The following is a 72,089-nucleotide window of genomic DNA, read 5'->3' as shown; positions in this document are numbered from 1 at the left end:
AAACCCTGTTACACTTTCTGAAGCACCAACAAAACAAAGTAGTGACTTGAGCTCTCAGACTATGAGTGCTAGATATTAACCTTCTTCTTACAGTATGTGGAGAGATAGTGGTGAGATAGCAACAGAGTGTAGAAAAGCTATCATATTTTAGTGATTAGGTCCAACTGCCATACAAATATGTGAAGTGAAAGTCTTGGCATTTTGTCACTATGCTTTTTTCACTGTTAACCTTCCTCTTCTGTTTAAAATACCAGACTTGAAAACACCAGTTGCAAATGAGAGGAGGCCTTAATAAGATCAAGACCAATAGTCTATCAAAACTATTGCAATTATTTAGTGATAAGAATGTAAATACCCTAACAGTCCAATATTAAAACAAAGAGGAAACTCCCTGAAAAATAAAAAAGCAACAGCAGCGGGACAGCCATTCAGAATCCTGGTTATCGAGCGAATTTGTCATTTTAGACATTGAAAAGGATGCAGATAGTGAATGCATTGCAATGTGTTTGCATGTACAGCAAGTGACTTAAGCCTCATGTGGGCTTCTGAAGCTGCACCTTGATCATTAGTCTCCTAAGTCCTGGTACTGCTCTCACAGCATGCGGGTGGGAATGACAGAGTCACAGCAGGCATGCTGTCAGCTAACAGTGTTGATTCAAACAAGGCAGGGATCTGTTCCAAATAGGAGATGACCTTCCCCTGTAGCTTCAGTCATGCAACATTAAATCAGAGATGCAAGTATTTCTAAACTGATCATAAAACAGGGAAAAAATTCTAATATTGTAAAAACAATTAACCACCACCTTAGACACCCACGTTTGTGTATCTGTATGCTGTTAACTGTTAAAGTTAAATGATTTTATCATATCTTTGGTCATCATACCATTTTCTACCCTAAAATACAGGATACGTTGTCTTAAAAAAGTGTTCCATCACACCATTATGAATTACTTCCTCTCTCATACAGTAATTTATGAGAGTTGATCTTGTCAACAGTGAAGTATTGGTGCAGAGTGTTGTTATTAATTAAACTAATTAAACCCTAATTATAGGAGTTTTGAAAAGGAAAATTAATTTATGTCTTTTTTTAACTGGACATACAGTAGAATGGTCCTTGCTACTTTTTTAAATATGTTTAAATCACACAACGTAAATATACCTTTGAAAAAGATTTGCTTTATGCTTTTGTATCTGGATACTAAACACCGCTAAAAATATATTTTTGGTCATGTGTCTTGTGATATACAGTTGGTGGTGCAGTTTTGATTTTGTTGGTAAAATAATTAAGATACCCCCATTGTGCAGTTTCTGTCTGAAGTGTTGTTGTCAAGCATTATACTGTTAACTTGTTTATTATAAAATGGTTTTGCTAGTGCGACAAAAATAAATGGTTGTGTTAAGAGGAAATGGAGAAGGCTTGCATTTGCGATATTTAGAGAAATGATTAAAAAATGTTTTTAATGTAGTGTTAGAAAAGTGTAGCTTTAGAAATGAATCAATACTCTTAGGATGATCGGCCTATGATGTCTGAAAAGGGATGCATTTAGATTAAATTATAATCACCTGAATGATTGTTAAGTTTGTGAAGAATTTTAACTAGTCATTAACAGTAAAAAGTAAGTCCATTACATTAACATTAAAGTAAGTCCAGTCATTTTATATCCATGAATATGATGCTTTTAAAATTCATACACATTTTCCAGGAGTGCTCAACATTTAAACAGTATGCGTTTACATGTAGTTTTTTATCCTTGTGTGAAACCACTATTTGTAGTACTCCATAATGTACAAGGTCATGTGTTCATTAGTTTTTACTTACCATTGTGCACTCAGGTTAGGAGTAGCATCTGTTTATGTAGCCCTAAATCTTGATATTGCAGGACCCACATTGCAACACACTCTTTTCTGTTTTTCTCCTACAGAATAGTCATCCTTTGCAGCCATCCAGTCCGGAATGATGTTACAAGGTACTTTTTCTAGCCCCTTCCCCAAAAAGCTCAAGTGCAGTGGATCTGAAAAAGGATCGCTCAATCTCAGTTACAGCTGCTGAAAAGACTTCATTTTATTTCATGATCCCATTGTCATTAGCTGGTTTGTCAAACGATTGCAGATGCTGGGGTTGGAAGATGCCTTTGTGTGATATCTTTTATTATGGCAAAATTGTTGCTCATCTGTTTCTACACATCTTGACAGAATATTACCTTGATACATGGGCATAGAAACGAAGACGATTGGAGGTCTCTGTTGCAGCCTTCATCCACCATAACAATCATTAAGTTATTCTAGGTACTGTAGATGATCTTCTGCCACATGCTCTACCCTTGAGGACATACAGGATGCAGGAAACCTAAAAGGCCTTCAGATCAAACAATTTGGCCCCAGGACTGAAGGGGTCTTTCTGTTCTTTACCCTGTCAATGTTTATCCTACATAAGTCATTTCCCAGGTTCCTTGGGAAAGACAACAGGATAGACTTTGTCTTTATCACTTAATATTGTAGCATGACAAACTTCACCACAACAGCAGAGAACTGAACTTTCATGCCCTTATTACAGAGTGGGTAAGCGCACAATAAACTGAGGAACTCAAATGCACAACTAAGTAGTGTACAGAGGAATTGTAACATGAATGGTATTCTGATAATCTTTCCAGCACCTATAGGTGGGCTGGAACCCTGGGGCTTGTCCAGTTCCATCTCTAGTTGTTCTTCTCTCCCCTCTGGGACAGATCGCAAGTTCCAGTTCCAGGGTCAGTCACTCCACCACCAAGAAGTGCCCCTGCCAAATGTACTGGGTGGAGAAGTTGACAAAATTTGAATTCTAAACTCTGCAGAACTATGTCTTTGTAGGACTGTGGTAATCTCCGATTTGGATGGAATGGCTTATAACAAGACAGATTGCCTTATTCCCTGCTGCACAGCAATAACTAATGCAAATTTGAAAGTCAGTTATTCTACCATGATACAGTATAATGATACATTTATAAGGGTTATCTTTTATGCTCCTTAATATCTAAAAACAATGTACTGGTACAGTATATTCATTAAAGAGAAGATATTTTACATTTGCTTTTTGCAATTTTTTTTGGCAGATACCTTTATTGAAAGGGACTTACTAGCAGGTCAAAGAGTGCATATAACAGTATTTATTGTTTTTGATTGTTTTCTATACCACAAGCTCTCTCTGGTGATTTGTGTAAAGCTTCACCACAGGATATTATCCACCATAAAAAAAGACCCCAAAAACAAAAAGGTTTCTTGTGAGCTCATTACCGATTATACCTAGTGGTATAAAATGCAAAGAAGTCAGTCCATAAATAAAATAACATTGAACCATGATGCAGGAGAAACATTACACTCAACAGCAGCGAGATAAAGCTCAGAGGGAACACATTGGAATAGCGGGCTTTACTGATGACTTCTGACACTCACACCATCTAATTCACTCAGCACCTTCCTGGCCAGTCTGATTTCTCCTCCTCTCTTTCACTGACAGATTCTTTTTCTTTCATATGCGTTGACCCTTGACTTACATTTGTCTCGGCAAGCGTACAACATCCTAGAAACTTTTCCAAGACTGTGAAACTCATGTTTTTTAAAATTGCCTATAGGTAAGATGTGCATTGTACGTGTGATGTGTGAAGAGTACATATACAGTACTGTATATTTGATATCCAAAAATCTCTGAACTTTTAATATTCCAAGAGTCTGGCAAGTGCATTCACAGTTTTATATTAATTTTTCATGTGGATGATCTTTGAGATTGAGATTGAGGTGGGAAGACTTTCCTGTTTGTATCAGTGCTATCTAAAGGGTCTAAAGTTTATTTTCTGCTTTTAAATATTTAATGACTATATATTAAGATGCAAAGACAATAAATTATCATACTTGGGTCACATTGTTTATTGATACATCATTTACATTGTGGATCAGATGGTTTTGGAGGGTTACCTGAACCTCCAGTCAATCATGTACAGATACATATTCTGGAAGAACAGCACATGTGACTAAACCTTAAACCCTGTTGTAAGCACTTTCGATGGCAACACCCATACCATGTGTCCTAGGTTACTGAAACACCAAGGGAAGGTATACAGTAAAACAGGTCTAGTGATCTAGTGATAATCACCACACCAGCTTTTACATAGCTATGTTCTCTGAAAACATAATTGAGTTAATGTGATAATTAACACAATGCTTAACAACCTGGATTCAAGATAGCACAAGGAAAGAATTGAGGAAATGGTTGGAAATAGAGAATTAGAAAAGCGCAAGTTGCTACAAACAGAACGTTGTGATTATAATTTGTGGGGAAGTAGGCATAATCTGATCCATGGAGGTTTGTTAAGGCGAGGAATGCTGGTGCATGTTCGAGCATTGCTGTGGAGCTCAAGTAGATGGGCTGGTGTTTGTAAATGCAGACTAGCAAGAAATGAGTATACATACTGTATCCAAATATCAAATAGTATGACTTACAACATCTTCTAGATAATATGGGGAAGCAATAAAAAGGGAAATCTTTCCATGTGATTTACTCATCACGAGGAAACAGGAAATTTAGTTGAAAGTGTAGAGTTTAAAACAAAGGATGTTATGTTAAAATTGTAAAATGCACCAGTACTGTCTCAAATAGAATAGTGTGAACAATTTTGGACACATCACCAAAAGGATATAGCTGTGCACAGAGCAACCAGATACATTCCAAGGTTTAAATTGTGATAGACTAAAAAGAAACAATTTCTTGTCTTGTACAATGAAGACTATGAAGTAACCTGACTGAAGTATTCATAATTCTCAAAGACTGAGAAATTCAACCCTACGACCTTCTTCAAAATCAGCAGCAAAAAATAAACCGGAGAACTCAAGAGGAAACTATGAAGCTAAGAACAGGAGGCATTTCTTTACTTACACAAAGGTTGTGTTAAGTGTCTGAAAAAAGCCTTACAGCCTTTTTGACAAAGTCACTAACCCGACTTCTTGTACGAAATTGCTGGATGAGATTGTCAGATCAATTAGCTACTAGCAATCCAAACGGCTAGATGGTCAAAGAGCCTCCTTTCATTTGTAAACTTTCTTATGATCCAGACTCTCTAAGTTCTTAGCATTCCAGGTCACCTTTAAGAGTCACAGTAAGTCTACATTTTTATTTTCCCTTTTTGTTCTGTGACAATATTAATGCTTTCTTTAAAATATTCTATTAATCTGGTGGCACAGTGGAACAGTGGTTAGCATTGCTGTCTCACAGCACTGGGGCCCTGGGTTCAGTTTCTGGGACGCTATCTGCATGGAGTTTGTATATTATTACCATGTTTACGTGGGTTACCTCCAGGCACTCTGGTTTCCACCTGTAGTCCAAAAACATACTGATAGGTTAATTATCTTCTAGGGAAACTGGTCCTGGTGTGAATGTATTTGTGCCTGTGTCTTGCAATGAACTGGCATCACATCTAGGGTGTATCCCCTCCTTGTGCCCATTGCTTGTCAAGATAAGCTCCAGCCCAGACCCCGTATTGGATAAAGAGGTTTGAATATGGATGGATTCTACTGATCATAATATTGCAAAACAATTTATTCCTTCCTGTCATTTTCATTGGATATCATTCTCTGATGAACGGGAATCTTCTTTTCATCTTTAATCTTGAAATCTGTCATGCTCATTTGGTTTTAATAGCAGGAGACATTGCTTTAATGTAACTAGAAGCGATGACTAGATTATTTGATCTTGAAAGTGGGTCAAGATTTTTATGCATACTCTGAATATAGGCTGTACAATTTTTAAAGCTTAGTATATGTACATGTAACTTGATTTTGAAAACCTGCAAACTGTAAAACTGAATCTCCCCTAAGAATAAAAGGTCACAACAAATGCAACAACACTGAGGTCTAAAAAGAGCCCAGAACAGATTTGTTGTTCATGTGTTTACTTGTGTGTCATATACAGAGCCTCTTGAATTGCATTAAAAGGTTTTATCTTTCTACAGTGTAAGCCCTCTGTTAAAATGGAGAAGAGTGTGCTTCTTCAAAATGAGCAAGCTTCTCTTTTCCCTTGATCTCCCTGTAAGCCAGACAATTCTATTTGTATTACTTTTCCTCCGATTTTTTATTTCAAATTATTTTCAGAGAGGAACCAAAAAGCTTTTACCCCCTAACTAAAGTAACCACATACATCTATGAAGTATTATTTCATTTTAATGCACTGAGCCGCTGTAATGGCCTGGAACAGGAAAAAAAGCAATACATCTACAGTACTTTGCTATGAAACATAAAAGTACAATACACTATTTCAGATGTTTTGTTTCTACGGTTTATATGCAAACATATTCAGCTGCATTATGCACTGTTTAATTTTCCAAAATATCCCTTTATGAAAATTTACCATTGTGTGGTACTGTATGCTTTCCAGTTCTACCATGGATTTACCAAGATTTCCCAAGGAAATATGATGTTTTATCCAGCTTTTATTAAGTTAAATTAATTTAGTTTAGTTTATTATGCTTTACTACAATGTCATCAACCCTTACCCAAGAAAATGTCTAATTTCATACACATCACTATATGTATATACTGTAGTAGCTAATTCTGAACACCAATGGTTACTTCATTTTCCACAGCAAAGTGCTAATATTTCTTGAAGATAAGAGAAAAATAGCCCTTTAATCACTAGCACAAGCACTAGAAAATTATTGATTTTAATATTCAGGACTGGTGTTTTACAGTGTACATATAAAAAATGGTTCTGCTCTCTATATTTTATACACTATATCTTGCAATAGAATAACTGTTTGCACCAGTGTTCTTTTTGGAAATAGAATATCCTTGAACATTATTATTTTAATGAAAAATTTCAAATTGACCTTGAGAAAAATATATTTACAAAGATTTGGAGTCCATCTCACAAATGAATACCCATGAAATCAAAATATAATTAGTAAAGACGAAAGAAAGAATCTGAATTTTAACGCATTGTCCTAAATTCATGTTACTCAAAGCCTTTCTAATGTAGTGTACTGTACCATTAAGCAAACTGAGATGCCTTAGATTACACTGTGCCTGTCCTACAGGCTAACTCTACCTCTCAAATACTGGCACATTTTTAAAGAGCTACTCTGACTGAGATATCTGGAGTAAAAGGACAATGAGAAAGAATAGAAGTCTACAGATTGCCGTGGGGACGGTAATCTACTTTCTTGTGATCATGAGTCCACATTCCAAATGAATCTGCCACAACATTTACTGTACGTCAACATCATCCCATCTATCCAGGAAATGTAATATCTCCTTGTAAAATATCTCTCATAATTGTACAGACTGAAATCTGGTCACTACAATTCTATGTAATTTACATAGTAAAACTGGTTTTAAAGGCAACAATTGAAATACCTGTGACCTTATTTGGCAATGCTGAAAGCATAGCTGCTCAGTGCTGTGTGAAGGATGGATAGCGTTATAGTGTAGAGAGCTTTGCCTCCTTCAGTAGGTTGGAATAATAGAGTTTAATAGAAATGCAAAATTCATTATGAAGTCACAGAGGTTTCTGCTTGGAGCTATTTACCTTTAGGCATCTCACGTTGTTAGGAAGGCATTCTTCAAAAGACTAATGAAGTGCCCAGGGCAGCATTACAATATCCTATTACAAGTGATTCTTCCCGCTCTTTCAATGACCATTAAGGATGACTCATTGTACTTGAAACTTTAGGAATTAATCAAGAGGCACAGGCTAGAATTAAAGATCCCATCATCTGTGAAATAGCCTAAACAGACGCCCATCTATGATGGCCCTGGGTTCCTGAGATTCTTGTCTGTTGGCGTTAGTTTAACAAAGTGGGCAGAGGCGAAGAGCTATTATTGTGCTCCATCTCTGCCACTTCATGAGATGAGCTTTCAACCAGGGAGAAGAAACAAACAAAAGAACACTAAGCCAATACTGGAAGCAGAGAAATGACTTACCTGCAGCTCTTTTTGTTTCTTTCTGTGTTCTCTAAAGGAAAATAAAGAGTGACATCAATTCACATTTAAAATGTTCAGATTGCACTTGCTTGGAGTTGTACCAGACTGTGTGCATATGTTTCTGCTTGTTCCCAATATGACAAGTTTCAAAGTAAGATAAGCCAAACAAGGCAAGTTATAAGGTTTTCCTAACTATACTGCTACTTGCAGAAGATTAATTAATCGCAGCAGTGGCCTGCTGTAGAGTCAGACAATTTTAATTACAAAGAAACACAGGACATTCCTGTGTGTATAGCTGGAAAACCCTTAATCATGGCATTCATTGGAGCAGAAGTGCAGGTGACATTGTTGACTAATTCCTGACAATTTAAGCCTGCACTGCTGGTTAAACATTGGGCAATTATATTTTCTTAATTATCAATACAAAAAATAAAGAAGCTCATTGTGATTTTTAACAAAGAGTGCCACACTACTGATGTATTCATACAGAAATTGTATTACAAAGATATCAGTTTGCTTGCTACTTTTTTTGTGTATTTTTTCCTCCATGTTTCTCATTGTTCCTAAGCTTCTGAGTACATCTTATCAAATGGATTAATGTATTTTTACAGAACCACCAACCAAGTATCACCTCTGACGGCCACGACCACTCTAATCTCTCCATCTGTGTTCTCAAAGACGGTTTTCTGAACTCATACATCAGAAAGACCACCGAAACCAAAATTATTCTGCAGCTAGGATCACACATTCTCCCTTCTCTTAACGACAGACTACTGTTCTTTTAAATTTTCTCCATTCATTGGAAGTTTCATTTCACACCTCTCTGCACCCATTCTGACTTCACACCTCTTGATTGGCCTCTCTTTCTGTCCCCTGCTCCCGCCTCTCACTCCTCCTCCCTCCCAACCTTTGTTCTCCTGCTACATTACCTTTGCCTACTGCCCTGTCTCTCTCACACCTGAAGAAGGCTCCACGGCCGAAACGTTGTGTTCTCTTTCTTCTTTTTTTCAGCATGGAATAAACCTATTACTTGTTCCTTTGAAGTCCATATTATGTGACTTTTGTGAAATAAGGAGTACTTCAAGTGGAAATTAGAGTTCAAAATAACTCTAAAGATAACACTGTGCAGTTTAATAATATGAACATCAAAAATGAAAACTGTAGTTTAAAGTCCAATGTGTACTGTAGGTACAGTAGATAGGGTCATTTAAACAGAGACAAGAGAATACTATATTTTTTGTTTTAATTTTGACTGAATTGTTGTTCGGAGAAACCTAAAACTCAGCAAAACGTTTGGGTAATCAGTTTTGGGGTCAGGCTTATTTATCTAGGGCAGGAATGTTTTTGACATTACTTTTTTATTGCTTTTCAAATGGAACTGAACTGTCACACACTTTTCTTCTCTTCTGAGCCATCACAAATGGAAGAGTTTGTGGTATAAGGTACTAGAATTTGAGAAAACTTTACTCAAATCCTTTGTTATTCTCTTACATCAAAATATGACATTTTTAGAGATGCAGAGGAAGAATTGCATGGCTCCAGTGGTTGGCCTCCCAGTTTCTGCTATAAAAGAAAGGATTCAAACATTTATTTTTCTTAAAATTAGTGTAAAATAGAAAAAGGTTCATTTTTAAATTCACTTTTAAAAACAAAATAATTTCTATAATTTACTGATTACCAAAGGGACAATTTCATAATGCCAGCAAAAACCTGAAGTGATGGTCTTTGTTTCAGAAAAATAGTATATAGTATATATTTCATACACAATATTAGCATTTATTGTATCCAGAATGTTATATTTTCAACAAATCCATAGCTTTTCACTAGTGCTTGCCATTTGAATGAGAAAATACCAAAATGTATTTTGAAGTAAGGCATAGCTGATTGGGAGACATTATGACTAATCAAAAGGGGAAAAGGTAAGAAAATCTTAAATCTTAAATTATTATGCTTTGCGTTCTCTAAAGCATTACAGTATTAAAAGCGATACTCTTTCATTCTGCTACAGGGTCTTGTTCATTTATTTAATATTTGCATAATCGTTTGGGGGATACTGATAAGCCTAAACCGTTACTTTCTTTTTTCCTTCTGAGGGAAAATGTTTAATTTAATTTTATCATTTTTATGTTGACTAAATATCGTCAGCCAGTTTCTATTCTCTGATGTTTTGTGCTCTGTTTGTCTTTAGCTCTTATTTCATAACCTTTCAACTGTCTACCGACATGACTCACTGCTAAAAACAAGCTGTGCCTTTTTATGGAAAAATCGGTAAGGTTGGTTGTTGCTAGAGAGATTGATAGCAAGTGTTGTCCGGTCTAATATTCTATTATCAAGTATCCTGTAAACAAAATTGGTGAAAGACTTGGGTGTTATGAAAAACACTTACAGGATCCGTCTGAAGAAGACTTTTTTTCTAATTGCCGAAAAGGCAAGTGGGATACCATTAATGTCATTTTCTGATAAGGAAAACAACCTCTTTGAAGTGCTTTTCATAATCATGGATAATAAGGTAAGGTTTAAGAAAATCCCACTCTCACAATCAGGGAATTACACCATGAAAAGCAGAATAGTCTATTAAATAGGTATTATGGGGAGTATTTTAAGCACATAAGCATGACTTCACAGGCTTAAGAGAAAGTTACAGCATACAAAAAGCACAAAATAAAAGAGATGGAGAAACTAAAAGAGTCAAGGAAGGTTCTGACCCTGAATTTAACTCTGACAAATTCCCACATCATTGCAATTGCAAACAGGCAGGAGAATTTCACTTTTAAAAATGACTTGTCTTTAGCTGTGAATCCAAAATTTTAGTTCTCCCTAGATAATTAGAGATATCTAAAATGTGCCATGAATGCATCTGTATAAAATCTTTTACAGGGATTTGTGCATTTTTTTTTCTTCTCTGCATGCTACTCCACAACATTTTAGAAGCCTCTACCAGCTCCTTACAAATATGGACAGTTGAAAGTGAGCTGTGAACTACTGGTATAATAAATTGTTACAGCTCATACTTCCCCTAGGTACCTCATTAAACTCTGCATCAGGTTGAATGATTTTATGCACAATTACACATGGCACTTCTCGTTTGCTAAAAGAGGCATCTTACCAACAACAACAACATCAACCAGATTTAGCCTCGATACTGCTTAAATATTTTCATACAGGTGGCACAACAGTAGTCTGGGAAGGAAATTGGATGGCTCCTCTCAAAGCAGAATCCTGGACATTTCCGAACCATATTCACAAAATGTGACCATCATACTCCAACACCACTACATACATGACAACTGAATGTAAGTCGAAATTGTACTTAAAACTGTACTAGTTGTACTATTTATTCATCACTGTATTTTTTTGCACTGTTCGCTGAATTACTTTTGCACTGTTTTTGTCCTGTTTGTATACTTTTCTCTTTTTGCGTATTTGCACAGCTTTTGACGATTTTGCACTGGCACCATACTGTTGTTTACACTGTTAATGTTATTGTATTACTGTCTATTGTCTTGTCTTCTGTTCTATTTATATACTGATATATACCTGAGAGACTAATGAGAAACACTTTTATAATGACAAATAAAGTTGAATTATGAATTATACTTACTTTGGCTTCTAATAAAGCAATACAGTGAAGTTGTAAGCCAGTGACCACACTGCTGGTCATGGAGAGCCATACTGTAGGTTCTACTGCTTTTGTCTCCAACTCCAACCACCTACAAATGACTTTGATAATTGACTCAAATGGCCTTGATTTACTGTACCAACAGTCAGTGAGGGGTTTGAGTTCCATATAAAACCTGCAGGGCTGCAGCTCTCCAGGACCAGCAGTCAGGATCACTGTTTTTCTACTGGGGCCATAAAGAATTCGTTTTCAATTTGTAGGATTGAGAGTTTGTTTTTTCCTTCAAGAAGAAACATTGAATACAGTGCAAAAGGAACTGCTTTAAGGTAGAGCCCTCTTCTGAATAAAAAAAACCAAAGCCACATCTAAGCAATTATCTGTAGGGGAAAAGAAAAAAAGCTGCTTTTCAGAAAGATTTGGAATTAATTAACTGGACACTTTGCTGATTCGCATACAAACAAGGAACGCTGACATAATATTTTAGACCTCTTCCTGCTACCTACAAAATATAAACAACAACCTTTGGCAGGACCATATAATGGAACACACCAGATAATATGAATCGGTGTTTTCTATTACAGTGATTTTTTTATGAATTTTTAAATTTTTTGTTAATATGGAGAAGTTCACATGGACAATATATGTTTTTTTACAATACATGTACACAACCTCAATAGTTCCTGCTACAGTATACTGTATCAGTGACATTAATTGGTTATGGTTGACATTGTTTTCCATCAGGCATTTGTTGGGTTTAGACACACTGAACCTGGGGTAAAGCAAAAAGTCATGATTGATCTTTGCCAAGTGGGAACAAGCAGAATTATGCTGAAATATTACCTTGACATTAACGATTGTCACTGTAGTGCGGTACTGTGAGATTATCATGAATAACAAACTTGACTTCTGTAAATGGCTATAAGAGACACTTGAAGCATGATGCGAACACCACCAACATACAGTAAGGAAGTAGGCCTTTAAGGATATACAGTATGAGTCTTCCATGACGCTCATAAACAGATGAATAAAACCATTAGATGATGAATCAGTTACTAATCAATTGGATAGATGAGGGAAAGGGCCACCTCTTATTGGAAAAAGTTCGTATGTTCTTCTACAGTATGTTCACCTGTCTTGGCAGCTGAAGTTTTGCTGTGCCGAAGAAAGCCCTCACATTGCACGTCTGGGGTAGTTCCATGTGATTCACAGGGTCTGGCTTGATAATACCCAGCTGGTGTCACTTCTGTAATCATATACCTTGAGTATCCTTTAAATTGTGATGTTTCCCTGAGGAACATATTCATCATTCTTTCGTTCCCCGCAATGTGATTTAAAACCCATGAAGTTGTGCAGAATCGTATGCACTCTGGCATCACTTTTGTGACTCTCCATATAAACGTACTGTATAAGCATACATTTATTGCCATAAACATGTTGTCATTATGTAAATGTTATTTTTGCCACTTCATAATTACTGATTACCTCATAACTGAGATAAGCAAGCAATGCAAATTGAGAGCTCTGACATACAGTATTGTACATCACAACCACTCCCAATACCACACAACTGTAGGATATTTGGTTAACACTGCTTTATTAAGTAGTAGGATACATGTTTCTATCTGTTTACTAACCACTTTATCCAATACAGGTTCAGGGGAAGCCACAATCTATCTTGGCAAGCAATGGGAGCAAGGTGGGATACATCCTGGATGGAATGCCAATCTCTCACAGAGCACTCGTAGACACAAACGGGCGCACAAACACATACTGTACTTCCCAGACTGTCGGAGGAATCCCATGGAAATACAGGAAGAACATACAAACTCCACACAGATAACATCTCAGGAATTTAACCAAGGACCCCAGAAATACAGCTCATGTTTTAAAAAATGTTTCAATATATTTGTAAATAAATGTCATACTACCCTGTATCTAATACAAAGTCATTAGCTAAAAGTGATAAATATTATTTCAAGTTTTATATTTGTTTACCTTGTAAGGTATCTGAGTCTCTTGTAAAGTACAGAACTCTTCAACAAATGCAGTGACTTAGGTACACTGTGGCAGTGCTAGAAGTGACTTGACGTTCTCTGTATGGCCAATAGTTTTTAAAACACATTTTTATCACCATTAGTATTAAAGCATTTTCTAACTGCTAAAGGTATTGCTCTCACATTTACAGATGTAAAATAAATTGCTGCCAGATTTTGAGATGATTTGTTACTTCTTTTGTAAAGCAGAATGATAGTGCCATTTTACATAATGGTGCTAACAAATAGAAAGCATTTATATATTTTTGTAGCATTGTGGCCATTTCAATTTTGAACCAGAGAAAATGGCTCTAAAAGCATTTGGACAACAGGTGTCTGGATGGGACATTTCAATGTAATATTTTAATTTCAAAGAAAATAGTACAGTAATGAACCTCAGTTAGTTTTTTAGGTACTGTTAAAAAACAAAAATAATGTTATATAACATCATAATATTCAAGCAGATGCCATTTGCACTAGTCTGGTTCATAATAACTATTTATCCATTATAAGTAAGCAGTTTATCCTAGTGAGGATTGTGACAAGTCAGATCCTAGAGCATAGAGCCTAAGATGAGATTGAGAGCACATGACTGGGATACCAGTCAATTGCAGGACCATGGAGAAAAGAATAGTTTAGTGCCAATCAAATCTAACCAGCTTGTCTAAAGGAGGTGGGCACCAACTGGAGCACAAACTAATTTGACTGAAACTGTTAAGAATTAAATATGTAGCATAGATGAAATCAGGAAAGAGGGATTCCTGGAAATGCAGTGCAAATATCAAAATACTTAGTATATAAGCATAAGCAGTACATTATTTGCAGTACAGGATGACATCAAGCTGCAGATAAATGTCAAGGGTTTTTAATGCCATAAAAAAGAAGCACATTGATCTTAAAAATTGGCCTTGTATAAAGTAAATGTTATGTGACCACATTTGAAACAGTCACTCTCTTTCTATTCCATTTTTTATATGTGGAGAATCATGCCCATAATCCCCAGCGTGCTGTCAGAAGAACTCAGCTTGTTCTAACTCCACAGTTAGCAGGTTGGCTAACAAAAGGGCACCATGCTCCAGCTCTCCTGGGGAAATCGTATATAATTCACCTAAATCATGGAAGAAAATTGCTGCAGGGCAACATGAGCAGTCAGAGCACAAAGAGCTACCTTCTTTTGAATCTCAAACCTCTCTTTGAGCAGTCCCAGTGCTTTAGCTGCCCCACAATTCAAACATCATACTGTATTTCAAGAAATACTACATTACCACAGGCACCTCACACCATGAATGAAAACATCATTCAAGTTATGTACAGCATAAAATAATTATGCACAGATTTTGTTGGGCTGTACATATATACATAATGCCACATTACATTTTACACAAGGTGTCCAGTCAAGCCCCATTCCAGAGCTGGAAATCAATACTAATTTACACCACAACATGTATTAATAAAATTGTTTAAGTATTGCATCATATTGCATATTTGCACCTATTCTATTGTACAAGAAGGCATGCCTATACAGTAGAGACAGTGTTCTTAATTTGCTTCTTGTGTGGACAGCAATGCTCCCTGCCAGGCTAAGATAGACACTCCATGACTGTACAAGCCCCTCTCTCCAAGAAATTCTGCACCCTTTTGTACAGTAAATGAAAGCAAATTGCGTTACGATCATAAGGACCTCAGTGGTACTCAAGGCCAGGCTAACAGATATACAAATTTGGGTCTACTTTCTTTTGTTGCATTAGAAGTATCTCATATTATTTCACTTTTGATGTGACAGGGCCCTGAATTTGTAAGCAGTTAAAAGACGGTATTATCTAAAAGAGCTCTCATCATATGTACACTTACAGTACATGCACTTGTAATTATGTGTTTTTGCTTTCTAAAAGCAGCAGTGCTTTGTTGAAAGATTCTTGTACAGCCTAAACTCCTCACCATCTCGCAGAAACACCTGGGAAGTTTGGTCATGAACAGCACTGAAACCCAAACAGGCTTAATGCAAGGAGCTTTTGTGATGTATTAAACATCACTGCTGCATTAAAGCAAATAGATTTGAGAAGCACACTGCGGAAAGATTAATAAAATATATGTAATGAAGCTGAAACAAAACTGAATCAATCATGACTTTAAGTAAAAAATGCAGACTGAAGGTGAAAAATGTTCTGATATACAGTAACTCAGTCATATACTGTATAGTATGAGCTAGTAAATGGTGTTTAGAAATTATATTTCAGGAAATAAGACAGACCCAACACAACTTTACCCATACCATCCTGCACCTTTAAAAATTCAGGATATTAATACTTCCTTCCCAGCCTTCCATACTCTGTATAAGTCCCCCTGGGATTGCTCCTCACGGAAGGTTCAGAACATTTCTTAGCCAGGGTGTCACCCATCAATCTAAAAGGTTCATGCTAAAGAATGCTAATATGAAGTCCGAACTCCTGAACTGAATTAAGAGACTTTAGTCAAAATCTCATCAGTTGCTAAATCAAGATAAAATATGGAGAAAGCTGTCAGAAAATGAAATGTGCTCTTGTGATAATTTGTTTACTTAGGTATGCTTATGGCTTAACATTTTAGCCACCCAAAACAAATCTATGAAATATTCTGCTTTTTACTCTATCAATATTGATTCCACAAACATATCTAAAGTCTGAGATTAAGGTATAAATTTGAGACAAAACAAATAAAAGAAACAATACATCCTTTCGTTGCACTTTGTGAGCTGTACTCCCACCACTGTCTAAAGCAGAGATTGGATTGCAGCTAGATGTTTTGTCAGGCTTTTAAAATTACCTTTAAATGTAGGAGCAGTCAGCCACTGTGAGGTAGGTGCTGCTAATTAATGTGTCTTTTCTGAGCTATCTTTTGTAGCTTATTGTGTTTGTTCTTTCAGAATTTTTAAATCTACAATGTAAAAACAGCAGCTTTTTTTTCCTGTTTCTGAGCATGGTACTTTAAACCAAGGAAAAATATGAAAGAGGGTACAGTACAAGCAAACTAATGAAAGAAAATCTCTTTAAAAGATCAAGTTATTTAAAAAAATGAGGGGAGGAAGGACTTATTATAAACAATCTTCATGTCACTATTACTGAAATCATAAAGGCTTTAAAACTATCTTCATCTGTGTTATCTGAAATCTCATTGGGTCCCCTTTGTCTCATGCACTATTTATAATCCAAGTGATAACATTGATTTAATTTAAACAATGAAGGCTCGTTAACTAAATATCTGTGTTTAAACTTTAAAAGGAATGCAGTTTATTTTAGTCCCAAGAAGAATGCTTTTATTATCCTGAACACAGACAAATGCTGACCAATACTTTCCTCCTTCCTTTGCTGATTTCACAATTAATCAGTTGCAGAAATCAAAGGATGTCGGGATGTGTACAATGCAGCTACCAACCACAATTGCAACATTACACTTGAATTCATGTCTCAAAATATGTTTTTCAATTACATTTTTAACCGTGAGTATGAATTCTGCAAGTTCGGGCTTAAGCCTATTTCATTGCCGTGCATCAAAGCTACAGACATTTCAATAACTCTAGGCACATGCAGAATGAGTGGAAATGCTGCCAAGGAGGATGTGACAAAAGCACAAGAATTAATGAGGAGTACCTACACTGTTTATTCCCTTCTGTATATCAGATTTGCCCAAGAGCACCAATTTAAACTTCATTCTTTTGCTCCTCGTTTGAATTCTATCACATCATGTTAAGTAGGCCTTAGTTTTAATTAATTCTCCTTAATAAATTATCATCACATACTGTACAATTAGAAAAAAAACAGCACCAATACAAGGCTTGCGTCAACCACTAAGAAAAAGATTTAGAAATACCCCTAACCTACACTCACGTCTAATTAATTAAAAGCCCTAGTCCGATCAAAAAAGCACTGAAGTGAATCTGTACACACAACCTAGGAACCTGCAACATGAAGAATAGACTATCACTGCCACCTACAGAACAAAATTTGCAAATACATTTCCAGAATTTATGAATTTGAATTTTTCTTTGCCAATACAAGAACTGAATGCCAACAATCCTCTGTTTTTACAAAGGCGCTGTACAAACTATAAACTTTAAACTTGGAAAGGTTTGTTGGTTAACCACCATGACATCAGTACACTTGACCTAAACCACTGTTTATTTGGTGTGAACTTTGCAGGCCAATCAAACATCATGGGAATAAAACTAAAAAACTGTTGAGGCGTTAAGAGTAAAAACAAGAAAGCTCTACAAAGGTCAACTTTAAGGTCAACTGGTAACACAATATAATATCTACAACGATCTTCCATCAGAATGTCCATTCGCTGATTTGACTAGGTATGAACAAAAAAAAAAACTTTTCAGGCTGAGGAGTCATTTCACTTTTACAGGAAAAGTGTCCAACACAAAAGACTCCTCCCAATTAAATTTCAATAGCTTTCCCTTAGATTTTAGAATGAATTCAACTTTAGCTCTCTAAGGCTTCATTTCGCATAAAAGTTGTAGATTCACAATATTTGCATAATCGAATTACATTAAAAGCATAACCGAATCCATTTAACAATGCAAAATATTGTATTTTATGGAGACAAAAAGTTAAAGTAAAAGTTAATTCCATGTGGAATTTGCACATTAACTTGCGACGCTAATGCTGCTCCCCACTTACAGTACATTGCTCTTTTCCACCGAAGCTGACTATTCACAATTAAAGGCTGGCGGTGGAAGCAGTGCTGCCATTTTTTTCAGGTTTTATTCAGTAACTCTTTATTAAAAAAAATACTTTTACCTTCAGTTAGATAACACCCAAGCTAAAGCTAATAATGTAAGAATGCAAATCGACATGCAGACTTAAAACTGCAATATGCCATCGTGAAGTGTGAAATTGAAGCAATGAAGACTTTACATAGAACACATAATGATGCTCTTGTATCTGCCAATTGTACATCAGCAGAGCATGAAATTAACCTTTGTGAAAATAAGTGTTACTGTCTGGGGATCGTACTTCTGTATTTTGGAAATGTTTATGGTGTTCCCTCTAAGTGTTTTTCATTATGTAATTTTACAGTTATTACTAATGGCTAACGGAACAATTCAAAGATACTTTATTGATTTTGTACCTATTCTTTCCAATATAATTACAGCTCTAGGTTTCCTAGCCTGCCGATCTTTAAGATTTATTTAGAACACGTTTTCAAAGTGAGTTTTAACATTTTTTTGGTGTAACACCATCAGACTTTGCAATCGGTTTTGTGTAGTACTCAAGCTCCCATCCTTAAAAAAACCAAGTACCATACTACATAAAAACTTTTACTTACCGTTCTGGGCATCATTTAAAACAAGACCTCAAGAAAACAAGAACTCATTTTTCTTAACAACAAAGTATTTAAAGATTTTCTCTTACCAGAAACTACTTCCTTCGTGCATCTTCAGTGGAATCTTTTTTTTTTTTCTTTTGCGGGTGCTTCCTCTGAGGCCAGTAGCCACAAATTTGATACTTGTTCCAGAAACTTATACTAAGAGTAGCCATGGTAACTAATAGTGGAGTATCCCTACTACAATGGTAGAGTTGGTACAGTATATATAGCAAGTCAAATCATTTTTCTTCACAATATTTATTCCTTTAATTGCGCTTTGATAGATTCTATTGCAATTTAATTTTGCAGTTTTTAGCTTTAAAAAAACACTAAGATTTAATTAACAGTGCACACCTGAACTGTATTGTGTTTAAAGCCACTATTTCTTGACTTAAAGGGGCACTGCAATGCTATTTTTATACGTCAGGTAAGAAAGAATCAGAATTGATGAGTGCATTTCAAACCACAATAAAAGCTCAAATGTTCACCATAACTCATTTTTACATCACAAAACAGATGACATATCCAGGGAAGCACAGCACCATCTTGTGCAACTGGGACTGCAGTTCCCCTGTAAATAATGTGAATGGCAGACGGTGTCTCTGTATAAAGATAAAGGCATAGCCAGAACCATTAAAGCCTAATCCAATTTAACTTTTTCAGATTTCCACACCAAACCTCACCACAACAATAATATGAACCATTTTTATTGTTAATCTATTATTTTATTTAAAAAAACAACTGAATAACAACTGTGCTTTACATTAAAATTACTATGCAACAGGCAAAAAATAAAAAATAAAACAAAGTATGTAAACAATGGCACAAATCACTACACTCTTAGACATGTTGTTAAAAACCATTAGATCAAAAAATAACATTAATATGCTATAGTTGTGTTAATCAAATAGAATTCATTTTTGCAAAGGTTATGTTACATTGGTAATATTTGCAAGCATGCATTTTAACATTTTAAATACTGTTGGTGATGTAAAGGCATCCTGTTCAGAGGTTACTAGAGGAGCTTTATTCTTTATAAGTGCTTTTATTGGTACTGTCCTGAAGTTCTTTAATTCATTTACTTCGGCTGAGTTTCTATTCAGAACTAACCTAGGTAAACGAGAGCACAGCACTGCTTTCAGCAGTCAGCAAACTTTCAAGGGAATGTACACCCCTCTCTTAATGAAGCGGTATTCATTCACAATGTTACTGAGTTCTGGACAAGTTCATTTACAAATATCAAAAAGACTAATACAGTATATATAGCACAGTTTCATATTTCAATTGATTTACCTTTGGGGAGAGACGGAAGAAGTGTTTTGCGCACTAAATGTTCACAGAAGGGCAGGCAGAGTTTATTGCTGTACAGTCTGGTTTCCTAGTGCAAAAAGCCAAATTGAGGAAGAAGCAATGCCATACCACTATTACTGAGTGTGCATTGGAAATAAGGTCCTTGTTAATATTTAATACAGATAATTTATATTACAGTGGTGTTACATTCACCCGCATAAGCGATCAGTGGAAATGCCAGTATTTTGAAAATGGGACTTTGCTTATAGTGTTAACACAATATAAAAAGAAAAAGATTTCATATTGTGTTAAGCAATGTAACCCCCAGCACAATCAAAGTTAGCAAGCTGACAGATTCATTAGGCCTTTATTTGCATAAGACTCAGCCAGCCAGTATACCAAGTCAAAACCAATATTGTCCCATGGACTTCCTTACTAAGTTTCAACCTGCACAATACATTTAAGCAGGCTTTCATGTAGCTCAACACATAGCGCTGCATCAGAAAAACCAGCATATGTACACTCAAGACCTCCAGGACCAGGACTGGGCAGAGTGATTGCTCTTGGCTTGCAGTGTAATAGTGACACCCTGGGCCACCTGTGAGCTTGCGATATAACCAGTGGGAGCTGCATTGCTCAATCAAATAAATGCTAAGTTTCCTACAGGCACTGTGGGACTTGCAGTGTGAAAAATGCTGGATGATCTGACACTGAACTTCAGAGGAAAGCGTACATACTGTAGTCCTACTCTCTCCAGTTTGGCACCGCAGGCTTAGCACGGAGTCAACCTGACTGACAGCTGTAACTACTAAACTGCTAGGATAAAAAATAAGGACATTCCAAAGTTTCAGTGCCAAAACAGTGGTAAACACATGCTGATAACACTAAATGTCCAACAAAGATTCTCACAATTTTATTAAAATTAATACCATTTACAAATTAACAAAACGTATGGAACGAGCAAATGTTAAGATTTTCAGCAGTCTAATGAATTTAAGATGTGTTAATATTTTCTACAGCTTTACAAAAGCCTAATATTTATGTCTGCAGCTTTAAACAGTTTTTAATATTTTTTCTTGAATCTGGGTGAAAGATCTAGATGCTGCTGCACTGCAAAGCAATTGATCTTACATCTGAATTCAGATTTGGTATATTTCCAGGTTTTTAAGTTCAGGAGAGGCAAGCATCAATTCATGCCACAGATCCAACATTTCTCCAATGAAATGCAGGTCTTTATCATTCTTTCTTCTGTTTGCTTTCCCCTTGGCTCTCCCCAGACAGGGGATCTGGCTATGTCATCATTAATACCAGGCTATCATCCCCCAGTGAGAACCATTTAAAACAAAGAACTAGCAGTGTACCTACAATCCTTGCACTTTAAGCCCTGAAACACATTTAACTTGTGAGCTGTTTGCAGTATTTATTTCATTTAAATTACAGTCATTTCTGAAAGCATATAAAAAAAACTCATTTCAGTCTTCCAGGCTTTGCCAGTCACTTTGTTGTACAACATCTTAGGTAACTTACAGTACTCAATAATGTATTTCAAAGTTGCTCAACTTTGAGCAAAATGACTGAGCATTGGTGGTCAAGTGTACTGGAAGGATTATTTATAACATGCAAACATTATATATATAGTATATTGGAAAAAGAGGCCACATTCAACCTGCCATGTTAAAATGAATGATATGAGCAGTCTCATCAGAGAGATATTAAATATTGTACCATATTGTGACACAAGGGCAACAAAATGCAGCAGTCTCTGATAGCATGGACCCTGAGTGCCATGCAGAACAAGAAACAGGATATTCATGCAGGAGGTGAAAATGTTATATCACAGAAAATGAAAGAATCCCACCACATTTGGGGGGAGTTCATTTTAAGCTGGCAGGGATTTGTATACAGTAGGTTCTGTGAGCACAGTAATTGAATTTGTACTCAACTGGTAACCACAGAATTCATTTCTGAACATTCAAATTGAAAAATGCTGTTTCTCAGTAACTCTCAAGTATCTTTTAATCACACACTTAAGGTGAATTAAAAACTACAGTGGTGTCCAAACCTATGCCCTTCAGACAAAACGTTCAACAGCAGTAGATGCATGCATATTACAAATAAAATTGTTGCCTGCGATGTTTTATAATTCACAAGCCACACATCCTCAGGTTCTCACAGTTATTTGTTATATGGCTTTAATTCAAAATGGCTCAATAATGCATGTTCTAATAAAAAAGCAGCTATTTCCACTGTTAGAGCACAATGGCTTGGGTAGCTGCTCAAATGTGGGAGAATTTCGGCTTTGCTGGCCTAGTTAGATTATTCCTGCTGTATATCACGTCATTAGTGTGTGCAGCATGCTCGAAAGCTGGTATAAGGTACATGACTACCCAAATACAGCAGAGAATTATTAACGCAAACACTTAAAGGACTAGAGTATAAATACACTAAGGAAGATGGAAATGTTGCTCAGAACTAAACAATGCCCTTCGTGCTTTCACGGTTTGCTAACTTCTCTCCAGTTACTTGTGTTTACTCGTTAAAGACTGCAACTCAAACTGTTAAAAGGAAATGTCCCGATTTCCCCCTTACACATCCAGATCGTATGAAACTACACATTGAAAAGAGGAAAAGCAGAGCTCTGTGGAAATGTAGTAAAGACTTGTACTGCACATGGACAGCTCACAAAAGTTTGAATAGAAAATGCAATTTTGAGATCTTTCATAATATTTAAAAGCACTCCCCTTTCTTATTATTCCTTCTTTTACATTCCTCTTAATCAAAACAGTGCAACCCCTATCAGAGAATATATACAGTTATATTAACCACTCGTTAATATCATACAATTATATGATTACATTAGGGTGCAGCAAGGTGGTGCCGTGGTTAGCATTGCTGCCTCGCAGTGCTGGGGCCCTGGGTTCAATTCTTGGGGTGCTGTCTGCATGGAGTTTGCAAGCTCTCCCCATTTTCATATGGGTTTCCTCCCACAGTCTCAACACATTCTGGTAGGTTAACTGGCTTCTGAGAAGACTGGCCCTGACGTGAGTGTATGCATGCCTGTGTTTGTGGCTGGTTGTGCCCTGCGATGGACTGGCATCCTGTCCAGGGAGTATCCAGCCTTGCGCACAGTGCTTCCCTGTGACCCTGCATTGGAGAAGCAGCAATTGAAAGCGATAAAATGACGATTACATTAAACAGCTGAACCACATTAAAAACTGTACTTGGTCATTTCTTTCCATATGGGAGTTTATTGTGAAATTATTTCTCAACCGCAAATCAAATTTAATTTTGTAAAGGGAAGAAATTACTGTACAAAGGATATCAGCTTGTTTTGCAAAACCGAGAACCCACCTTGGTCTGCTTTAGTCAGAAAGAAGAAGTACTCCTTAATAAACATTCAGATAACCACATAACAGAACTTTCTATGTCTGCATTTGCTTTAAGCCACATTGCAGAATTTATGGGGTTGAATATGAAAATAAAGAGAAAAATGAATTCAGATTCATCACAGCAATTTGGTTCACTTTAAAGCTCATTCCTCCACTACTTTACACTAAAACAATTCTACTTAAATTCTTGGCTTTAGGGTATCTGCTAGTTAGACCTAAACTTCTTCCCTCAAAGTATGGATCTCACTAAAATGAAGATATTGTCCAGTGTTTGACAGTCTTCTATCTTCCTTGACAAAACAGCAGTGGTGCATATGGTAACAGACCCTCATAATTCTTGAAATGATTAAAACAAAATTATCACCTGTGTTAAAGCATGACTTCAAGCCATTTCAAGATGACCTGAGGTCTGGATGTCCCGTTGATGGCCTGTGGAGCCACCAAAATAGATCCATTTTATTCACAGTTTAAAAGAGAGATGGGCCTACAAGAGTACATGCATGATATACAGCTTGCACCATCAGCATACAAGCCATCAATCACAAAAGACCAGGCCCCTTGCAGTAGAGGGCTAGGAGTACTGGTGAGTGACATCACAATGCTCTCCAATAACACAGAGACACTAGCTCTCTAAACTCCCCCTACGAACTTCGACATAACCGCAATGTAGTTCAACAGTATCTGAGGTCCCAATGGGTCAACAGTATCAGAGGACCCAATGAGTCAACAGTATCAGAGATTCCAGTGGGTCTTGGAATAAATGTGAAGTTTATTTCTGTGCCTCTGTGCACTAGCTTCCCAACTCACACAAGCATCGGATGAAAAACTGCCATGCCAAAAAGCTGTCCACTGAAACTGACTTAAAGGCTGTAGGGAGGCCTGGAAAAGTGATGTCACAAGTTCAACTTGCACTATGATTTGTTGCACACTATCAGGATTGTACTGGCAAGAGGTACAGAGAAATCATGGCAAGAACCATTTTAAGTGCACTGTTCAACGAACTTACTGACCTACTGTACTGTCAAATACTGTATGGGCCTTTAACAAACCTTCAAAAGCTACTATTAATGTTTTCATGGTAGTGGTGTTAACTAAAATGCCCCCTTCAACACATGCCATTCTACAGCAAAAACGGAATAAATCACCTCCAAGAGAAAAACAGACACCAAGAGAACAGCTATTCATTCACTACAAATGCCCAGGATATCCACAGACGGTGTAAAAATCAATACAGTCAGTACCTGTCCTTTTAGTTAAAGAGTATTCAACCTCCAAAAAGCACATTTACAGTATAACGTCCATTAGAATACTAGTTTCAGCTAAACACCATGAAACCCAGAACCCACACCTTGGGAGAATGTTTGGCTTTCAGGGTATGTAAAGTATTAGAATCTATGCCCTAAAACTAAGATGCCACGACAGCTTTACCAGGGAGCTGAACAATATACAATCCCATGAACATTTTTTAACTTTGACCAAATATAGAAGCCCAAGTGCATTCAGGAATAACACTAAATGAAGCACCTTTTTATTTCTTGCATTAATATTTTCACTGCTTTTTAAAATCCTTTAAATGCTTGTTTCCTATTACATGCAATGTAGGGTTCTTGAATAAATATAATTATTCACATTTTCTTTCCTTTTCTTTCTGTAGTGTCTATTCAACATTTCACAATGAAGGCAACTTGTACGGTTTTTGTTCTGTCAATGATATTCATCTCCTACCCAGAGATGAGTACTACGTCTGTATTTTGGAAGTGAAAGGATACAAACTGAAAGCAGGGCTTTCACTGGCAAACGCTCAAGAATACAAATCACAGGCTGTGCTGATGCATCAGTGCTAACGTGTTTAACAATTAGACTAGCTGCACATTAATATTTCAGCAATTCATTACAAAAGAAAGATGAGTCTCTTATTTGTTAGTACTTTATGAAGGCACTTCCAGGTAAAGCTATGCCATAAATTAGCACCTGTTTACTATCCAGTAAAAGCCCTTTTGCACACTGACTAACTGAGAATTTTCCCCAAGGTGAATATTTTAAAATGCAGGTTATATTAAGCTGAAAGAGAGGATGAACTGAAGCAGCTTGTTACGGTTAGCTTGAGGTAGAAAAGTGCTGCTAAGTTCCAGGACTGTCACCCTGTTTTCACTTCTTTCTTTGAAGACCTGCAAACAGTGAAGAAAAAAAATGTTTTCTACATTTCTTTTTCATTTCTAGCATTTTTTAGTACAGTTAACCATGGCAAGATATACAAAAATGTAGATAACAGAAGTACTGTATGCTTAAAATCCTCTTTAGAAAGATGCTTGGTTGAGAGTGGCCTATACTTTTGAAACATTATCAATACATTATTATACTACAGTACAAATGCACTGGAGCTAGGTCTTAACAGAAAAAAAAGCAAGTACTAATTTTAATTTGCTCAAGAATACAAAGATTCTCACACCGTGGGTATACACAGGCCAGCGGATATGCGGCAGTCGTATACAGAAATGGATTACAGTACTTTCAATTACTTTCACCTCATAAAAATTGTTCACATCCTGGCAGCAGCACAGAGTTGAGTAAAATTATATCAATACATGTCAATATGCGCTCACAATGGTTTAAGAATTCCAATATGCAGATGAAACAGGTAGAAGACATATAAAAACGTAAGATTTCACTATAGGTTGTGTATGAAACACAACAAGTGATACAGTATATACTGTACACTACAACACAAGAGGTAGTATTCCCTTTCCTTGTATCACATACTGCAATTTTCACGAGTTTCTATATCATTCTATAGTTTTATGCACTAAAAGATTTAAGTTAAGATCCAAAACTATAACATTACAATGGTTTCAAAATGGCATGCACACCAGTCAATATTCTAAAGCATGTATTCTTGATATTGAAAATATGCTTTTAATTAATAATTTCTGCACATTGCAATATAATAAGGTATTCAGAAGGATAACCATGAATATACAGTAGGTTATTTTCAATATACTACATCTTAGAACATGCACAATAAATTTAAGGTCTTGTTCAAAAGCAGCAAAAGTACACAAGTTCACAGACTAATGCTTTCTTACAAAACACCTACCCCCAGTTCTTTAAACGTTTTCACTGTATTCTTCACAAGGTAGTGTGTGGCACTTTCTCCTACAATAAATGGAAAAGTAATTGCAACAAAACATTTCAGAAGATTGCCGTCAGGTTAGTTAAACATAAGAGTCAAGGTTGTTCAAGATTCATGTACTCTCTGAGCCAGGGGTTCCCAGTCTTGGTCCAGGGGAATGATGTAACCAAGTTTTGAGCACTCTATTAATTTAATGATCCAGTTTTAGACTTAATTACTCAATTAATTATTTAAATACTTCGAGAAATCCTCAGTTGTAGACTTAAGGGGCCTACAAATCTAGAAGACTTACATAATTACAAGAGCTTTAGTAACCTGGGTCTATCATTTTTTTAGTGAAATGGGAGATATCCACATTAATTTTCTTTCCCCATTTAAACACATTCATTCTGCGTCTTTGTACTGCCTCCAATTTGCTTTCATCAAAAGAAACAGCATTTTTAAAAGCAAAACTGAATCAAATTTTGAATCAGTATTTTTTTAAAAACTGTTCACAATATAGGTTTTTAGTTTAACCTTTTACATTTCTTCAAAAGATAATTTCTCTACAAACATAAAAAACACAGTTCTCATTGAAAAGATACGTTTTTTATTTCTAGAACTTACAATAAATAACCTTTGCATGCTAAAAGTAAAAGAAATCAGGATTAATTCTTTTGTCTTAAATGGACAATCTATGTAGAGCCCTTGTTTTGAGATCATTAACCCAAGTTGCCCACATCATACTTTTTCCTCAATCAAACCTATCACTCATTTAACAGATTAATGGGCTGTAAACAAATTTCAAATACTTATACTTATACAAATATTTAAAAAAACATTTCTTCAATGAAGGAAACCCTAGTTATTAACCGAAAAACAATTTTGGTACAAATTCAACATTCAACCCCTCCCCCAAAGCACAGCCTAAAAAGGTGGAAACTTCATTAGCCATTTTTTTTTATAATTGCCGTTTTTCTTTTTTTCTTCAGAATGACTCACCAAATACTGCCACCTTTTTCTCACTCCTTGTCAGAAGGAATCGGAATAGCTGGTTAGTGTATTCCCTTTCTGTAACCGGACCGTTCAAGCTGTGCAAAAAGATGGCTGATGCACTGTAGGCTTCGAGGACGGGGCCCAAAATCCTCTGTAGGAAACCGAAGAATTCCTGGTGTTCTGGAGACAAGCTCACCTAAAACATTTGGAGAGTCTTGTCGTTAGCGTGTTGGATAGTGGGATACAAACGCATTCTTCACTGCAGAAACGGTAACGACTGCTTTCTTCGAAACATTGTACTAAACACTGTACTAAAATTCATCTGTCATGAAGGTGGAGACCCCGTGGCCTTGACCACTTCAGAGGTGATCCAGCACAATCTGAAGGGAAATCAAGTCTTATTCACTGAAAGATTAAGGCGTCAAAATCCCCTGCAAAGGAAGCGGTTTAGCAATTCCCAATTCTTAAATGTTTTTCCTTCAAATTCCCAACACTGTCTTTTTAACTGGAAAGAAGGAACCAGATGCTGGAAGCAAGAGCACATGGTGTGTTGGATACCTTCAGGTATCGATCCCTCTGCTCCTCCCCAAAGTCGCTGTCCTCATCCTCCTCATCGCTTCTCCAGGACAGAGGCTCCGGGAACTTTTTCGGCCAGGGCTCCTCGGTAGGACTGGGGCTCAGTTCCTCCTGCTCTTCCTGTAAAGACAACAGGCACATCAAATCACATGAGCCAAAAGAAGAACAAGCAGGTAGGTGCAGGAATGCTTTCAGTGCAAGCCCAAAGCTTTATCAGAGGAGAGACAGGCGATATGCCTTTACAGTATATGATCGGCTGAAACGTCAGGCAATTTGTCTTTGAGCTCATATTCGGAGTCTGAGTTGCAAATGTGCAAAATTAAATGCAAAACCTTTTTGTGCAATATCTGGAATACTATAACAAGTGACCTTTGCACACATGCAGTATTTTTAGGTAAAACTGAGCAACATCCTCCACAATTCAAACAAAGAACTGGTAAAGGACACCAGTTTGCTTACTCTAAGCCTAAACTGTAAGCTGACATCTAAATGCATCAGCTCACTGAGCATGTGTATACTGTAGTTTAAGCGTTTTGTAGAACTGACATGCTCCAGTCACCTTTCCATGAAACCAAAGTTTTAGGAAATACATGTATAGAGATTATGGATAGAATGTCAATGAATCGGAAGACAATTTTGTTTGTTCCATACAAAGCACTATGTACAGTATCAAGGAAAGGCTTTGGAATGTATTGCTAGATGTAATACAGAAAAATGTGCTAAAATGTCTCACTAATTTGCATGACCATATACAATATCTACTCAAAAGTATTATATCACAGGAGGAACCACACCATTTAAAGTATTCTCAAATATTTAGTATTTATGTAAGCACACAGACACTAAATATATACCATAAACCAATGGCTTCTCTTATGTTCAGCTCAGCTACTAAAAATAAACATTGGGACACCTTTGCATTTAAGGATTGGCTGGCATATAGTAGGTAACCAAATGATTCATGCAGTTGACATGCAGTAATACCATTGTAGTCCTTTCACAAATGTACAGTAGCACAAAGTAACTATTGATAAAGAAAAAGAACTGAACCATACTTGATAGCATTCCGCTATTTAAGCATGTAGCATAGCTGCTATTTGTTTTCATTTGAACGTCTGTAGAATAGCCTATACAATGTTATATTATAATTACTTATGCCTATGCATATAATATCCTATAACATTTCTTTTTTTTGATGGAAGGGATGGCTAAGACTTCAAATTTCTTATTATAATGGATAAATCACCACATTTTAAAGGTTTGCTGCTTTTAAATCATTTCACTGTATTCAATTTAATAACCCACTTTAAACAAAGATTCTGAAAGGACAGTGATGGGGGAGATACTAAAAACGAAGCCATACATAATGTGCGACTTAAACCAGTCCCTAGGACTAGGGGTAACTCAAAACTAGCAAAAATTCACAAATCGTCTTCTCAACAACCTCTCCATCCCTGATGCAATGCATGCAAAAGGCTAGAACACTAGTTCAAGCTACTAAAAAGAATAAACACCTTAATACATACACTGCAGAAGTGCCTGTAAGATGCAAACTGCAAATTGAAAACAACACAAAACATTAACATTTTCCCACAATTGATCCATGTGTCCTGGTGTACATCAAAAACAATGTTTTTTTAACCATCGTTTTCTGATGGGAATATAACAATGTCATATGGAACTAGCATTTCTTGGGAAGTCTTCTCAACTAAAGCATCCATGTACATCTTACCTCAGCAACTATGAGGATCCCATATTGGATTAACCTTCCCACAGTGTCATCAAAGACCTGATAAACCATCTGGCAAGGCTGTTTAAAGAAAAATTCTCAATGATTATTGGAAAATAAGCACTGAATAACTTTGCCACCCAAAAAAACAGGAGGAGTCACTGAATAATAAGTTGCTTTCTACAGTTCAAAAAGAACTGCATGAACAGGGCACGGCATGAATTATACAAGATGTTTGAAAAAGCTTGCTGTCCAACCCTATTACATTTTTAAGATTGCTTTCAATTGAAGTTGTGATGAGGGCAACAGTGTGGGTTGGATTGAAATCAGGGGATTATTCAGACGAGGGAAGGTGAAGGAAGTGTGGGTCACGCTCCCTGAGACGGCTTTATACTGCCCGTCACTGGCAATGTACTGTATCTGCAGCAAAGCATGCCAATACAAAACAGAAACTGGGTAAGGCTGAAACAGCCGGGAGACTGCTTGGTAACTAAATGTGTGCACCTGTAAAAACAAACCCACATCTCTGAGTAAAAGCTTTTTGCTCTGAACACAAAAGGTAAGGTAATAAAACTTTTGACCTCATAAGGAAGGAACAACAGACACTGAGACAGATGTTGAGACTTGGATTATTCTACAACAGTCGGAATCCACCACACAAAACTTTTATTTTCACTACAGTCAAGTCCACTGAGGAGGCACTGTCAAGGGCTGGTTAGCCTGGTTAGGATTTACTACAGTTTTATACATCAGCCACAAACCGCATAAGGTTTTGAAAATATTATCCATTTAAAAAATACAGAAAACAGATTACAGAGTGGCATGAAAATAATTTGGATCACAATTCACTACCCTTACTTTATGCAGGTTTTAGATTTTTCTCCAGCTGGTGGAGCTCTTATGTGAACTATCGGATAGTCATAATATTGCTATTCTCCACAGACGTCATCCAGGTTTTACACATCTTCAGAGACAGCCTGTTTAAGCTAACACAAATAATATCATGCTGATTCAATCAGCCTGTTGGGGGAGTTAAGGGGGGTTTGTGGGCAAGACAGGACAAAACCAAGCCTTATACTTACTAAAGCAACAGCCACTTCGTTTGTTAAGAAATGAGAGAGCCCAGCTGCTTTTCTGATAAGCCTTTCCTGGCTCACCAGCATCTCGGAGGTGCTCTGCACTGTCTCTGCAGCCTGCTCCCTCAATATAGCCAAGACACTGCAAGCTGTGAGGAGGAATAGTAACACAGAATACAATGGTAATCAATGACTCTTGCTTACTGAGAGGCCAGTTCTATGGAAAGAACTCTACAATCATGAACATATTTAACATATCTTGAGTTGAAATATGGTCAACAGGACATCCTCTTTATATCAAAGAGCCAAACCATAGGTGACTTTTGCATAGATGAGCAAGACCATCTATGCAAATGTCCGCAGGTTTGTGGAGATCATCAACTACTAAAGGACAAAGGACCCCAACGATATATTGTACAACTGGTCCCATAAACTGAACTTGCTCATGTCTTTTTCAGTCCAGCAGTGTGCAAATGAACAAGAGACCACTTTTTTTTTTAATAGCCAAACCATTCATTACACACATTCAGAAAAAAAACAGTGTTTCTTAGCTACGATCCTTCATGTGGGTGGCATCGTGGTACAGCGCACCCACCAGGGAGACCCTGGGTTCAATTCCAGAGCTGGGATGCTATCTGTATGAATGTATGTATGTTCTCCCCGTGTTTGCCGAATTTCCTCCTGAAGTCCAAATACTGGTAGGAAAACTGGCTTCTAAGAAAATTGACCCATGGTATGAGTGTGCCCTATGACAGACTTTTTCCCGTCCAAAATGTTTCCCGTCTTGCACCCTTAGTGAGCCGAGATAGGCTCCAGGCCACCATCACCCTGAATTTAATAAAGTGATTAGGAAATGGATGGATCATTAAGTGTGACAGACTAGAACCTCAGACCGTGGAAAATAAATTTAAATCACTTAAGTGAATAATGAGCTCAATTACTAAATATCTCAGGGCCGAATGGGGGGGAAAAAACATATCAAGCAAATCTAATTCAAAATGTTCTTGAATACAAGGGATTAGAAATGTTACATTACGGAAAGCAGATTTAGCTTTACGGAGAATTTGTTATTATTTACAATTGTTGGGCGGAGGGGGGGGGGGGCGCATATCAAGTCTTCAGAGATTTTTTTCTCTGTACATAGCAATATTCAATAAAAGACTGGCTGGTTCAAGTCTTGTCACTGTAATGCAAGGTAATGGCATATCCCTGGATTGTACGTACCAATGATGGCTTCTGTAATGAAAACATGAAACAAGCCATTGCTATAGAAGTTGAGCTCAAATAAGGCAGGGATGGTCGTGGCAGGAGAGATGAAGAACTCCGTGTTGCGGCTGGAAGTGGTCACATTGACACAGTTTCCAAGGAGGTGCAAGGCATGCATGACGACATCCTCCGAGTTGCCAGAAAAGCCCAGATCAAAATCACGAGAGAGGACCTCTTCCTTCATGGAGAAGAAGTCTTCCACTAGTTTAGACAAGTACACACCCTGAAGCAGAACACAATGGCCATGTCACACTTGCTTATAACAGATGCTTACTTTTTCTTGAAAAGGGTTTCTTTTTGCTTTTAATCTGGTAGAATTTGTGAACTAGATATAGAAAATCTGAAGAGGAAGTGCCACTTATAAACCATTTTACATATTACAATCCAAACTGATTAATAGTATACAGTACATGCAAGGGATCAGGTAGAATTATATTATCAGATTGTATAACCACATGGCACTATAAACACTTTAACACCATGCAACAAAGACTAAAAAATACATTGATAGATCTCTATCGGCAATCCCAGTTGACCAATACATACAATGCATATCCACCATGTACTGTACAGTACATTGAATTTTTGATATTCAATAATAAATTCATAATATTGTGACAGCTTTAGGCGACTAGGGAGTGTTTCGCTAAAGTTTGTGACACCTGGCACCCCTAGCTTCAAAGCAAAAAGGATGTCTGCTGAGATGTGGGGAGCCCTTCAAGCAAAAAGAATTGTAAAGATTAGCTTGGTATATCTAGGTAAGTTGTGGGTTAATTGTTTGCAATGAGCAATATAGAAACACATCACACAAGATCACATTAAGACCACAGAGGAGGGGAAAGGAAAGGACAAGAAGAAGAAGATGGAGAGAGGAGAGAAAGAAGGTCAGACCACAAGAGGAGCTGGAACTTGAAGCTTGTGCCAGGCGACAGCCTCTATGATCATCATCCAAACAAAACCTGACTGGAGCGAATTATCTGAACCTTGCTGGAGAGAGCTTGCTATTCTGTGTTTTTAGGGAACTAGGGTTTCCTGAATAAAAAATACCTTGGTTATAGACGTTTCTCTTGCTTAGGGTGCATTTTTTTTAGAATAAAGAGATACTGTAGGCTCGCATTTATCTTGTGGCACCCGGATTTGCAGAAAGAGAGAGATATAACTGCAGGTTGTATTGCATTAATTATTATTAATAATAATACCTTACACTCATGTAGCACTTTTCTGGATGCTGCACAAAAAAAGCTTTACAGGTAATGGGAACTCTCCACCACCACCAATGTGCAGCATCCACCTGGATGATGCGATGGCAGCCATAGTGCGCCAGAACGCTTACCGTGGGGAGGAGAACAGAATGATGAAGCCAGCTCATAGATAGGGATTATCAGGAGGCCATGATTGGTGAAGGTCAATGAGAAATTTTGCCCAATTTAATTTTGAATGCCTGGGTAACACCACTACTCTCTTTGAGAAACACACTGGAGTTTTTAATGACCACAGAGAGTCAGGACATCGGTTTTACATCTCATCTGAAGAACAGCGTCTTTTTTTTTCTTACAGTATAGTGTCCCTGTCACAATACTGGGGTATTACACAGACCACAGGATGAGCGCCCCCTACTGGCCTCACTAACACCACTTCCAGCAACAACCTTATTTTTTTCACAGGAGGTCTCCCACCCTGGTACTGACCAAGCTCACATCGGCTTAGCTTCAGTAAGTTGTCAGTCGTGAGTTGCAGGGTGATATGTCAGCTATTAAGAAGGCATCTTATTTCTTATGTGGCCTATGTAGGCATTATTAAAGTTTAATATTTGGTAGAAGTCTGGGTTTATTTTGGGTGATTAGAATGTTAGGCCTCTGAAACAGCTTGTTTGTAAATACTGTAGAGAGTAACTTGTGTGTTGTTGTTGTCTATAGCCTAGTGTTTGTCTTGTCCTTGTTAATAAACATTTGTTTAACAAAGTGTGCCTGGATTATTACTCTTTTCACCAAAACTGTGCCAGAGAATAAATAATACACGTACCTTTAATTATACCAACTGTTCTGCTATATTCTAGAGATATCACTTATAGATTGGGGATTCTAATTAATTATTTTACTTATTGACTTTACCGCTCAGTCAATTCCTGATTTTTGCCAGTTTCATAACCCCCATTTGTAACAATAGAATAAATGAAAATAAATTATATTTAATTGCATGTTTAATTTACCGATGTACAGTACAGTATTCATTCTACTCCCTTAACATCACATTAGGAAAGAAGTACCCAGTTTTCTGTATGCTAATTGAAATACCAGTTAGATCTATTTTTGGATTTCTTTTGCTGCTAGTTCAGAAAGCAAACTAAAACATAAGTTACAAACCTTTTCAATGTTAACGCCTATTAAAAGAAATTAAACAGATTTCCATCCCCATTTTACACCAGATTTTAACTCTGCTTTTGTACTGCAAGAGAAGTCTCCTGTCTAACAGGAAATTCAGAAAAAAAAAATACACTTTAGGAAACTGTCAGTATAAACGGTAGAAAGTTCTTGATGAAGTAAGAAGCTGCAATTAGAGGTCTTTGTCATCGAATAGTTGAAAGCTATTAGCTGGATAGTTACTGTATTTAACCATACTGTATGGAAGAGTAGCTTTCTACCATTTATGAAGCATTTAGCTTCACTCTGATTTTTTTCAGTCTTTTGCTGAAGAGAGCGGTAGCAGATCTAATCTTCCTGTCTGAACTAAAGTAGGCAAAATGTCACCACACTAGCTCAGCAACAAGTTTTAACTAGTATTCATCAGTTGTTACTGATCATTAAAGCACTAGAAACTCAAAATACCTTCAGTTACAATTAGGTTAAAGTTCTAAACAAAGAATTGTGGTTTGGTTGCTAAATGACACAGGGCAAAGAAAAGCCCATGTATGTTTAAAAAATAATATTGAAAAAAAAGAAGAACAATGACTTACCTGTCTATGTCGATACAAGAGCAAACAAGCAACTATGTGGGTGGACATCACAGCTGACGATTTATTGGCGGCTGGAAACATTAAAATGAGAATGTTTATAAGAAAAGTCATAAGAGAAAAAGAGATAATCAAAGATAGAAATGAAGACCAAAAGAGATTCACTCACTGAAGAGCACATGCTTGGCCAAGTTTCCAATCACTTGACGTCTCCAGGGTTCATCTGTAAGGTCTAAGGAACTGAGATGACCTTCCTCCTCACCATTGAAAAGGGCCTGGTCTGGCCTATGAAATGACAATCCAATGAGAAACCAAAACAGAGCCTCACAACCTCACAGCAAAGAAAACAAACGCAGCACAATTACACAAAGCATGCAGCAACGAACACAGCTTGTGCATCTCTTCAGCCTCTTCAATCAAATTCAATTTGATCAGCAGTCATACTTACCGTATAACACCCGTGACACAAATTTTAAACCACAAGGAGAACTAGACTTATATCAAATGAGGTTAGAAGAAAAAGGAGATTTGTAAAGATAAAAAATAGTAATGTCCCAAAATAAGACAGTGATCAAATCACTGCCTGAACCACATCCCACAGTGCCATTTTAAAGCAAAGACTTCAGACATGGTATAAGGAACATCTACCAACTTTCACCCTACACTGTTCATAAAGTAAAAGAGTAAAGCAGGAAGTTAAGCAGCTATGGTTTATTTCACCTCCGTGCATGCTTCAAAACAAAGTTAGGCCAAAACTCGAGACTGCTCTATGTACTAATGTATCTTTCACTTCAATGCTGAAGCATGAGCATTGTGTGGAAGCAGCATATTCATGTTATCCTTCAACTCACCAGACTTTCTGAGTTTGCAGAAAAGCAAGAATATCTTGAGCTTGTAAGAGGTTACTCATGTGACGCCACATTTCAAAAACCTTCCAATAGCCACCAATCAGTTTATTTGTTTTTTAAATCCTGCTATTTGATATTTATAATTCTGGGTGACTTTCAAAACTTACTGTGCTGCAATAATGGTGGGAACCAGGAGCTGTTCCAGTGTAAGCGGAGCAGGAAGCTGCCGATGTCTTTGACTATCCAGGTACTCCTGAAATATATACGCAAGGTCTTTCAGGGCAATGTGATTAAATTCATGTCTGGCAGAACATAATGTACTGCAGGGAAATTGGGGAAACTGAGAATTTTGAGTGAGGTTTAAAAACGTGGTTACAAACAATTCACTTCTTCCAAATCGAGGAAACTACTGTATTTTTTTTAAACTGGAATGCAACTAGGAAAATACAGAAATGGTCCATTTAAGGACAACTTAAATAGCACAAAGCTGTTTCACCTTCCCAGATTAAAAACTCTCAAACTGCATATTTTAATGCACATCTTTCATTTTATCAAAGTCCTTTCCCCTGCTTCATACTAATAATACATACATTCTTAAAATAATTCAAAGTGCATTTGCTTTATGACAAAGTGAAAAGAGTTTGGTTTAATCTTATTAAATGACAAATAAAATTCAATGATTCCAATAAAATGTTAAATAACTACATGTGATGGAAGCTGTTCATGGGGAAAATGCAGGTCACAACACATCTCACCTTCAAAGAAAAAGGCTGTGTGAAGTCCACTCTGACACAGCCATAGTTCTTGCGCAGCATTCGGAACACTCCTCGCGCTACACTCCACAAGCTTTCATTTTTCTTGGGCTTCCCCTGGAATGAGAGATGCAGAAGGATGATGAACTCCTGTAAAATACAGATCTTTTGGCATTTCTGTGAAGTCCTTAGTATGAAAGGGGTTACGCCAATTCAAAGTCCATCTGACTGCTGGCCCATTAGCTAGGGTCTGTGGCTTTTTTTAATTTCGCAGTTCACTGTAGCATTTGATTTTAGGCATGAACACAAATTGGAAAGCAGCTGAAACTGCCAAGACAGTGAGCTGCCATCATTTTTAAACGGGACAAAATCATTTCAGCAGTTTATGGTGAGATGCAAAAAAGAACTATTTTTACTTGCGTTTGCCTGATAGTGAATTGCAAATGTTAGGCATCTGGGATGAAAATTTGAAACATACAGTACAGCCACCACATATCTCCAGACGGAAACAATATTCTAATGCTCACTGTACTCTACTTACAATGTAGTAACTATTTAACAGTGTGATACCAACCATCCCCAATATAACCGAGAACCAAGTTGGATAATTTCCTTAATTACACTGACATTAAAATAGAAAATAAAAACTGTGTGTGCTTCAATTTCAACAGTCCTACCAGCTGTTCACTGTTGTAGTTGCCCTCGATGATGCGGTCGTAAGAGATGCCCACAGGGACTATAAGCACATCTGAGATGGAAGTGGAGCACAGGGTGTCGACTATGATGGACAGCAGGCCTGCTCTGGCAGGGGAGGGCTTCCCACTGCGTGAACGAGTGCCTTCCAGGTATATCTCCAGAAACTGGTGCTGTTTGAGCAGCTCCTCAGTGTACTGAAGAGAGACACATGAAGCTCAATTCAATCAGTACAGACAAGCAGGACAAATTTCATTTCAGAACTCGTGATGAGGCTGAGACCAGCCAAGAACAGGGAGAAATGAAACAGTTCTGCCACCACGAGCAATGTATGAAGAAGAAGGTAAGATCAACAAGTTCACATTAGACCTTAACCTTTCTATTAAACCAAAGGGTTAAAGAGATTTTTGCTTGTGTTGCTTTAGTACTGAGAAACATGGAGCATGAAAAGGGGAGTGAAAAGACCATGATTAACCCCAGCTTTGCCAGTTCCCAGCAAGACGGGGAGAAAGAACAGGTTTATAATGTGCAGGCATCTATTGGCTTTAAAACTGCAGCACTAAAGAACCAACACAGTGTTTTTTATTATTTGATTTATTTCTTGAAATGTATTGCATTTTCTTCCATTCTTTTCTTGCATTTTATTCAGGGTTCAATTTAAACTACCAAACACACAAAAACCGGATCTAGAGTATTTCATTTTGGATTAAGTTTACTCATGTTAATTCTATGAAAACTAAGCCCTGTTTCCAGAACCACTAATGCAGTGAACACATGGATGCCACATACTGTAACATTATGCCATCTAATCTACTTTTGACATGTCCCTTGGTTAGTCTAGCACAATCACATCTTAACCTCAATTGCAATGCACTAGAGTTTAAATGTATAATCTTTCAAAAGCTGACTCAGAGGTGAATATAACCTTCAAGCACACTGACAGTTCAGCACAGGGGCTGACTCATTTGTTAAAACTTTAGAGATACTGTATATTAGGGTTAAGGAGAGAAACAGAAAAATATTTTAGGTTTCATCCGCAGTGTCAAAATCTGTGCTTTAGACAAAAAGGTACTGTAGTCATCTGGGATTTTCTAACATTCTTATAATACTAGCATGCTGTTAAAGCACACAGGCATAATCATGCTAAGGATAACACAAGAACCCCATTACCCTCCTCCATGAGGAAGAGCATCATGCTTGAATTACCAGACAATTTTCTTCCATTATCTGTACAGTTAGAAACAAATATTTTAAACCCACCACATGAAGAAGAGATCTGTACAAAACATCCTTTTTCCCACTGGGGTTCTCATCCAACTTGCGACGAATGAAGAAACCTCCAAGTTTGCGTATCAACGTGCTGCAGGCACACAAGAAACATCCACACCCATTCTCTTTAAAACAAAAGCCATTTTGAAACGAGTGAATCTACCCTAAATCAGCAATGAGTGAAATTCCAATTTAAAAATATTTTAAAAAAACAGTCTAAGAGGATGGCAGAGGGAGACAAGGTGGTAGTTCTTGTCTGCACCACATTCCCCAAAAACCTACTGATAATGACCTGCTGTCCACTGTCACTTGACCAACCGTCTTACTCCAAGATGGACAGGTGGCTGTTAAAAACCCGGAAACAGGGGCTTCCACAGTTCTACTCCTGCTTATCTAAGAAAATAACTTAGACTCTGAAGATGTGATGCATCAGAGGAAGAAGGGAGCAATGGACATTATTTCACATTAGTCACAAACCTACTACAAACCTACAAAAGATGTTACTGTACCAAGAACCGTTACTGAATACCACAATATATAATTAATGATAATGTGTTTTCAGTTCCCAGATTACAGATACAGTACGCCCAGTTGCATTGAATGAGAATGATGAGAAAGTTGCAGGTTTACTAACCTGAAGATGGGAATATTGAGGTTGTTTCCAGCAGCAATGTGTGGAGCTTTAATATTGTGACAGAACAAGATGAAGGTGATCAACAGATAGTCTATATGAGATTTATGAACTGGCAGAAACACTAAAGGAACATTTTGCTGAAAAACAAGAACAAATCACATTTCAATACATTAGGTATTCACCAGTTATTAAGGGGCAAAAAAACTATTGTGACAATTAATGCACTGTAGGGATGCAAGATGTCTCAGCAGAGGACTGAGATGAGTTTTAATTTGTGATGAAAAGGCCATTTCCAGAGAACATGGAAGGAGACGCACACAAAGTGTATCCCCCCCAGTGCCCCAAATTCCAGCACTGTTACAGAGAGTTTTATAGTCCATGTACTGCCATAGCCACCCTTTGTTAATAGAATGGGTGTTTATGACCATTACTAATATATTGGAATCATAGAAAATAGTTTCATTTATGGCACAGAGTTACCGCTGTCTTTCGGTTATTTCCGAGATGTTACATACAGCAGGTGTGTGTTTAAAATGCACTCAAGCCAGGTCAGGATAATGATCTAATGACCCCAGGCCACATTTCTACTACATTTCTACAAAGTGCACCCTGTGCACAACATCCTATAACACTAGGAATCATGAGATTCAAGCAAATCAAGTGTCCTTACAACCAGTGACACCCCCTCAAAATTTTGCCATAACTGACAGCTATTTACTAATGTTGCAAAAGAATATTGCAATAATGATAAATAAAGGACACAGTGTAATCTTTAACCATGGAAAGGGCATTGAGCTATCACCTCAGTCAGGTCATCCTAACACAACGTATCTTTTTGGCAGGGACATTAGTGTACTCAATAATTCAATAAAGACTTGTGTCAACAAAATCAACAACTTTCTCCATGGAGCAACTATAAAAAATGTTCCGATGCAACATGAAAATGCCGACAGTTCTGCTGGATGGAGACAGATGCAGGGAACTTGAAACTTCAAGATCTCAGGTATGGGTTTCTTGTTAAAAAGAACAGGAGAATCTATGAGAGTAAGAGCTGTGGAAGAGATTGTAACCAGGTTACCAAGAATGGTTAATTACCTTCTGAAAAGTAATTGTACACTGAGATTCAAATCCCTCGGTAATGGTTTAAAAAAAGAACAGCCATAGACTGTTTCCCACCTGCTATCCTTCAGAAACCAGATTTCTCTATAGCAACATTCACTAACCAACAGGCCTGTCAGTACATGCAAAGCAGAACTACTATGACACTGCTACTTTTAAAGCTATCTTTGTTCATCTACAATGAATGTACCTTTTTGTAAGACTTGGCTTGACATGGGTTCATTCCTGACCAGAGCTGTGCACATTCTAAATTTATTCTTTGCAGAGTGAGACGGACACCTGTTGTATGTGACATTTCGGGAATAGCTGAAAAGTGTCAATAACCTTATCAGAAATAGCCATTGAGCCATGTGGAAATATTTTTTCTATAGGCACTAATGCATACACAACGATAATTTCTAAACACCCTTTCACGCTAGTAACAGAAAGTAACCAGAGCTGTACTCAAACTATAAAACATTCCTGAAATACTGCTTGGGTTCAAAGCTCTCTGGGGGATACACCTTGTGTGTGCCCTCTTGGGTGTTCTCCAGAAAATGGTCTTATACAGTATGTGACAAACTAAAACTCATTTCAAACATTTGTTAAACTGCACTTACATCCTCTACATTTTCTTCTGTAACTACAGTACTTTCACAATGGTCAGGTTTTTGCATTTTGCTCTAGAAAATAAATATTCCCAAAATAAATATTTTATTTTTCCAAAGAAAATAAATATTATGTGGCAAAATTATCTTATCAACTTTTAACTGTTTTTTTTTCCCCAATACACAGCTGAACCCTGCCCGATAGTCTTTTGTTTCTTTTTCAAAGCAAATATTGTTGCAAAATGTGGCTCAGAAATTTCAGCACAAAGTGGGGCATTTTCTTATCTAATCTTATTCAAATATTTCAGTAAATACAGTACATAGAAGGGTCAATGAGCATTAGGCATTCATAATTCCTCACCTCCGTGGCAGCCTTTTTCACCATCTCAAGTTGTCCCTTATGAATCTGAATGCTCCAGAAGAAGCCATTGAATAATTTCAGCAGCACCCAGCCAGTTAACCTGTTCAGGAATAAAACAGTTTTTTTTTTTACTCACCCACTATTTCATATGCTGTTCCTGTACTTTTTAGATTTTAAAGCTAGTCTCCAGCGATCCAATTTTACTCTAAAGACTAACATATAATTTGACAATGCAGCTCAATTGTAAAAGCAAACAAATTACAGCAATCTTGAAGTTGTTTTGCTAATAAAAAAACAGAAGGCTGTTAGCCTTTTTCTTGCACTATATTTTACAAAGCTTCTTTTGAAACGTTTTCTTTCTGCAATGCTTTTTAAAACAATGCATGGCTTTTGTCAGAACAGGAAGTAGCAGCATTCCGCATACCATCTGGCACCCTTCCAAGGCCATTTGCAATTCAATTACAACCAGCACCTCAAGGTAGTATTCCACAATAGCAATCAACACAAGAAATTACAAAATTAAAAAATTTAAAAATGCAATGGGAGCATCTTCAAAAATGAAAATTTTATTGCCATTATAAAAAAAAATACTTCTTCTACTACTAAAAATTAGGGTATTTTTCACAAAAAAAAATCTAAAAAGACAATGCAGAATTTGAAAATAATTAGTAATATTAGTTGTAAAGCTGTCTACCTCAGTGATGCTTACTGCTTTCACATGACACGCTATAAATAAAGATCACATATGATAAAGTGGACATGTACCTAATAAAGGAGGGAGAGATATTAGCCACCATTTCCTGGAGAATTCCTCTGGCTTTTCTCCTCACTCTGCTGACAGCTTTGCGGTCGATCCTGGACTCCATCACACCAGGGCTGTTTTCTGAAGCTACTTCTATGGTAGCCTTCTCCACTCTATAAGAAATGAAGAATGAAAAACTCTTAAAGAAAATTAATAGGTAGGCACATGATAATGCATTACAGTCATTCTAAGTGCATTTCTGTGGCCCACTAATTTGAAATATGCCTGCCTTTTCATGTATATAGGAGGAACCAGTGATGCTAATATCTTTGGATTTAATTGTTCAACCGTGATAAATTTAACTTCATAATCTGAAGACATGCTGTAAAAAACTGAATTTTTAAAAAAACTAAGTTAATGTCAGAATTTTATGCGAGACCTAAAAAAACAGGCATGAATAGCTTGTGTCTACCTGCTGTTGTTCAATACATTTTCCACCACATTCCTAGCAAACATGTCCTTCCGAACATCCCGCTCCAGGACAAACAGAACGTAGCACAGACGCCTGGCCAGCCATCCCCTGTGCCTACAGCAAAACAATATGGGGAAAAAATGACAATAATCTACCCACTGCGGCACACAGTCCACATCAGTACTGCCATCTTGAACACATGGACGCACTAGCAGAAGGCAGATCATTAGGACTTAGCAACCGCTTACACAGCACCTGGCTCGAAACTCCAGTTCACAATGTTTCCCAAGATAAAACTAATCTGGAAAATTTGTATACAAAACAGGCTCTCCTTCTTCAGTTATAAATGTACTATGTGTACATATGAGATATTTATCGACATGGAGAAATCTTTCAGTTAGATCTTTCAAAGGTTAATCGGTTAATGCACTGAGTAGGAAAAACTACATACTTGGAAAACAATCAAGTGAGTTATCAAACAGAAAAATATAGGCGTAATCAAGACACTGCTTTAACTTGTCAGTGACTGATCCCCACATGCTGGCAAAAAAAATGTCCCATCCGAGTCAAGACATACCTGGTGTGCGTTTCATTAATGTAAATGACATTCCGCAGACCCAGAGAAGGTATACTGGAATTGAAGAGCTTTTCCTACAAGACAAAAATATGTTGTATTTCTGTGCCTCCCTTTAATAGTCAATTGGCCCAGATTAATGTCTGTGTTGGTCACAAAGTTTTTTATATACTGTATCAGGGACAGAAAGTTATGATGTAAGAATCTAATAATCCATTACAGAGCAGATTTAAATGTACACATTCGTATATGATTTTTAAATAGAAAAAAAATCTGTCAGATAAGCATAGCATTATATCCCTACATGTAAACAGAGGAATTCTGAAAAGGGGATATTACTAGCTTTTTTAGAACTTCTAATCCCTGTAATTGTCCTTGGCAATTCCCCTTTAACCCTATAAATCTGTTGAACCTTGAAGATGTTAAAATTCTGCATTTCAAGAAACTGGAGTTTCTACCTGACTCTGAGGAGTGCAGGAATGACAGCACCTTCCAACAAAGGGTCTCTTTCTGTTGAGAAGGCCCTCTTTCCATTTTGAGGTTACAGATCTCAAAACAGAAGGGCTCGAACTCCGCTCCTGGGAAGAAAAATCCATTTTGTTTCCTTAAAATAAATACATCTGCATTTTAAAACACGGGGCTGTGTTGGCTAACCACGCAGAATTGGTAGAAGATTCGACACAGCACCTCGGACAGTGGAAGTGAAAACAACTGTATTCTGTATTCTAACAGTTACCCATCCGTCCCTTTTCTAACCACTTCTTCCATTTCAGAGTAGCAGGACTGCCAGAGCCTATCCCAGCAAGCAGGGCGCAAGGGAGAATACACCCTGCAGGGGACACCATTGAGCAGTCTCACAGACGCACATCAGGGCCGATTTTCCCAGAAGCCAATTCAATTAACAGCATGTTTTTGGACTGTGGGAGGAAACCGGAGCACCCGGAGGATAACCGCATGGGCAGCACACAAACTCCAAACAGACAGCACCCTAAGTGTGGAACCCAGGACCACAGCTCTGCAAGGCAGCGATGCTAACCACTGGACCACCAAGCCAACCACTAGCAGTTACCAAAAATTGAAATTAAATCATTTCAATACACATCCCTTAATGCTTTTTATATACCTTACATCCCTTCGTGAGGTATACACATTACATTAAAAGCTTACATGTTATGGATTAAACTACATTATTTTTTAATACATTTTTATTATTTTTGTAGTCAAATACACTTATCAAAAACCTGCGCATAACCGCCCCTCCTACCCACCTGATACCTCCCCCCCCATCCCCACCCACAAAAGCAACCCATACAGTTATCTAAAAAATAAATTTAAAAAAACCCACAGCTGTAATAATGATAGGGTTGTCTGTATCTTGGCACTGTGGACTCTTAAGGTACAAAAGTGTATTGTAAAGTTAAATTTAAGAAATAATATAAAATAGGTCCATACCAATTCTTCACCTGGGTATTTCCATCGACTTCCACTTTGATCAAAGGAACTGGCCATAAACACATTGTCCTGGGTTCCAAAGGAGACCACAACCTCCTCCATCACCCTTTATATTGCGTACCAACAATAGACCTGGAAAAGAAATGTATTTCATTGATGAAAATACAAACATACTAGTCTAAGGCTTTTGTTTAAAATGTGAGAAATCAGGGTCATTTTGTATCAGTTCTGGAGTGTTTTGAACACTTTGGTGCTGTTATATTGATATTTTGAATGATTTCAAATTCTCACTGTTACAGTTACTGGCTACAGTGATGATGCATTAATGAGCCCAAAATCACCTGAATCTGTACAATTTAACACAGATGGAAGCTAATTAGCATGTTGAATAATCTGGAAGGCAATCAGTTACACTGGAACTAATTTACATTTGCTATTGCAAAGGGGTGTGTATTTTTATCCAATCCATTTTTTCTAGGCTTTCATTTACAATTACTTTTCAGAATGTTTGAGTGTTGAATGTTTTTTACTTGGAGGTTGTTACAATGTGTAAATAAAGGTAAAATAAATTCTAATTTAATGTATCTAGATTTCAGGCTCTTAGTCCACAATATGCTTTACTTTGGAAAGGGTATGTAGACTTTCTATAGGCACTGTACATGCATGTTCAACACACTTCCAGAGTGAAGAGAAATACTATCCTGCATATTGCACTATACCTACAGTACCTGCAGGCGCAGAGCTGTAATCACTAACAGCAAGTTCAAGCTACCTGTATCAGCAGCCGGTAAGAACAATTAGGAGAATTGTCCCATCTATACTTTCCTGCCAACCGCATTACCACACAATACTAATTCCCTGACTTTTTTTTGCTATTTGGTCTGTCTCTCCTATTAGGTAATACAACCCCCAGTCTAGGTCTTCTGGCCTCAGTCCACATTACACTGAATTAAATTTTTAAAACCATTTCCCCAGGCGTCCAGCTCACAAATAGTGACACACTATACAGTATGTGGGTGCTGGGTACAACTCAGCAAGCTGTAGTCTTGTGTGTGCTGCCGTCTCACTTTAAGGTTTGATCAACATCCTTGCCTCTGTTGTCAGAAGGAATATTTACTGTGCACAGACACATCAATTTCTCCAGGCCCAGACAGTGTTCTTTTACTATGGCTAGAGCACAGCGCGACTAAAAAAAGACGGCAATACAGCCTTTTCCATCCACCCGACTGTTATCAGAAATGAGTTTGCAAAATGGGAATATGCAAATCAACCTTACATCCTGGTCAGTATGGCAGTCCATCACAGGGTATGTACACAAACAAACTGGGATAACTCAGAAATACTGATTAAGCTTACCACAATGTTCTTGAAAAGTGGGATGAATTCAGCATTCTATACAAAGCACCTTTATGGTTAATTTTAGTACTTAGAGTACAGTGTAGGAAAACTGAGGAATAAAAAGACACAAAAGACACACAAACACGTCAGGTACCAGATAAAAAATGGTTCTGCTCAGGGGATATATTTTTTCAGACAAGGTCTGCATATTCATACCTTGGATGAAAATACCGTGTTCAATTCGCTGTTGTTTCTTCGGCATAATAATGCAAGCCACTGAAAATTCTGGATATATTCATCCATTTAAGAGAAACAATTTATTAATGTCCTCACTACTGTACACTTCCTGCTAAAATAAAGACATTTCATAGTGCAGGCTGTCTTTCCAGAAAAATCCTCAACCAGACCTTTAAGTACTACAACAAACAGAGTTACTGTAAATCTAGACTTTCTATTACATTGGAAATATTTTTCAACACATGTAAATCTCATTTAAGACATGTATCAAGTACTATAGTTAGACCTACTGTAGCATGCAGTATAGCACAAAATATCATTTAGGCAGTTTAGCTTCTTTAATAACTTCCGTAAGCTTCTACATATCTGAGAAGAGCAAAAATAGAAAACTGACAGACAACTTCTGAGAAAAGAAGTACATAAGACAGTTTCAAGATCTTTAATGATCTTTTGATAGATACTTTGATATGTTTCAAACTAAAGTTTTATTAAACTTTTTTTGCTAATTGCGAGTTAATTTATAATCAATTGGTTCAATTTTTTTGGTTCCTTTTTCATGGCATGTGACAAAACACGTTTTTAATACAATGGATTCACTGAAAACCAGTGCAACATTTTTTACTTAATTTAAGATCTCCAAGTAAACATAATGCAAACATATTTCACACTTCAAATTTTTAGATTGCTTCAACACAAAACACAAAATCAAGTTGGAAACCTGTCAGATTTCAATCTCGTCGGCCAATGAACATTTTTAAAAAGCTGCATTCACTTTATATACAAGTATATGTCAGCATTAGACATTTTAAAAGGAGAAATTCTAAAAACAAAATGCTAAAAAGGTTTTAATAGGAATGTGGTAACAAAAACACTTTTACTTCAAGCCCTGCAGCTCAGACTCAACTGACCTCAAACTGCAATCTAGTAGCTCCTGCCCGGTGTTTGTGACATATTAATAAGACCTTGTAGGATGTAGAACACAGTCTACTGAACTGAATGGGCAAGGCTACTCTATCTCATCATACAGAATGCAATTCAAACACTGGGATGAAAAGTATTTCAAGATAAATAATTTGGATAAAGTGTCTGTAGGAACAGTGGCATAAGCAATCGGATTCTGTACACGTTACAAGTGAAATACTTCAAGACAAAGAGTCACAAAACATTAAGTGCAGAGGTCTAAAACTGGTCATTCCAAGCATGTTTCACTTGCTTTATCATAGGACCCACTTAGCAAACACAGTAACCAAGCAACGGTGAAGAACAAAATAGGAAGTACCCTCCAGTTGTAAGACGGTATGTGAGGGGAGGGGGGCAATTTTAAAAAATGGGAAGAGAGTCCAATTAATCAAAAAAGAATAGTCTCATTTTTCTATTATTTAAATATAGTTAATAATTGTTTTGAAAAAAAACTTTTGGCATTTGCATGCACTGCTTACACTTTCTCCTGTAAGCACCCTACTGCCATATCACATTTAAAACTATTATATGGTGCATTATGTTATGGGAAGCTATACAGTATACCATATCAGGTCTTGTTTGACCAGCTTAAGCTGAGTCCGGAAAGCATTCAGTACACAATCCAAACGCAGGACTACAATTTATATTATTTCAACAACTGAACTGTTATGATAAAAATTCACGTTGCAAAGGAAAATGAAGAGCCGTATGCAAATAAACACACTGTACAGAAACTACAAGGAAAGATAGCATTTTCTATTGTTTGTTTTTCAGCTATAGAAACAGAAGGCAAACAAAAAAAACTGTGCGAGACTCCAAGGTGAAACAAACACTGAACCAAAAGTACTGCGGTGCACATTACAAGGCCACACAAGAAGATTGTCTTGAAAATCTGAAACAAAGTTAACCTGAAAAATGCTGAAAAATAACATTTATGTTGAAATTTACAATACAGTCAGGATTAATATCCTTTAGAAAGACTTAGAGTTGAGATTTTAGAGTGGGCATGTAAAATACTACAAATTAGGTTAACTTAACACAATAAATAATGGGCTTCTGTTATAAGATTTAGAGGAAACGCTAATCAGAAACAAAAGGAAAAGACCCTGGGAATTGTGGACAAAAAAATAGCCTGAATCAGCACCACTTTAAGTCCTAGAGAAGCAAAAGTAAACCTGACCGTGCGATACATTGAACATGGCTTATCTGCTGACAAAAAAAAGTAAAAGTAAGGTACAAGCATGACAGTATGCTGAGGCTGATAAATATACCTGATTAAATCCTGTCTTAATAGGGCTGTATTGTACATAAACAAGCTGAATGGTCTGCCTTTTATTTTCAAAGATGCATATTTTTTTAAACATGGCGGAGCCACAGGGTCTGTACAACTTTTCACTGCAGGTAGCAGACTTGCAGAATCAATTTTTTATTATTCTCACACAGTTTTGCACAGAAAAGGAGAAAGTGTTTGCCCTCATTAGGTAACAGCTACTGCACTGAAACACGTGAAAATTCCTTTCATCTATATCATTTCAATTATTCTAGAACATGAGTATCAATTTAGAGACATCGTCAACATCGTCGTCGTCATCACTTTCAATAACCATTTATCCGATTCAGGGTCACAGTGGCCTGAAGCCTATCCCAGCAGTCATTGGGTGAAAGACAGAACACACCCTGGATGGGACACTAGTCCAACGCAGGGAGATGCCAGTATCAATGTTAAACCTACAGCAAAACATATTTTGGCTCCACAGAAACTGTTCCTCGTTCAAGCTTTAGTAACAGGTATTTCGTATTTCAGAGGAAAAATATATTCTTTATGTTCTGCTGTGTAGATATTAGAAGTACTGTAGGAACACATGCCCATTCCTGCAAATGAAAATGCAGAAGAATTGGCATGTGGAAAGGAACCAGGTTTACAAGTGCATCCCACCAAGGAAAAATTACAAAAAATGTATCTCATAATTACGAGAAAATTATCCAGTAATTATGACTTACTGTAGTAATTCTCGTGTACTTTATGTGCTCACACCATAGCACAATTGTCATATAACACCTATATCAAGTAGGTAGCTACGTCAGCATGCACAGCCAAAAGCCCTCACAGCCAAAACGTTATTTCTTTTCTTCTCTTTTCAGCATGGAATAAACCTTTAATTTATTCCTTTAATACTATAGCGCTTTCGGGTTCTCGTGGGTTTGCGCCCTCGCGGCTCCCGCCTCAGGTTGGCCCTCCACCACTGGGGCTCGAACCCGGGTCTCTGGCGTCACTCAACAGGGCAGGGAACCAGGCGGCTGAGATAAAGGGAGATCTCCCCTCAGCCCGGCAGCTGAGGTCCCTGCTATTCACAGGGAAGGGCGGTGACATCACCGCGCTGGCAGACGGCTCACATAACCTGTAATGTCGGACGTACAGTTTTAAGCAGTGGAAGTGACTGCACATGTAACTGATCATAACGGAACCATCATTGACTTGATCTCTAAATCCCACAAAACTGGTCCTCATGCTTGTAATGATTCTGTTCATATTTGCTCAAAATTGCAATCTGTACAAATTCTGCAGCACTGGACACAATCATTAAACTGAAAGTGCCGGCCAAGTTCACCGTAGCTTCTACATGCGTTCAGTGCACAACGTAACAGGTTGTACATACACTGACGTAAGCATTGCTATCTCGTAATTACAAGATAATTTGTTATCTCATAATTACGAGATAAGGTGGCAATGTTTTTCCCTTAGTGGCAGCAATGCGCTTCCATAGTTTAGCAACTGCCTTAAGAAAAAGATATACCTGTAGCATTGTCAAAGAGCTATGAGTCATGCTTTCCAAAACTACTGCTGTACATCTAATATTAATCACTGAAAAAACAGCATAACAAAAAACAATCTCTAATAATTTCTTATTTTGACTATTTTGTACTATTATTGGTATGAGAACAAATGGGACACACAGTTTCAAAATACAATACACAACATGTTTACGCAAAGAATAAGCAAAAATGATTATCTACAATGATAAGAAACCACAGAATCTTAAAATGTTTGTGTATTCAATTTTTAGGCTCCATATTTTGAGCAGCTGATTGTAGTTGTTTTAACAACAATACTGTAAAATTTAGGTACATACAATTTCAATATGTCATGTAGTTTAATTAAATGAAAGACACAATGGATTTACTGAACAGAAAAATAACTATTTGACAATTATGACAAAATAACCCGATTCAACTATTAAATATCGTTTGGTCATACAGTCCAACAAACTTTTAAAATACCAAAGTGTACTAAAGAGCTTGTGACATTTTTCATTCTATGTACAGTACGCATAAGATAGTGCATAATGAGGTATTTATAAAGGACTTCAGAGACAAAAAAATATATTGCGTGCTATACAAGGCTTGTAGGTTTGTATTTGGGGAAAAAACTATTAAAAGTAAAATATACTTATTGGAAAGGTCTTGAGTGAATTATTATTATTAATAATAATAATAATAATAATAATAACAATAAGAAGAAGTTAAATGTCCACTGACATGTAAATGTAGCTTAGCAAACCAAGTATAATCTATCTGACAAGATCTTTAAATTTAAGGGGGGGGGGGGATAATGATACATCCAGAAGCAAAGACAGATGGACAAGCAGTTCCCCATTACCAGGCGCTAACAGAAACTGTAACTTTGTCAAGAATAATACACCCTCATCCCAGGTACTGTACGTCGGAAGGCGTAGCTGTACTGTATGCTAGACCAGTTTCCTGCAATGTCAAGATAGCTCTAAAAACGCGCAACTTAAAACTTTGTTTTAACCTGCTAGCCTGGAGTAAATATCCCCTTCTACTTTCACACCAGGCAGATTACTAATTTAAGTTTAGACTTGGCAGATTTTCATTTACTGCCATACGAATACATGGCTAAATTTGTGAAAGTTACTTTCCCCAGAATAGTAGCTTTAGCTATTTAATTAAGAGCCTAGGAACACGGTATCCAGTTGTGGAAAACTAACAAAATAAAAATATACAGATAAACTTGTAGTTGCTCAGCTGTCAATGTCTTTAACACGTCTTTGTATAACAGCACCTATTTCAAGCCGCTGAAACTTTATAATGAACTTGAGCATGCGTTTAAGCTACTTTGCCTGATGAAAAATAAAACTCCGTTCTATGTTAAATTGTGGTTCTTCTCAACAACGTTGTTTGGACCGCACTACAGTACATGCAACATCAGCTGTCGACACCCTCGATTCTTTACGAGGTTTATTAAGAAGAATCCTGAAGTTTTTCTTTTGCGTGAAAACCAGTCGTTTCGCTTTGCGGTGATCAACGGCACTGCACTGATCTGTAAGGTTACTACATTACGCCAGTTTCCACTTAATACGCTAAAATTATTCAGCCTAGTGTGTTTAAGTTCATATCCTCAAAACAATATAATAACGAAAATACCACGTAAGCAGATTGACACAATTTACCAACAGTCCACAGCCTTTCGTCACTATGACCTACTGTATAACAGCACTGTGATGCGAATACCGGCTGCAGCTGAAGCATGCTGAAGACAAGAATAAGGCCCTTAAACCCTACTGTATTTTACCAACTCGTTTTGACACTATAACTGTACTGATACAAGTTCCCGATCTCCGCAATCAACGGAGTGGAAGGCAGTTCCAGCTCTTACCTTATAAACAAGCTCTTTTTGCACCATCTCTGGTGTGTTTAATTAAAGATGCCCCCCGTTCCTGTCGTTTCCGTCCTTGAAGAAGCTTAAAGTGAACACACCGACATGCTCATACTGCAGCTCCCAGCTGCAGAAGAAAGCCCAGCTCTCTTTTACGTCCGCACATGCGGCTTGTACTTCCTCGATTTGTGAGAAAGGCAAGTAAGTGGCGCTGTTTCACCTTACGTGTTCATCTGGTTAAACTGGTGTTTCTGTATTCATTAAGTGGACCTTAATATCTCTTCTGCCTTAGGTTGTATTAAAAAATGATTGACACATTTAATGAAAACAATAACAATAGTGGCTGATTCGAAGTTTATTAATTCCCAAGATCTGTATTTTCTCCGTGAGGTTTGTTTTCCAACTGTGTAAGTTTTGTACAGTATGTATATTTAATTTCGAAAACCTCAGCCTGTAGGAGCTGGCTTAAAATGCAGATTTTTGCATATCGATAGTTTATACTGTACATTCTGACATTGTGTTGTTGGTATTGCCCTGCTATTCTTTGTCACTCTTATCTGTATGCATTTGTCCTGAAGAAAGCTTTGTCAATTGATATAGCTCAGCACCAATTAGTGTGTAATACTCTGTTAGCAATTGTGATCTATTATTAACAATAATATCATAAAAATTGTCAAATGGATACAGGCAAATGATAAGTTCACTTCAATCACAATAAACACCACACACATGTGAAATAATATACAGTACACTTGTTCTGTAGCCTCCCTGATCCCCTGCAGTGCCTTTGTCTTCTGGTGAAAGGGAAAGGGATTGGTTACTATTAGCAACCAAGAGTTGTTGGTGTTGTCAGTGCCAAAAAGAGATCTAACTGAACTATTTTTCTGTCTTTCACACTTGCTTTCTTTGTTGCTTTTCTGCAGAAACGCAGAGGCAAGATGGCTGTGGCGATCATGAAAAGACCAAATTCCCACGCGGGGATCCCGTCCAAACTTCCTGACATACCGCATCCCCTGGCGAGACTCGGGGACCCCAGCTCTTTCTCTGTGGATGGTATCTCCACTCGGGCTGAGAGGAATGTGAAGTCTGCCTCCTGGGACCAGCCTCAGAGAAGCTGTCGTGGGGAAGCTGACAAATCGTCACCCAGAGAAGGGCGCTTTCACCCCTCATTGGAAGAAACAGTGAAAAGGCATAAATTTAACAAACTGGACACCTGGAAAAAGGTGGACTATTGGATAAACCTGGGTGGGTTTTTCATATTTTGTAGTCTTGTTTCACCATAGATAGCATAACTGTTTTTTTATTGTTATTTTCAATTGTACAAGTTTAGTTTTAAACCTGTGAAAGCTTCATCAGAAGACAACCATCCTATCAGATGAAAGCAGTATCCTTATCTTTTCTGACTTCTTATATGAATTTTAAAATATGTGTTGCAGGGATTTTTTAGTTTCTAAAAACTAGATGAACGAGACCCTTTTGGGGGGCATTGGGTGTAAAAAGACAGTTAACTGTCTGTCATAGTATGACATCTAGAATAATTTGACATTATCTCTCAATGTTGCTTCTTCACATTTAGGCAAGCCGCATGGGGTAGTGGGGTCACAACCACAGAGTGGTGGTTTAGATGCAATTTGGACACCATTGTTATGTCATTGATCGAGATATTGCACAGTCCACGCTCCTTTCAGTCCCTGCTCTGGGTACAGCATTGCATGAACCTCAGCACAGGTGGTTAGCCTGAAATGCTGTATCAGTATAAACTAATATTCATAAGTTATAAACTGGGATGGCCCATCTTCCTGTCAATGACACGTGTGTACTGTCAGTTCAATCAAAAGAGCTACAGTATAGTGATGATTTTAAGGCAGATGTCAAAGGCACTGATACACAGCCATGTCTATGTCCATGATACACAGCCTAAACAGGCTGTCTTCCAGTGTTGATATCTATCCTGTGAATTAATTTTTCTATTCTTTTTACATCTTGGTTTTGTGGTAGATGTGGGTGACAAACAACAGACTATACAGATACAGTATGTAAAGTGGTTTGTTTCAGTGCTGTCCCTGTATTCAGAGAGCTAGCACTTGAATTCTGAACAAAATCTGTTATGCTTAGGTGACAGAAAAACGCCGGATCACGCACATATGTCTGAAGATGAAAGACAAACCTCTTTTCGGCCTGCAACCCAGATTCAGCTTCGGACTGATGAGGTAAGGATAAGACAAGGGTGTGAAGCAATACATTGTTCATTCTGTTTCATGTTGCACAACAGCATGTTCTGTTAATTCCTGCCTTTCAGTGCTTTGTTTCTGTTCATGGCATATTTTACCTGATCCTGGAATTTGGTGTACAGTTGTAGGTATGTGAATAATTGTCCTTCTTTCAACAGACAGTGCTACAGTAAATGTACAGTAGAGTCATTCAGGCTAAGAATATGTCTTCTGATCAATCAATAATCTCAAACAGGAAGACAATATTATTGTAACTACAGGGTTTGGGTTATCTTTTTTTCATTTTATTTTCATTGCCAAATGATAATAATCATCCTTTATTCCTTCATTTGTAACAGATCACCCTTGACTAAAGCATTTTTAGCACAACGCAGCTGATCTGATTAGGATTTTTCCATTTCCATGTATGAGATCTGATTTTTTGAGAGTAGCATTTTAACTGTTAAAAAAACAAGAGATTGGGGCTTGAAATGCTACATTTCATTTGAATTCATTCTAATGCTCTTGTGTTTTTCTTTGTCAGATTACTTATCAGATTAAAGATTTTTTTTAATTGACAAGGAGCATAAAGCCACAAAATAGCTTAATGAAGTGAATACCTTTTGAATTTGCTTTAAACGGATAAATCATTTATTGTGCTTTTCTCTAAAGCTCGAGCTCCTTCTTTGTGAGAAGATTAAATCGGGTAATTTTTATTCTTTGAAAAGACTGTTCCTTTCCAATGATCCAACAGGCAGAGGAAATGTATCCAGGTACTTCATTTTTTATTGCAATCTCTATATGTGTACTTAGTCTTGCACATTGTGAATGTTTTCAAATGCAGAATGTGACCTGAAGTTACGTCTTTTAAAGTATTCAAAATCTATGTCTGTATGCATTTTAATTTATGCAAAATGAAATGTGAATTGTTGAATTTACATTTGGAATGCTACTGCATCTCAGTCTGTGCATTACAGGGATGCTCTTCTCATCATCGTCACAAAATATTTGGGAAGATTTATCAGTGGAAAAGAATTTTCCTCTCTTTTATCCAGGTGAGGTCATGCAAAATTAAAGGAATATACTGCTTATTATCTATGAATTGGCTTCATTACTCTGTTATCCTCTCCACTGATAGCTGATGTGTGGTGACCGTACTGGTGCACTATGCCTACTGTTGCATCCAGGTGGGTGTTACACATTGGTAAAGTGCTTTGAGTGGAGTTTCCAGAAAAGCGCTATATACTGTGAGTGTGAGGAATTATTGTTATACTACATTAATTGTACAACTAATATATACATTACATCAAGAAACCAGGATGAATATGGCACTCAAGTATCAGAAAAAAACACAGACATGTGGTGCACACCAGTACGTTTTTAGGCATGTTGTATGTGATGTTTTTTTCTTTTTATTTCAGATTAAACTTGACAGACAAAATCACCATCTCTGTTGAAACTTTTTGTCGCAGTTTGGGAAAGTGGGACAATGACAGCAAAGCAGATTGGAAGGATCCTATTAAAAGAACACAAGATGATACAAAGAAAACTGCAACTCAGGTTCATTTGGCCCTAAAGAAATTATTGAGGGAAAGGTACTGTAATGCATGCATTCTTTGTAAAACAGAACACAGGAAAATCTGAGAAACTGAATTTCAGTAATTTCCCACAGCATGAAAGTATAGTTTAAGCTATTTCTATGGTGTGATAACACTGTTTATTTTAAATACAGATCATCTGGTCTATCCCAGTTTTAAATCATTAACAGTAGATGCTAGGGTTAAAGGAGGGATAAATGTTTTGTCTTTCAAAGGAACTTTGATCATCCTTCTGTCCGTTATCAATATGGTTGTCCTGGTGAGGTGTTGCAGCCTAGAAACACAAGACTCTCAAATCTCAAATACACAGAGAAGGAGAATTTAAAATGGCCGATCAAACCAAGCCAGCATGTCTGTAGAGGAGGGAAGAAATCAGAGTGCCAGGACAAAACCCACATGAACACGGGTGAACTCTGCATCCAAAAGGCACCTCATCATGGAACCAAAACCCCTGCCCCAAGAGCTGTGAGGCAGCAGTGCTGACCACTGTACTGTCATGCCACCCATGAAGGAGCATGAAAGGGATACGGTTTTTATAGCAGTATCATGCTGTTTTATAGGGTATAATATGTCATAAACTGCAGATTAAAATAAAATTAAATTGGAAATGTTTAGGACCAGCAGGCAAATAAGCAGATAGTGGCAGGCAGCCTGTGTGAGACGGACTTTCATCCTCTTCTCTGAGTGCAACAATCCCCAGAGCTCATTCCTTTGAAAACTGGTTGAACCAGTGGAGCCTGGAGGTCAATTCCAATCTTCTACTTTACTTTAACCTGAGCTGAAGGCAATCCTGTTTGAGGGGGCAGATTTTTCAGTCTTGTTGAATACATATTACAGTGTATCCTGTTCTTAATTGTACACTAGTTGCTACTTTGACATACCTAACATGCTAGCCTATGGAGGTTACTGCCATTTTGGCCATTAAGTGTTAAATGCTTGGTTTAAGACTGCACACTGTTATCATCTCAGTGATCAGTTCAGCAGCTGTCCTGTGAGATTTTACAAACAAAGAGGTTATGAGAGTCACTAATCAAGGAAAACAAATTCATGATTAGGAGGTATAGCACCTAGCTCAAAACTTCGCTTAGCCTCAGAGTTTTGCTGAGTAAGTGTTTCAGCCTCGGGGTGAGATGTGAAACTGAGCTCCAATGATAAGTGACACCAGCAGCAATTTGTTCATGTACAGTTCAACTCACTCTAGAGTCTCTATGGAGCACTTTGTCTCACAGCATCTTTTGATGGTTCATTTTTGTGGAAGTTGGATTGGCTTTATTGGCTAGAAAAAAACAAGTTTGGCCAAAGCACTTAGACATGCTCTGGCACTAATCCCTTAACAACAAATCATCCTATTCCTACTTCCCCTCTGTACAGTATATCCCATCAATCCCTCACTGCTTGTTATCTGTCCCCCAGCAGGATTCTATCTGTCCCAGTCATCACTGTAAAGCATTCTTTCTGAGCAGTCTGACAGCTCTGGTGCACTACATTCCGCGTTCCTGTCTAAGTCCAGAAAATGCCTCAATATAAAGCAAAAAAATGGTTGTTTAGGCAAAAACTACCTTTTTAAATCATTAATATAATATTCATATAAAACATTCCTGCAATGCCAGTTTCATTTTAATATTTCTTTATATGCCTTATGTTCAGTTATGCAGGCTCTCTGTTCTTAATATACAGTATTTATACCTGCCTACAGTACTTACAAGCCTGCTTACCTGTGCAACCAACATGTGCTTAACTGAATAACAAAATACTCTAATACATATATTTGTGCTTACTGTGCACATTAACTAAAAATTAGTTAAACAAATGCCAAAGTGAAAATAAATACATTACAAACTAAAACAATCTAATAAAACTGGAAATCTTGGACTTCACATAACATGGGGAAATATGCACTCCATTCCACGATCAGTGCCAAATCAAGACTACAGTCTAATTTATATTAATGCATAGTGGGAGTAAAGTCTAATGAACATTGCACATTCTGATAACCTCTTTGAATAAGAGCCAGGTCACTTACTCAATGTCCTGTGAGTTGCCTGTTTATCAGCCCACTTCTCAGCTTGAATAACTAATCTGTCCAGATTGGCCAAGACTAGAGCAATGGCATTTAGTTAGGGTACAAAGCATCAGAACCCATTTTGCTGGTGTCCCTCTTCATGCCATGCAAACATTTGAACAAACAGTCAAGAGCACACTGTGTTTCGAAACAGAAGCTTAGCCAATGTACTGTACTAAAAAGCTTTTACAACCAAATGTGTGTTGCTTAAGGGAAAAGTCGGGGAAAGTCACGCTGTTTTTAACTGAGTTAGTATAACAGTTTGACCTGTTCTTTGCTCTTATAGGGTTGCAAAAACATTGTTTACATGTCTGTGTGCAAAAAAATTATTGAAACTACCATTTTTTGTTTGTTGCTTGAATATTGTTCTTAATTAAATACCAGTGCTTTAGCCTAAAGCTTCATCCATAAAAACTATCTGGGCAACTGTACAAAAACCGAGATCTCACTGACGAGCTACTGATACTGAATTCTGAATAATGATGAATATTAGCAGTGCATCCTGCAGTCTAGGAGGGGTACTCATGACCATTATCTATGCTAGCTTTTAAATCATCCTAAAAACATGCTTCTAAATTATCCTAAATTACTTTACAGTATATTCCTTATGCAACAGGAAGAGCATTACCATTTTATTTTTAAAATTGGCAATCACCAATGCATTACTATTTTCTCACTTTTTATATAGCGTATGAATTTAATTTTTCTTCATATTATATAACTATTGCATAGGTCTAGTCCTTTATTGTTATGATCTTATTAAACAGTCTTTAATCATTTGTACTGTATCTGTATATCAGACGGTGATTGCACTGCAGTTCCAGCATTGAACTCACCGGACAAAATAGCCTCTGAGAGTCAATGATAGCAATCTGTTACTCTCTCACCTCAGGCCCTTAGAAATTCGCAGTCTATTTGATCAGAAGGAGGAGGCTCTATTACACCCATCAGACATGAGGAGAGTTCTGTGTCAGCTGGGAATAGTAACAAACAATAAGGAGTTTGAGAGACTCTGGAAAAGGTAGCAACGTGACTTCAAATGACTACATTTCTGATGCAATTTCTTCTTTCATTCTTTCACTGAACTGGCTTGGAAAGGCCAGCTTTAACAAAATAAATTGCATTTGACTGCTTACCTACAGTGCTTCCCAAAATAAATGGAATAAATAATAAGTGCTTCCCAAAATAAATGGAGAATCAAAGTGTGAGAAATATGCTGTTAGAAACCAAAGTCAGAAATCCACAAGGCAGTATTGTTTTCTTTCTCTTAAATCTTACACTAAATTGGAGCGGGAAAAGCGGGTGTATATTCACTGGCAATAGCATCTTACCCATTTATGTCAGAATATAATGAATCATTGTATTGATGTGATAATTACTTAGACCATAAAAATGATACTTCACACTGTAGCTTCATCAGACTGAACTAATGAAATATGTATCTACGGTGTAGGGTTTAAAGATTCATCACTTTATAGGCAAACTCTTCTTCAAATAGGTTCAGCTATTCTTCACACCAACTTTGTTGTTCAGCATTTTCTCCTAACTACACAAATACTGCTCCATCAAGGTATGACAGAGAAGGAAAGCTTGCTGTCAATGTCGAGAACCTGATGAGGATTTTAGGGTTTGAAGCTCCAAGCCCTGCCGAGGAACGAAGGCAAAGTCTTCTGGCAGTCCTTAACAGAGTATCCAGCACCCCTCTGCCCCAGGGCAAGCCAAGTAAGAAATTCATTACTCTGGAATCCCACAGGCACATAGAATCAATCAATTAAGAGTAAGCAGTTCATTTAGTGGATATCTATTGCCACATCAGGTTTTTTTTATTATCTTTAACAGCAGAAGAAAATGTGCATTAAATATTAACACAGTTTACTTGTGCATTGTCAATTACAGTAACTGCACTGAATTTATTTTAGTGAATGGTGCACTCAGACCAGAGTTGGCCTTAGTATAGATATTATTTATGGGCTGCTTGGAGAGAGGCACACTCTGAAAGGTTCGTTCTCAAAATTACGTTCCTTAGCTTGCTTGTGGCAAATTTCACACTCAAAATGTTAAGTGAATTATTAGGGTAAGGCTATAAGTAAAGTAAATGTGTAATTTATCTAATGGACCACCAGAGAGGCTCCACAGGAGGAGGGTTCTTTCAGCACATTCCCCATGTACAGTATATCCACATACAGTGCAGTACTTCTCCTACCATATTAGAGGGGCATGAATATCCTTCATTTGGATTACTTTCCGGCCCATTCCTGCATGTGGAATCTATTTTCAAAACTGAAGTTCTGATCTCAGAGAGCTTACTTCAACAGGCCAAACAGACAAAAATGTGATGGTCTCAGAATTGTAAGCGTCTAAATGCTTCATAGTGCAAATCGGCAACACGTGCTGACAGCTGCAATGCTGTGCAATTCAGGAGCTTGGTTTACCTGTTACCCACACACCATGAAGTCTGGAGCTCACACTGTTGAAACATAAGCTTCTTTGTTTGATAATTCAAACATTCTACAGTAGATTAACAGTCAGCACACAGACAAATCTGAACCCTAGGTTTCCTGTACTGTGTTCTTCTGCAATTCTTCCCCATTTTAAATTTTACATGATTCTAATAAAAACTAAATGAGACTCTGCAGTTGAAAAAATATTAACTTCACTCTTCCTTTAATGATGTGATAACACTGACTTACACCTGGTTTATGTGCTGTAGAGTAACCAATCCCAAATGTCCTTAAATTTGATGTTGAGATCAAATTAGATGTTAGATGTAGCACATATAGCTTACATAAGTGTCTAATGGATATATCATGCCATAAAGTAAATGTCTTGGACACATTCATATCATCACTTTTGATTATTATATACATTATATACATGTACTGTATATATATATACCATGTATGTTATTATTATATACTGTACATGTAGAAGCTGTAGGTACATCTATTTTGTATTATAAACTTTACAGCTGTAGAAGATGTAAGTCTATTCTTATGGTTTATGAAGAAAAGCATAAAATATCTTTGAGCCAAGTTCTTATCACTGATGTAAGGGCTTTACACCAAAGAAACAGAGAGCAAAAGTATGGACAACAGCAGAATGTGAAACATTGGGTTTAAAATCAAGAGCATCAAAGCTCTTCAGATTTAACATTTTATAATGCAGAGGCTTCAGAAAAAAGATCTTCAAAGTCCCTGCAGGAGAGGAATCTTTCACTGAATGTGGAAAAGTGGCTTAAGGAAAAACTTACTGAGGGATTCAAGGACATGATGGTGGAGTTTCAGCGCTTTGATCTGAAGACCTCAGGCAAGGTACAGTAAGACTGCTTCTGCCTCCTAGTTCACCTTTTACTGAAGTAGCCTCATGATCTGAAGATTTTTAGTCCTTTCTGTCATTGTGTTTCCATTGCTTTTGTCTTTCAAATGTGTGAAAAGACTGGTTTCTTGTTCGGCTTATAGGATTTCAGCTTGTTGCTTCTCCAGGTTTTAAAACCACTAGTGTGTGTCTGTAATGCAGTTCTTTTTAATGTGGCACTTTTGATCCGGAAAATTCAGATGAAAAACTGTCTACTGTATACTGTATCTTTCTCTCTTACATAACAATAATGTGATTAATTGTCTTCACATTTCCTTATCTGCCTACTATATATCACCTTTATACTGTACCTACAGTATAAGAACAGGCCAAGTATTCTCCGTGTATCCATCTGATTCTGATTTGACTAAGGTTTCATTGATGAACTTTGAATTTTTCTTCAATGCTAATTCCTCATTTAAATACTGGGAAGGCATGAATCAAGAATACTCTCAAATATCTACCACATTTACACCTTTGTTTGAGCAGGTGTCCAGAGAAGACTTTTTACAGGTTTTGAGAAGGTTCCAACTCCCACTGAAAAAGGAGCAGCTCAGTCTCTTCCTAGCACGCTGTGGGCTGGATGATATGTCCCCTGATGTTGACTACAGAGCCTTTCTCCTGCGCTACCAGGATAGAAGCGAGAAAGGAATGATGCACAGGGTCCTTGTGCATCCCAGTCACAGGTGAGGCCCAGGCTTCACAAATCCCATTCTCAGGTGCTACAGCCCTACAGAATGTAAAATATTATTTAAATTGCATAGGAAGAGTGATAGTTTTGATCAATTCAGGGCAAGTAATTGAACTCAATCATTAGGCTTGCAGCCAGATAAAAATAAAAACGTCGAATCTATGGTCATCTATGATCAGGTTAGAATCTGGAATAGGTTGTTACTTTGGCATGGCATAAACGGGACCTAAACCGATAAATTAGCACATACAGTAATTCTGACTGGGAACCATTTTAAATCTTGAAATCTTGATTCTTATGCATTTATTTGTTGTAAATGGAATCAGGACAAATTCTCTGGAGCTAACACTCTGGGATTAAGAGAAGTTTGAATATCAACAAAGTTATTTTCCTTCCTGAAGTGAACATTTTAATGATCATCTAGTGAATACATTGTACAGTATATGCTTTTTTTTCAAATTGACATACCCTTTTTTTAAAGAATGTGTGCAGTACAGCACAGCATTGTGCAAGTCTTTGATTTCAGTTAGGTTCTACAATTCAAAGTTTACTCTTTAAAATAAATAGATACTAATTAAATCTTTTCATTAACTTACATGTTGATATTGATGAACAAACTTTGGAGAGCAACACTCCATATAAACCAAGGTGAATACTACAATTATGTGATACTACTGCCATCTACTGTCATAATTATGGCACAGCTCCAGAAGATAATTCTACAGATTTAACCGAACTATACGCTTCATACATGTGGAATTTTAAATAATTATTCTTTAAAAAAAAACACATTTTAGATTGTTTGGTCGTGGTTAACATCTGGTCAGTGGTTGAAATGCAGTGCTGGAGTGAGAGTTATCTTTAGTTAATGAACATATACTGTACTGTAAGTTCATTGGAAACCTGTAAGATATACTAGGAGTTGAAAAAGATATGTCTGCCCATATCAGGATACTGTCAGTTGAGCTGGCAGTAGGGTTGATTTATTAAGCGATGGTGAATGTCCACAATTCTCCCTTCAGCTCCAGAGCAAACCTGAAGGAACATCCTGTCTGTAAGCTTGTGATTCAGTGTTGTTTCTCTACCAAACAATTGTGTTTTCCGTTGTTCACTATGGTGAAAAATGTGATCGCTGCTTGCTTTTTTACAGAATTGATGTAGTGTAAGCACAATAGACAAGATAATCTTCCTGTGTCCTATTCCAGTGTGTATTTCAAGCAATAGTTGTTCTATCCTTTAAATGTGAGACTAACTGTGTTAACTGTGTTCCCAGTCTTCTTTTTTAAATTTTAGAAACAGTACATTGCCCTGTTTTTTTTTTACATCAGTGAAATTATGACATGATAGACATTCATTTTAGTCTACAGGTATATCATCCCTACATAAGAAATAATTTAAGAGGCTCTGCCCTTACATTAAGCAGTTACAAAGATATGTCCTGAACTATCACTGAAACAATTGTATGCACTGTTTTTAGTGCCTGGAATTATTTAAAGCTCCTGTTAAAACACTGAATTTACAATCACAGAAACTGTAATCAGAAATTGGCATACCATTTATGGAAATAATTGGAAAAATCTATCACCTGTAAAAGTAAGACTCATGGTTTTGATGGCTTAAATTGTAGTTGGACCAATAATATACATGTAAGAGTGGATTATATTTTCCAATAAGTACTCAATTAACTATTGTTGCAGTATGTCTTGTTATGTTTCTAAAACATGTGTTCTGCATTGCACAACACTAAAAGACATTTGCTATTATAAGTAACAGTTTGAATAGTTGTCACAGTGTGAACAGATAAAAGCAAATAAAATCTAAACGTGTTTTGCCCTGTGGTAATTCTAAGCAATGACCTTTGTACTGCATTGAATAAAATATTCATTTCAGTCACATGATCCCACACAAAAATACTTTTTGGAAAACCTTAACAGAGGCGCAGAATATACAATACATTAAACAAAATGCATACTCATACAGTACGGTGCAGCACCAAACCTACAATTGTGATTGGTGTAAAACTTTGTGTTTGATGCAGGTTTAACCAAGCAAGGAGTCTCAGTGATCATTCCACAGTCTCTGCTTTGGAGGCAAAGCTCTTAAACATTCTACAGACAGATTTTGTTTCTCTGCTAAGTGAATTTCAGTAAGTCTTTGTTATAGAATACTGTACTTCACAGGCATGTACATGTGTATAACTAAGGTTACCACATTTAATTATCTAATGCACATTTTTAAGTTGAATCATTACTGTTTTATCATGATGAGGTGTAACAGAGGTAATTTTCCTATTACTAATTTTTATAACATTTTATATTTGTTTTAAAAAAAGGTGTAAAGCTTAACCACCAACCATATGGCAATCTTTAAAGCTTTGTTTTGCTATTAACTGAAAGGAGAGATGGTAGAAAGCAACAATATCTGTAGAGAACATTTGTTAATGTAAGTCATAGCTGGCAGCTTGATATCACAACATAGCAGTTGTACAAGATTTCAGACTGATCCTTCTTGATCTCACTAAATCATCTGTTTTCTTTAGAAAAATAGACGCAGAAAAGCTGGATACTGTGAGTCAGCAGCAATTTAGAGCAGCCATCGAGACAAGGTACTACAATATGTAATATATATTTTTATTGATTTTATTTTTATATAATGAGTAAATATGTGTTTTATAATTACTATAGGCATGGAAAAATTATATTATCCAGTTGACATGAAAAGAACTAGAGATCATTACTATTTCTATTACTATTATTATTACCTTCCCTTGTCCAAGCAGATTTTCAATGAAAATGACAGATGAAGAATTTGAATACCTGCTGGAGAAAGTTCCTCTTGACAAACATGGAAACATAAGATATTTAGAATTTCTGAGTAAATTTGGTACAAGGTAAGAATACGGGTTGTTGAACAGAAGGCTGTGAAACAAGGAAGAGTTTCAAATAAAAACAACAATCACATTTAGGAATGCAGCAAAGCAGACGTCTCAAAGGGGCTGTGGAAAAACATGCATTACAAATCTTCTGGCACATTTTCATCGGCCCTGAGGATTGTAAAGTTATTTTGTAATATGACATGACCTCCTTTGAAATGTAATTTAGACAATGAAGTCTGGTTGAGAAGTCCCATTCGTTCACCATGCCTGCCCTTTTCTTTCCTTCCCAGTATTCACCAGTACAGTATGTATCCCTTCACCTCCCCTAGTTCCACCTCTAAAGTCCAAAAAGTCAGGATGTTATATATCAGCCAATCATGCTCAAGAATGCTGTTATTTTCTTATATAACCACAGAAACATACTGTATAAAGCTGTGAGACATTGGCTGTATTTACTGAAATTAGTATTCATTCTGGGGCAATCTTGTGAGAATAGGTGGTTATTAAGCGTTAGGTCAATCACATGACAACAGTACTGTTCTTCAAGGTGTCTCTGCCCTTCAAGCAGCACTTTGGTCTTACAGTCCCTCAGCAGCAGGGGGCAAGCACCTGTCAATGGACAGAACCAAGACAGCAGGTAGGGGTTAGGGCAGACTGGGGGGCTAATGAATTGCTAGAGGAAGTTTTGAAAATTTTCTTCCCTGCTATTCACCATATGGGTTAGTTTGTTAACAAAACAGCTGTCCTGTGTTGATGACGACAATGTACTGTATTTGAACTGGATGTAGTGTTCTGTGCTATATGGCAGAGAAAAAAATCTACTCTTTTTGCAATTTACAGAAATATGGAGATTTTCTTAGATGATGGTAGAACTGTTGTAACCAATATCAGCAGGAAGCCGAAGACTGATGGGCTTCGGAAAAGCTGGAGAGAGAAAACCACAGACCAGGTTTCATGCACTTTCTCCAATGTACTCATATAATTCTTCTGCATGTAGGATTTGAAATTTTATTAACCTTTGTACATTGCACTCTTGGGGCAGCTAACAAAGATTATTAAGGACCTTGTGAAAAATAACGTTGAGGAAGTTGAAAGAGTCTTCAACAACCTGGATGAAATGAACACCAGAAGACTCTCTCGAGAAACTCTGTATCAGCTGTTGAAAAGGTATCAGGTTTAGTATATTATATTAAACTGTTTTAATGAAAAGGCAATTAGAGTATTACTTCTCACTATAGTTAACTTCTAAGCTGTTTTTTTCTAATATTGAAGTGCGACTTTGTTTTATGTTTGTTTATGTTCTGAGTTTGGATGAAAGATTAAATCTTTTTTTTTTGTTCTGTACTTTATGCACTGTATATAAAATAAACCTTTATTTAGCTACAGAAATCAACTGAGAAAAATCCATCCCATTCCAGAGAGTTACCCATTCATATAATATCCCATTGTTCTAGAGAACTCTCATGAGCTCATGAGAGTAACAGCAGTGGCTCACCTGGGATATGAATCCATGACTTCTTAGTTATAAGTCCTTTTTATGCTAGAATACACTGTTTTCTGTAAAATACATACTGTATTTTAAATGCCATTTAATTAATGCCTTTTTACTTAAAAGTCACACTGGAAAAATGTCCACAAGAAAAGAAAAAACTTGTGAAAGTCCAAAAAATGGGATTCCTATTACAGTATGCAATGCAAGTTGTAGTCATCGCCACCTTTTTGAAATGACTTTTTAATTTGAAGGCTTTTATTTTTATTCAGATTTAACATACAACCCCATATCTCCAGAGAAGAGGTCGGGAAGCTCTGGGAGACTTTAATCACGAATCAAGATGGCACCCTTGATTTCCACCACTTTGTCCGCCATTTTGTTTTTTCTCTGTCCTCTGCATGCTATCCGAGTTCCAAAAGAGCCCCCCCAGTTAAAGGGGACAGTGACTTCCTGTTAAGATCCCGAAAACTCAACTCAGATACTGAGATAACAATAAGCCACCTTTGTGCAAAGGTAAAGTACCGTTCATTCCAATACATCCCATAAACACTATATGTAAAATCAATTTACGATTTCTGGTGTTTTGACTTCACACACTCTTATTGCAGGTTCAGCTCCGGCTTGATGACCTTCAGAAGCAGTTTCAAGAACTTGACCCAGTGGCTTCAGGAGCTGTGACCAAAGAGGAGTTTCAGGATGTGCTGACAGATGTCTGTCCAGAGTTAACAGACTCACAACATGAGGCGATTGCAAGGAAATTCAGCTGTGGAGACAACAGGTTCCTCTATTCCTTTGTTTAAATGCATTGTAGCAATAATAATCAAACGATGCACAGTACAACATGATAAATTGCAGAACAATTTACAGCTTTGACTGGGATGTCATTTTCTACAGGATGTTGAGACTTAAGACAGCAAACAAAGAAAACATTTTTTCTCTAAATTTCTTGTCAATTTCACTTTTTCTTAAATCTCTTCAATAATTTGTACTTTTAACCTGTACTTTAGCATTCAAACTAAAATTATCCCCTCTCTTTGCTGTGTATTATTATAAAATTACAGAATCCAAAAGCGACATTTGTGATTCATTTTTGTTTGTCTGCCTTTCTTTACTTCAGAATTTCATATGCAGATTTCTTACACCCATTTGAACAAAAAAGGACATTGAGAACTGATCAATCCAAAGCTTTAACACAAAGGTCCGTAGGAAATCCCCCCGTGTACAACGAGATCACCCTGAAGGGCCTGAGTGGCATCACCCAACAATTGCGTCAAAAGGTATTTTTCTTGGAACCAGCTTTGTTCCTTTCTTACTGCTTAGGAAAAGAGATTACGTACAGCTTTTTTTTATGAGATTCCCATTTAAGAACAATTTTCAAAAGTGCATTAAGTGATACCTGACGGTTATTCCTTATCCATGTTGGACATATGTTGAAAATGGCTTCAGACGTGTTTATTTTATCAGACGTGTTTATGTCCACCACCTGGTCTCTGAATCAATTAGTATTTCCCTGCTAAAGGTAAGCATTTTTGTGTTTGTGGTTCCAATATTCTTATGGATTCTGGCAATAATCCTATAGAATTATATCAGATGACACACAGGGAAGGTACAGCCAGTCACTGTAGCCAGCAGCCATATCACTCTGCAACTCACAACTGGCAACCCACTGAAGCTAAGCTGGTGTGAGCCTGGTCAGTACCTGGATGGGAGACCTGGGAAAAACTAAGGTTGCTGCTGGAAGAGGTGTTAGTGGGGCCAGCAGGGGGTGTTCACCCTGAGGTCCATGTGGGTCCTAATGTCCCAGTATAGTGACGGGAACACAGATGTAAACAGGTGCCGTCCTTTGGATGAGATGTAAAACCGAGGTCCTGACTCTCTGTGGTCATTAAAAATCCCAGGGTGTTCCTCAAAAAAGAGTAGGGGTGTAACCCCGGCGTCCTGGCCAAATTTCGCATTGGCCTTTACCAATCATGGCCTCCTAATAATCCCCATCTATGAATTGGCTTCATTACTCTGCTCTCCTCCTCACTGATAGCTGATGTGTGGTGAGCGTTCTGGCGCACTATGGCTGCCATTGGTGGTGGTAGAGGGGAGTCCCCATTACCTGTAAAGTGCTTTGAGTGGAGTATCCAGAAAAGCGCTATATAAGTGTAAGCAATTATTATTATTACTGTTCACAGGAATCACTTCAGGATATCTGAAGGATATTCACAGGAATCACTTCAGGATATCTGGCATAAAGCTTTATGCCAGAAAATCATGAAATGTGTTTTAAAAATGATGTAGGATTTTATATTATGTGTGGGGCTGATCATGGCATCCATGAAAACAACATTAATAGTAAATTCATTGAGTGTTAAACGAACCTGTTTGTGTGTTAAAGCTGGGTGGAGACTGGAAGTCCCTTCAACAAGCTTGTAAGAAGCTGGACTGGAACAGCTCAGGATATCTTTCACTGTCGGAATTTCGATCTGTCCTGAAGTTTTGCAACACTGTCCTGGATGAAGAGGAATTTTATCGTCTCATGTCTGTTTTTGATAAAAATATTACTGGGAAAATTAACTATGCAAAGTTCATTGACTATGCCACAAAGAATAATGGTGCACCTCACGAAACAAACCAGAGGAGAAAAATACATTCCATATCCTAAGCCGTTAATGCTGTGTACACTTGAATTAATCTTTTAATGTTTCAGAACTGGGTGTAACAGCCCTTTTGGTCCTGTATGCATAACTAAAGTTATAAAAAGTAAAATGTTACTGATTTACACAAATTAAAAAAATGTATAGAATATTTTTAATATTCTATTAAAAGTGAAATTTAAAAATTGAAATTTAAAGATATTCTATTCTACGCGTGTTGTTCTCCAATATTGAAAAACTATGCACTATGTTCTTTAGTATTGATACTTTTGTATCAATGTGTGTTCAGATAACATCAGATAATTTTGTAGGGAATTTTCTAAATCCTTCTGTATGTATCTGAAAAAATGCCTGTTATAAAAATGCTATTTGCAGTCTTTGTGTATATTTGATTTTTAAATAATGTGCATTTGTAACAGTAATATTTTGAATCTTTTTAAAACAATGAATTTGTGGTGATACTAATGTACAACTTAATGATTTTAATTTCAGTTACATATTTTCCATTCATTTGTTTTTTTAATAATAATTAATAGTAATTAATAATAGTTGTTAACAATTATTACATGCTTATTATTGAGTCTGTATCACAGGCAGCTGTCTGTTCCCTACAGGTTGTTGATTATCTAAGGAAGCTGAAATCTTTACCTGCCTCGGCTGCACATGTTGTGAAAGGTGATCAATCTCCCATTACCTGACAGTAAAGGGCAAGCTTCTCTCACAGGGACTCCACTCTTTCCTGCTCAAGTGAAATCATGCTTATTCAACACAAACTGCATTGTGTTCGTCTGCAAAATTTCCATGCCGGATAAACGATTGATTACTTTTGGGTTTTTTTTGTCTATATCAGAAGCATAACACTCATTCCATAAACTGGTTGTAATTCTATGCAACAGCATTATACAGTACCATTTGATAATTTCTTGACAAGAAAGCATCAGGTTGTGCAGCATGATTCCCCCACCACCACTAGATTCAAGCTCCTTAGTCACAGAAATACCGATGCTGAAAAGTTTATCACAAATTATATTCTCATTTGTAAACCAAAATGTAAGTAAAACAATAAAGTATCAGCTGATTATAAATATGACTGGATTTTTTTCAACTTGCTCTGTAATTCTTTTGCGTTTTGATTAGCCTGTATATGATTTAGCCAATCTTGGTCATTCAGTAGTTTTGTAGCTTAGTAAATCTAAGATTTTGTCCAGGTGTTTCTTAAAGGTCTTTAGGCCTCAGCTGCTGGGAAGTTTGCTGGGAAGCCTGTCTCTGGATACCCACAAAAATTAAAGTAAAGAGTTATTTCCTATTCTATGGTAATTACTAATGTTATTCCAATTCTTCCTTCTATTCTCATTTCCGATTCCTAAATTAATACTCCGTAGTATAATACCCATTCTCCTGGGTTGCATCCATCTACTGTGTATCCCTTAAGATTTGCTTGTGATTTTGTGCATAGTCAGTGTAGGTGTCTTCTACTGTATAAACTTCCAGAGATATTACAAAATGTTTGAGGGGACATCATACCAGGTGGAAATTGACTCTTTCTTCAGAGGCGAGAAAGTGTTAAACGTGTCTTGTGATGCATAAAGAGATATAGAATGCATACATGTACAGATTTACTATTATAATTAGTGGTATTGATTCTAAAGCCATAACATAAATGGAGAGAGAACTTTTAACTGGGGCAAAACAGTGAAAAAGATAGCAATGAGTGTTTAGAAAGAAAAGTGTTTATATTCTGGCAAAATCAAAAGAATTAAGACAAATTGAGATCCACGAGCTGGAAATAAATGCAATAATTGGGTGGATTTCAAGCACATTCTGACGCAGGATTATATAACTGTCCAGTTTTAAAAGAGATTTAAATGTTGCTTCCTCAATCATAATAATCAAGATAATTTACTCTTTAGGGATTGCGATCTTCCCAAGGAAGCTCATTAGCTTTTTTAATTACCTTACGTAACAACAGAATCTGGTGGTTTTTCTGACACTGAGCACTCCCCATTATCTAGTGAAAAAGCAGACAGAAATGTTATCTACCTGCTGGCAGGGCCAGTATACTGATTTCTATCGGGTGTAAGTATTAAATGGACTTTGCTCTAAATGCATTCCACTGAGTTTTTATGTTAATGCAGATGGCAGCATCCACAGCCATGGGGATCAATGTCTCCGCAAAGACAGTGAATGTTTTTGTACCGTTTGTTACTGAGATGGTAAGCTGAAGGAAAAGGATCATTTGAAATATTTAGATATTAGAAGGCATAATTTCAAGTTGACATCAGCCTTTTTCTCACCCAGTGTCCTCCATCAATTTGCTTTCACACCCTTTTGACAGAGTTTATAGTTATGTTAAACATATTTGCAATGGAAATGTGTTTTTTTTCTGATTACATTGACTTCCCTTGTTTTAAGAGGGTTTTCAAAATCAATAGCTTTATCATTAGCATGGCTTTACAACAGGGATTTCCTAGATTAACAGATTAAGTGAGTAAAACAGACCCTTTAGAAGTAGCAGGGTTAGAGTATGCTGCATGTTTTAAATAAATAAGCTGTATTTATTTTTTTTTAAATGACTTCAAATAACAGCTCATTTTTTAAATTATGTAAATAATATATACTGTACTTATTCACGCACTACAGTGAAAAAGAGTATAATATGAATCTCAAAATGAATTGCTTATAGCTTTCGTAAAAAAAATATCTGTTGTTTAAAATTATACAAAATATATTAACAGAACTGATTTACTGTACAGTATATGAGGATTTAATTAGTTAAATTAGTTTAAAACACAAAGCATGCCTTAATTCTAATGAAACATTATTTGCAATAACAATAAAAATGGATGGACAATGACCCCCTGAACTCATTGCTCTTAGCATCTTTACTCTAAAAAGTACAAGTACAGGTAATTCCTGCTTCACATAAGTGGAAGGGTTTTGGAAAACAGTACCTTTATTGAGAAAACATGCCTCTTCAAGTATTTTATAGGAAGTCCACTAAGTGAAACTGAACCTCTGTGAATTTTTCAGAAAGCAGAATCCCACAATTTCCATAAGATGACAGAACATTTGAAAGTCCTTTGTCTGGCCCCTGTATCAGATTGTTGACCATTGTGAAAATGGAGC

At 37.0% G+C, this 72,089-nt stretch overlaps 2 protein-coding genes across 3 annotated transcripts; one reads left to right on the top strand and one right to left on the bottom strand.

Annotated features, from left to right (window-relative positions):
* Positions 1 to 25,254: 25,254 nt before the first annotated feature.
* On the bottom strand, positions 25,255 to 52,175 carry gpam (glycerol-3-phosphate acyltransferase, mitochondrial). Of its 2 annotated transcripts, XM_088917244.1 has the most exons (21): positions 52,040 to 52,175; positions 44,830 to 44,961; positions 43,836 to 43,955; positions 43,381 to 43,454; positions 42,804 to 42,917; positions 42,355 to 42,504; positions 41,590 to 41,689; positions 39,523 to 39,659; positions 38,880 to 38,979; positions 37,604 to 37,816; positions 36,930 to 37,043; positions 36,342 to 36,427; positions 35,496 to 35,611; positions 35,330 to 35,400; positions 32,335 to 32,599; positions 31,117 to 31,259; positions 30,038 to 30,115; positions 28,288 to 28,425; positions 27,736 to 27,925; positions 26,719 to 26,777; positions 25,255 to 25,792 (listed from the first exon to the last, which is right to left on the bottom strand). In XM_088917244.1, the coding sequence occupies exons 2-21, from the start codon at positions 44,929 to 44,931 to the stop codon at positions 25,676 to 25,678; spliced, it is 2,487 nt and encodes an 828-aa protein (XP_088773370.1). In that variant the 5' UTR covers positions 44,932 to 44,961; positions 52,040 to 52,175; the 3' UTR covers positions 25,255 to 25,675. The 2 variants fall into 2 exon arrangements, with proteins under 2 accessions (XP_088773370.1, XP_088773371.1); XM_088917245.1 differs by lacking the exon at positions 52,040 to 52,175 and having other exon boundaries at positions 44,830 to 45,004.
* A 768-nt stretch (positions 52,176 to 52,943) lies between these two features.
* LOC148835053 (EF-hand calcium-binding domain-containing protein 6-like) lies at positions 52,944 to 70,043 on the top strand. Its single transcript, XM_088916194.1, has 18 exons — positions 52,944 to 53,284; positions 54,155 to 54,249; positions 54,922 to 55,022; positions 55,227 to 55,304; positions 55,671 to 55,844; positions 58,802 to 58,930; positions 59,480 to 59,631; positions 61,075 to 61,220; positions 61,753 to 61,949; positions 63,993 to 64,100; positions 64,494 to 64,559; positions 64,734 to 64,844; positions 65,670 to 65,778; positions 65,872 to 65,996; positions 66,591 to 66,834; positions 66,930 to 67,099; positions 67,439 to 67,598; positions 68,705 to 70,043. The coding sequence occupies exons 1-18, from the start codon at positions 52,978 to 52,980 to the stop codon at positions 68,969 to 68,971; spliced, it is 2,739 nt and encodes a 912-aa protein (XP_088772320.1). The 5' UTR covers positions 52,944 to 52,977; the 3' UTR covers positions 68,972 to 70,043.
* Positions 70,044 to 72,089: the final 2,046 nt, after the last annotated feature.

The sequence above is a fragment of the Atractosteus spatula genome, chromosome 5 (assembly GCF_055471065.1).
Source record: "Atractosteus spatula isolate fAtrSpa1 chromosome 5, fAtrSpa1.hap1, whole genome shotgun sequence".
Taxonomy (NCBI): Eukaryota; Metazoa; Chordata; class Actinopteri; order Semionotiformes; family Lepisosteidae; genus Atractosteus; species Atractosteus spatula.
The sequence above is the reverse complement of the archived record's forward strand: the minus strand, read 5'-3'. Positions and strand labels throughout refer to the sequence as shown.

What these genes read in the sequence shown, in the direction of transcription:
- LOC148835053 (XM_088916194.1), top strand. Translation starts at nt 52,978, where the DNA reads ATGGCTGTGGCGATCATGAAAAGACCAAATTCCCACGCGGGGATCCCG. An exon ending in TCTCTGCTAAGTGAATTTCA is followed by an intron (nt 64,101 to 64,493) that starts GTAAGTCTTTGT and finishes TGTTTTCTTTAG; the next exon opens with AAAAATAGACGCAGAAAAGC. An exon ending in AGAGCAGCCATCGAGACAAG is followed by an intron (nt 64,560 to 64,733) that starts GTACTACAATAT and finishes TTGTCCAAGCAG; the next exon opens with ATTTTCAATGAAAATGACAG.
- gpam (XM_088917244.1), bottom strand. Translation starts at nt 44,931, where the DNA reads ATGGAGGAGGTTGTGGTCTCCTTTGGAACCCAGGACAATGTGTTTATG. An exon ending in CACAGCCTTTTTCTTTGAAG is followed by an intron (nt 36,428 to 36,929) that starts GTGAGATGTGTT and finishes TATATATTTCAG; the next exon opens with GAGTACCTGGATAGTCAAAG. An exon ending in GGATCCTCATAGTTGCTGAG is followed by an intron (nt 28,426 to 30,037) that starts GTAAGATGTACA and finishes TTGTCTTTACAG; the next exon opens with GAAGAGCAGGAGGAACTGAG.